The following is a 72,089-nucleotide window of genomic DNA, read 5'->3' as shown; positions in this document are numbered from 1 at the left end:
GTGTGCGACACATATAGTCTCAACATCTTTTGAAACCCACTGACTAATGGGGGATCAAACCGATGGATTGACCTAAATAAATTAAAAGCATGAAATCCATTCATCTTTCAAAAAACAAATAAAAGAATAGGTGCATTCAAGATGTTAGAGTAGCCTAATTACTGCGATCTGCATATGAGGGTGCGCGTGCTAGATCGCCCCTGGCGCTGTTTTTATTGCGTGTGTCTGCCTTTATCAAGTTTCTCCAAGCATGGGTAATGGGAAGTCTGGCAGGCGTGCAGCTAAAGCGCAGCAGACAAGTATGCAGAAAGACTACACTGCTATTGAATAATAAATGATGCGCTTTTATAGCGCCTCTAAAACCCCTGTGATGGTACAATATGAAAAGGCTATGATAAGTAATAGTGCATTTAGAAAGGATCTAGTATGTTTTTATTACTACGTTTTAAAAAGCACAGAACGAGGGAGACGGAGCGCGGGAAATGGGTTGAATGAGGAGGGGTTGGAGTGAGAGAGATATCAGTATGAATGCAATAAAAGGAATGGACGAGAAAAGAGCGGAAATCCCCTCCCAGCCAAATAACCTGCTTAATGAAAGTTTACCGTCTCTCACTATTTTTCTGCGGCACTCTTGTCTCCTCTTATGAAATATTAACTACGTTTGTATATAAAACTCTAAAGTTGAATGCCCTTTCTTAGGTTTCGGTTGACTTGGGTTTTCTTGTTGTTCTCTACCATATTATTTTCTGGCATTTAATGGAGCAGCTTTTAATTTAATTTACATTGTGCGTCCTGTGTGCCTTCTGCTGTGTGCAGTCAGATTGTCAAATAGTTCATTTTACTGAGGGATTTGAGGCCGAGTATACAGAATGTGGCATGCTTTTCCCTCGTCCTTCAATTGTTCCTCCTATTTATTCCAAGGCATTTTCAATGCCCTACATAGAAGGACCAGACTAGGTGAAATATCTGTCGATGTGCCCTTGAGCAAGACCCTTAATCCTAAACGCTCCTGTAAATCGCTATACATAATACATTAAACTAAAATTGGAGGTTTATGCAATATGCATTGGAAACAATAAATGGAAATTCTTAAAATATGCACATAAAGCAAGGGTCAGGAAGGGCTCTGGACTGGCCATGAAGGGTTATCCATGTCAACCACTAAACGCCACGGGTTGACATCAGCACTTACTAATAGTCTTTAAACTATCAACTACTTCGAAGTAAACTGATTTTTCCTCGGCCAGCTCCAATCCCCTGAAGCTAATCAAACGCCGCGACCAGGCCCAAGGAGCATAATCGCATTTACTCGGCAGATTACAAGGAGCCACTTAGATCCTATGTCAGCAGATCGTGTGTCCTGTGCTCCCCATTCATTTGGCGCGTGGAGTGGAAATAAAGTGTCCCACTGGCACTCTTGACCAGCCGCACAAAGTAAAGCCACGAAATCTTAAAAAACTAAACAAACATGAGCTTCGTTTAAAATAAACTCGCATAACGAACGAATCATTAGGATAAATTGCAATATTTTTCTATGAATCAAATAGACCAGGCCTAATTCTAGCATATAGCCTAACGTAAAACATTGGCATAATAAACGGTTGCGATGCATGTGATTTTTAATAGTCTAGTTATTTTCAAACTAAAAGAAGCCATGGCTTTTACGCACAAAGCCATAGTCTACGTGCCCATCAATTTGTACATATCAGGGTGAATACAAGTTATAGGCTATCATATGCCTTCTTCATGCGTAGCCTAATATTTAGCATTAAAACGACCAGCCACTTCGTTGAAGTGGAATTTAAACTTCATCAGCAGCCTATCAACGACTATAACCAATGCGTACATTGCCCAAATTCGACTTGCGAGCTCAAAGCTCAAATTCGCTGTTGATATATGAATCTGATCGAATCCCCGAGCTGACAAGGTAAAAATCTGTCGTTCTGCCCCTGAACAAGACAGTTAACCCACTGTTCCTCGATAGGCCGTCATTGTAAATAATGATTTTTTCTTAACTGACTTGCCTAGTTAAATAAATAAAAAATAATCAAGATAACCGCTGCAGCAGTAAAAAGCCAACGCACAGGGTCTGTAAATAAGTTAATTTAGCCTATGTTGTGTCCAATCCACGACTATTGGCGAGTGATAATGAATTCTGCAGCCCTCAGTTGCCTCTGTGTCGATGTTTCTCAATTAAGCATAAGCCTGCATTCTTATTTTGCTTGCATTGACCATTCGGAATTGAACATCGTCACCATGCCACCACCACCAATGGTGTGTGGGACGATGCCAATATGATGCCTCCTTTATAGGAGGTGGCATGAAAGCGTTTTGTTATTGTCATTTTGTGTAGGCTTCCACTTAATTGTAATTAATAGTCCTACATTATTTTCGATCCAAAGCAAATGCATAACGTTTGTAATATAAACCCATAGCCTATCAAAACACAAAATAGGCTATGAACTTTTAAAGTAGAAACTCAAATAATACAAATCAGAATTTGGATAAACCACTAATGTAGAACTAGTCTAATTAGGAATGCATGCATAATCATTATGCAGTGTCATTAAATCTCCTTTTATAAACCGTGTTTATGATACACTATAACAACGCATCATTGATAGTCGACTATACAGACAATAAAGATATTAATGAATCCGCCACAATATGCCCTTTTTAAGAAAGTATGTCACTTTGGAATGTTCCCTTAGATCGCATTAAATTCAGCAAATTAAAGTTAATACTTCAACCAATAATGTGGCGGAAAAGCTCCTCCAACCAATAGGAAGAGGGAAAGAGGAAACATTATTGCGGCGGGGGTGTGGGCAGAGGAGAATTGTCCCAAGCAGCGACTGCCCTGCACAGCAAAATCGACGTCTAAAACTTCATCAAATTTCAGATGGACGGATCCTTCAGAGCCGCGAAGGATGGTGGAAAACTCGCTGCCATAGAAGGCCATAGAAAGCATAATCCAAAACGAGCTTTAAAAGGGAACGAGCTAGATGCTTAACCAACGTAAGCACTTTTTACTTGTACACGTCGTTCCTTTTGCATCATCGGCTCTGACCGAGGACTGCATAAAGGGGCTGGAAAGGTTCTGGGAGCGAGAATGGAGCGGGCGCCAAGCACAAGCCCCAGCGGCGTAAGTCAGCCCCCACAACCTGCTCAGCATGAACCTATTAGTTTCGGCATTGACCAGATTCTCAGTGGTACCGACCAGGAAGGATCACAGAACACAACCCGGAGTGGTTCGGTAACTGGCAACTCCACAAGTGGAGGAGGTTACCACCTCGATAGTCCAACTGGAGCCAGTGCAGCGCCCTTCACTTCGCTTTCCGGTTCTTTTCATGGCCTTGCATCATCATACGAGGAATCAAGTGCATACGGAGTGAACTTGACTTTCACCCCAGGAGAGGTGATACGCGTCCCGGCGCACAGGCCGCTGGCCGCCGCAGTGCCTCCTTCTATAGCCAGCGCGGTACCAGGGCTAGGGAGCATCAGCTTCCCCTGGATGGAGAGCAGCCAAAGATTCGCAAAGGAAAGATTCGCAGGTAAACTATCTCCATTCAAAGTGTATTTTACTCCAGGAGCAGCTAGGCTTAATGTCTGGGAACCCGGCCATAAAAGCATATTGGCTAGTTGGGATGTAGGTCAGTAGGTCGGCCTATTCACCAGGATGTGGTCATTTCCATTTTAAATCGGTAAATTCAGGGTTTTCGTATGCTAGCCTATTATTTTTCGAAGATGAATTTTCATTTCACTCATGGAGTTGAAACGGAATGGAACTGGTACACAAATAAAGTACACTGGACTAGTCTAATCAGTTCACCGGATGAACTTGCATTTTAGTCTAATTTTAGTCTAATATCTGAAATCTCTATTTTGAGGGAAAATGTGTAGGCCTGGACTACATGTTCACATAAATAAAATCAACAATAGCATAGCATAAAAACAAATATATGATGAAAAACAGATATAAATAATTAAACATTTAATTATTCATCATATTATGTAATATTTCAAAGTAAGGTTTAACTCAAAGGATAAAGCCTCCACCTACATGTATATATTACCCCAATTACCTCGACTAACCGGCACATTGACTCTGTACCGGAACCCCCTGTATGTAGCCTCACTATTGTTATTTTACTGCTGCTCTTTAATTATTTGTTACTTTTATTTTGTATTTTTTACCTATCTATTTTTTAATTAACCCTTATTTTTCTTAAAACTGCATTGTTGGTTAAAGGCTTGTAAGTAAGTAAAATACCTGTTGTACCTGTTGTATTCGGCGCATGTGACGAATATAATTATATTTTATTTGACATAGAACAATAAAAAATACTTTTAAATGTGGAGTAGGCCTGTAGAAATACTCGCCGAATTAGGGATGTTCTCTCAAAGCGGTACATTTGGCACAAGTTACAATACCTGCAATTTGCACCATTAAAACGATGCCAATTAATGTACCGTAAGACACAACCTTCTTACAGGTTTACCACAAAATGTAACAAGCAAATATCAACTGATCACAAATATCAAATTGCAAACAGTGTAATTCTAATAAATAAACACAAATTGTAGACTCGCATTGAACAATAATTATTTCGCTTTTATTTCGATTGATTAAATCGATAGGAGGGATGCGCTCTTATCGAAATTGCTACGATACATTGCACAAGTGTTTCAGACAACTTTATATTGGCTATTAGCTACACCACTTGTCTCCCGCAACTTAACCTAATTATATTCGGCTACTACTCAAGGAACAGTTGTGTGTGTGTGTGTGTGTGTGTGTGTTTGTGTGTGTGTGTGTGTGTATTTGTATTTATTAAGGATCACCATTAGCTCCAACAGCTACTCTTCCTGGGGTCCAGCAACATTAAGGCAGTTATATACAATTTAAAATGTTACATTACGTTACATTTCATAACACTTTTCATAACACATGAATAACGTTAAGCGTGTTCCCTCAGGCCACTGCTCTACTATCACATATCATCCCTCAGGCCACTGCTCTACTATCACATATCATCCCTCAGGCCACTGCTCTACTATCACATATCATCCCTCAGGCCACTGCTCTACTATCACATATCATCCCTCAGGCCACTGCTCTACTATCACATATCATCCCTCAGGCCACTGCTCTACTATCACATATCATCCCTCAGGCCACTGCTCTACTATCACATATCATCCCTCAGGCCACTGCTCTACTATCACATATCATCCCTCAGGCCACTGCTCTACTATCACATATCATCCCTCAGGCCACTGCTCTACTATCACATATCATCCCTCAGGCCACTGCTCTACTATCACATATCATCCCTCAGGCCACTGCTCTACTATCACATATCATCCCTCAGGCCACTGCTCTACTATCACATATCATCCCTCAGGCCACTGCTCTACTATCACATATCATCCCTCAGGCCACTGCTCTACTATCACATATCATCCCTCAGGCCACTGCTCTACTATCACATATCTACAATACAAAATCCATGTGTGGGTGTGTGTAGAGTGCGTGTGTTAGCGCGTGTATGTGTATGCGACTGTCTGTGCCTGTGTGTGTGTGTGTTTCTTCACAGTCCCCGTTATTAGTGTGCGTGTTTTGCTAAATGGGAAATTTTACAATTATAAGTGTATTATTATTATATAACGTGGTATAGCCTAACACAATGAATCAATTTGCTTTTTTGATTTCTGTTTATATTTATTTAAACTAAATGTTTACATGGAACATCTAGAGTAACTGAGAGTAGATGATTCTTATTAAGTTACAACTACTTATTATTTTCAACAGAAATGTATTCTAAAAAACATAATTGGCCAATATGGTAGCCTACTGTTTGCCTTATCCGTTATTTTATTGTCAAGTTGTAATAAAATAATCGGGACACTCCAAAAAATAAAAAGGTGAGAACCTCTTCATCTGGAACGTAAATGTTTCCCATTCTGTGTTCCAGTGGGTGGCCTGTAATATTTTTCAGCACCTTTGTTTACTTCTGGGAGGAACTATGACGATGTAAAGTGTCATTCAAATTGCAGGGGGGTTATATATGATTGTCTGTCCGCATTTTGTGACAAAAGCAAGAAGCTCTCCACATCAGAAATGAATGGGGAAAACACTCACCTCTGTTCATCGACATCCTCAGCATAATTAACTGTCAATGTATAGGCCTATAAATATTCAGAATATTACACCACTATTACAGCAATCTGTCTGCTACTATAAACTACTATAAAAACCCATTGTATAAGAGGAAATTAAAGATCTGGATTTTGACTTGTATTTAACTAACCATGGACTTAGACAGAATTTATAATTTTGTTTGAAGAAAAAATAGATAATACTTAAAAAATATGTTGAACATGGATTTTGTTTGGATTAGAATTAGAATATCGTTATCCAATGGGAAAAAATAGGCCTCTAAAGACCCATAAAACACTCAAACATTCCAGCTCTATGACAGAGAGGAGGGGGTATATTAGTAGGTCAAACCAATGAGCGTGTGAATTTATTTAGATTTTAGATCACATGTAGAGATTGCAATGCGGAATGTAATGTCCTTCAACAAACTGAACACAACACAAGATCCTGTTAACCTGTGCATGACCTGCTCTCTTTGTTTGTCAAATGTCCCTTCCTCACACACGCACACCTACACACACATAGCTGCACTGACGCCATTCACAGTGGCCCGGCGAATTGGTCACCCCTACCAGAACCGCACCCCTCCGAAGAGGAAGAAGCCGCGGACATCCTTCTCCCGGGTGCAGATCTGTGAGTTGGAGAAACGCTTCCACAGACAGAAGTACCTAGCCAGCGCTGAGCGGGCTGCTCTCGCCAAGAACCTCAAGATGACCGACGCACAGGTCAAGACCTGGTTCCAGAACCGCAGGACCAAGTGGAGGTGAGACACTGAGCTGGAGAAGGAGAGGGGAGGAAGAGAGATGAGGATGAGTTGTTTTCTGAGTGGTTTCTCTGGAGAAAGAGGAGGATCTAGTCTGGGTTTACTCTCTGTCAGTGGCTAACACAACAGCACATCATCAGTTACCAGTTTCTAATGTCAGTTTCCAATTTTGAGAATTATAGTTTGAATAAAACTGCAATATCACCAGTAACTTAGATTTCTAATACCTGTTATAGAGGTGTGCTAAGGCCCTAGATAACTGTTTATCAATGCTAATGGGCACCCAATAATTCATGTGCACTCACATAACAGGAATATTCACAGCCTTTATGTCACTGACAGCTCAGCCTCACCAACCCAACCTGTCTTTACCTTCCATAACCGTCTAAAGTCAGAACAGAAGTCTGGGGACAGTCCATGGATTGTACTTTTCCGAACACCTTTCATTCAGCTCTATAGAGTGTCATTAATATTTGTCTAAGTGTTTGGATCAAAGAGTTTGTGGTATATGGAAAATATCTCTTGACAGTGTTGGCGATAAAACATTCAGATTTAATAGCTTATCAAATATGAACTGGATCACTTGCACACGCACACTGCAGGGCAGGCTACACAATAACATGTAATGTAGGCAACACAATAAAATGTGATGTTATATCAGGGAAAGAACATTTTTGGAACAAATGCAATAAACCAGAATACAATAAACAATGTTAAGAGAGTTAGTTTGATAGGGCTAGGTTTATGAGTTTCACCAACTATTGCTATGGCTCTAGTATCATCTGTTTGATTTGTTGAGTAAGTAAGATGTACTGCAGTAGGCCAACCAATTGACTCATGCCAAAACACGTTTTGCCTATAGTCTATCTTATGCTGGGCTAAGACTCATCTATGTATGTTATGTGGCAAGAAAATGTATGTGAACCCTTTGGAATTGCCTGGATTTCTGCATAAATTGGTCATCAAATTTGATCGGATCTTCGTCTAAGTCACAACAATAGACAAACATAGTGTGCTTAAACTAATAACACACACATTATTGTATTTTTCTTGTCTATATTGAATACATAATTTAAACATTCACAGTGTAGGTTGGGAAAAGTATGTGAACCCCTAGGCTAATGACCACTCCCAAAGCTGATTGGAGTCAGGAGTCAGCTAACCAGGAGTTCAATCAATGAGACCAGATTGGAGATGTTGGTTAGAGCTGCCTTGCTCTATAAAAAACACTCACAAAATTTGAGTTTGCTATTCAGAAGAAGCAATGCCTGATGTGAACCATGCCTCGAACAAAAGAGATCTCAGAAGACCTAAGATTAAGAATTGTAGACTTGCATAAAGCTGGAAAGGGTTACAAAAATATCTCTAAAAGCCTTGATGTTCATCAGTCCACAGTAAGACAAATTGTCTAAAAATGGAGAAAGTTCAGCACTGTTGCTACTCTCCCTAGAAGTGGCCGTTCTGCAAAGATGACTGCAAGAGCACAGCGCAGAATGCTCAGTGAGGTTCCTCACTAGGGGACGTGGGACCGTAGCGTCCCACCTGGCTAACATCCAGTGAAATTGCAGAGCTCCAAATTCAAAAACAGAAATACTCATTACAAAAATTCATGAAGCATACAAGTGTTATACATCGGTTTAAAGATTAACTTCTTGTTAATCCAACCACGGTGTCAGATTTCAAAAAGGCTTTACGGCGAAAGCATACCATGCAATTATCTGAGGACAGCGCTCAGCAGACAAATCATTACAAACCGTAACCAGCCAAGTAGAGGAGTTACACAAGTCAGAAATAGTGATAAAATTAATCACTTACCTTTGATGATCTTCATATGGTTGCACTCACGAGACTCCCATTTACTCAATAAATGTTAGTTTTGTTCAATAAAGTCCATGTTTATATCCAAAAACCTCAGTTTTGTTTGCACGTTTTGTTCAGTAATCCACAGGCTCAAACGCAGTCACAACAGGCAGACGAAAAATCCAAATAGTATCCGTAAATTTCGTAGAAACATGTCAAATTATGTTTATAATCAATCCTCAGGTTGTTTTTAGCCTAAATATTCGATAATATTTCAACCGGACAATAACGTAGTCAATAAAAAAGGTAAACAAGAAAGGTGCGCTCTCGGTCCCGCGCATGAAAAAGCTCTGGGCCACTGCAGTGTCCACTCATTCAGAGTGCTCTTACTCCCTAATTCTTCAGAATACAAGCCTGAAACAATTTCTAAAGACTGTTGACATCTAGTGGAAGCCATAGGAAGTGCAATTTGAGTCCTAAGTCAATGGATACTGTAATGGCATTCAATAGAAAACTACAAAAATAGAAAAAATCCCACTTTCTGGATGGATTTTTCTCAGGTTTTTGCCTGCCATATCAGTTCTGTTATACTCACAGACATTATTTGAACAGTTTGAGTGTTATAGAGTGTTTTCTATCCAAATCTACCAACTATATGCATATCCTAACTTCTGGGCCTGAGTAGCAGGCAGTTTACTTTGGGCACGCTTTTCATCCGGAAGTGAAAATAGTGCCCCCTACCCTAGTGAAGTTAAGAAGAATCCTAGAGTGCCAGCTAAAGACTTACAGAAATCTCTGGTTACATGCTAACATCTCTGTTGACGAGTCTATGATGTGTAAAACAAGAATGGTGTTCATGGGAGGACATACAAAATACGCCTTCTGGAGTGGCCTGGTCAGAGTCCTGACCTCAACCCGATTGAAATGCTGTGGCATGACCTCAAGAAAGCAGTTCACACCAGACATCCCAAGAATATTGCTGAACTGAAACAGTTTTGTAAAGTGGAATGGTCCAAAATTCCTCCTGACCGTTGTGCAGGTCTGATCCGCAACTACAGAAAACGTTTGGTTGAGGTTTTTGCTGCCAAAGGAGGGTCAACCAGCTATTAAATTCAAGGGTTCACATATTTTTCCCACCCTGCACTGTGAATGTTTACACTGTGTGTTCAATAAAGACATGAAAACGTATAATTGTCTGTGTGTTATTAGTTTAAGCAGACTGTGTTTGTCTATTGTTGTGACCTAGATGAAGATCAGACAAATGTTATGAACAATTTATGCAGAAATCCAGGTATTTCCAAAGGGTTCACATACTTTGTCTTGCCACTGTATCTGCATTATTATTTCTATTCGACAAAGAAAACCATAGGTTATATAGCCAACAAGTGTAACTAGCCTATTTTATGGTAATATCATTATGCAACGTAGTTTAACATATCCTAACCTAGCATTCACGTTGTAGGCGTATTATGAAACAATTTGCAGTGAGACTTATTGTACTGAAATACACCAACCATTGTTATATTTTCAGAAACAAGTGATTATTAATGCGATGATACTGTAGCCTAGTCCAGCTACTTTACCGACACCAGGTTGCTGTTGGAACGTGTCAAAGGTCAAACAACAAATTATAAATGAGGCATACCATAAATTTTCCTAAAAATAAGGATAACACCTATATGTTACTTTTTTGATATTCACTGAAAAGTTCTGTTACAAATATTATCTGCAAGATTGTCTGCAAGAGTGGCTCCATCTTGAGTGCAATCATGTGCAATCTGGTTTTGTTTGGCAACATTGGTTAGTGTTCTCTCTGGTTTCTCCCATGTGTCATTATGGCTCATGCCAGTGTGGTGTCTCTCCTGCTGTACTGTACCAACCATGTGATAGCTGCTGACAGGTGGTTGTCATCACTGTCCCTATTCTGATGTCTCTGGGAGCCTCACATTTTCTCTCTGTATAGCCAAGTTCTCTAACAGTGAATCTTAATAAGTGTCCTGTCTGCGTCTGTCCCTATCCTCTCCCTACCCGCCCTGTCTTCGTTGCCAGGCGACAGACGGCCGAGGAGAGGGAAGCGGAGCGTCAGCAGGCCAATCGGCTGATTATCCAGCTGCAGCATGATGCCTTTCAGAAGTCCCTGAGCGACTCAGTTCCATCCGATCCACTCTGCATCCACAACTCCTCCCTGTTCGCACTGCAGAACCTGCAGCCGTGGGCCTCTGAGGAAGCGGCAAAGATGGGCCGTATCACCGCTCTAGTGTGACAGGGACAGGGTGGGGCGCTCTGGACATTACACACTCTGACTTGCCCAAAAGCTTACTGACTGATATCTAAGAAACTGCACCAAGGTGACTGACCGGTGAGCAAAGTGAACTGAGTAATTTATTATTGTCCTTCCAGAACATAGCCAAAGTGAGTCTGAAGATGAAACAAAAACTCTGTAGTTTCCTACCCTGATATGATCTGGCCATGCAGAACGTACGCTGCATGGGCCCTTGTGTCAGATAAGTCATGGGTGGTAGCTTATGACCTGTGGCGATGAATGTGACACGCATCACTGAGCCAGCCCCATAATTCCAAATGGACATATTGACTGACTGACGCAGCACAGATTGGAACATTTCTTCCTCCCACGTCCCATCTGTTCATTCACCACTAGTTACACTACCAGCTCTGTGCCCTTACATCTAAAAGCTGACCAGTCTGCAAAGGAGAGAATTGATGGGAAATGGAGAGAGAGAGTGAGAATATACTAATATTTTGAGAATATATAAACCTTTGTTGTTGCATGGAATCAATCTAATCATCCTCTCCTTTTCCATCTTGAAATAAATCTAATTGTTTCCTCTCTGGACTGCTAGTAAGAAGGATTTTTGTATTGGCGGAAATAGGCAACACTGATCCTAGAAAGCCACTGAATGTAGGTACACGTACAGGCTTCAATTCCAATCTATTATCACTCTAAAGCTCAATTAGGGGTCATACAGTGATTACATTTAAATAAGAAGGGAAACTATAAAACCAGATATCTACAAGTGAGATTTTGTAGGATCGACTGCTTGTCTGGACATCCAAAACTAGATAACCCCTACCTTCTTAAACAGGATCCACCCGGAACACTAGCAATACATATATAGATAAATATATATATTTAATTGAATGGTTAATACACAGCTCAAGGGCTATTTTAGAAGAATAACATTTGCCAGTGGGGCAAGAAGCAATCCAGTAAGAGGAAGCTGTTTAATTCATGTCAGGCTGGACCCATTCACTGGGACGGGCATGAGGGTGGCATACTAGACCTGAGTCCTATGAGACATCTGAGAATGTTTGAGGTAGTGCAATAGATGGATGATAACAGTATGCCTCCCTATGTATTATACATTGTATTTGATAAATATGTAAATAACTAACCAAAACCTAATGACAAAAAAGTATTATCTTGTTTTTGCTTTGAATCACTCTCTTTATTTTCCTGTGTCGTTCTATTGGTCTCCATAGCTACTGTGTTGTTTACATATACAATGTAATATCTGCACAACATGGTCATTACACACAACTACAATGCAAACTGAACTGCACCATAAAGATCCATATCACTAACGCTCTCTTGGACACAAGATTGACCAGGGCAGATTTTGCCTATTCGACAGATCTAAGGCACTTACAGGGGGTGAGGAGATCCACAGAGACCATAAAAAGACTCTCCCCATCTAAGCCCCTCTCCCTGAGTGCTGCTGACTCACATTCAGCTGACCTGAGGGAGATGGATAGGTCTGAGTGTTGTGTCCATTATGAATGTGATCCAAACAAAATTATAACATACAGTACCAGTCAAAAGTTTGGGCACACCTATTCAATCCAGGGTTTTTCTTTATTTTTACTATTTTCTACATTGAAGAATAATAGCGAAGACATCAAAACTATGAAATAACATGGAATCATGTAGTTACCAAAAAAGTCTAAATATATTTTATAGTAGACACCCTTTGCCTTGATGACAGCTTTGCACACTCTGACAGCTTTGACATTCTCTCAACCATTCTCTTTGGGCTCCCAATTGGCACAGTGGTCTAAGGCACTGCATCTCAGTGCAAGAGGGGTCACTACAGTACCTTCAAATCTAGGCAGCATCACATCCTGCCATGATTGGGAGTCCCATAGGGCGGTGCACAATTAGCCCAGCGTTGCCGGGGTAGGCTGTCCTTGTAAATAAGAATTTGTTCTTAACTGACTTGCCTAGTTAAATAAAGATGAAAGGTAGTCACCTGGAACACATTTCAAATAACAGGTGTGCCTTCATAATTTATGGAATTTCTTTCCTTCTTAATGTGTTTGAGCCAATCAGTTGTGTTGTGATAAGGTAGGGGTGATAGCCCTATTTGGTAAAAGACCACATCCATATTATGGCAAGAACAGCTCAAATAAGAAGAGAATTTCAAGAACTTTGAATGTTTCATCAAGTGCTTTTGCAAAAACCATCAAGCGTTGTGATTTAACAGGCTCTCAGGAGGACCGCGACAGGAAAGGAAGACCCAGAGTTACAGTTGAAGTCAGAAGTTTACATACACCTCAGCCAAATACATTTAAACTCGGTTTTTCACAATTCCTGACATTTAATCCTAGTAAAAATTAGGTCTTAGGTCTTAGGTCAGATAGGATCACCGCTTTATTTTAAGAATGTGAAATGTCAGAATAATAGTAGAGAGAATTATTTATTTCAGCTTATATTTCTTTCATCACGTTCCCAGTGGGTCAGAAGTTTACATACACTCAATTAGTATTTGGTAGCATTGCCTTTAAATTGTTTAACTTGGGTCAAACGTTTCGGGTAGCCTTCAACAAGCTTCCTACAATAAGTTGGGTGAATTTTGGCCCATTCCTCCTGACAGAGCTGGGGTAACGGAGTCAGGTTTGTAGGCCTCCTTGCTCGTACACACTTTTTCAGTTCTGCCCACAAATTTTCTATAGGATTGAGGTCAGGGCTTTGTGATGGCCACTCCAATACCTTGACTTTGTTGTCCTTAAGTCATTTTGCCACAACTGTGGAAGTCTGCTTGGGGTCATTGTCCATTTGGAAGACCCATTTGCGACCAAGCTTTAATTTCTTCGGGCTAGGGGGCAGTATTCAGAAGTTTGGATGAATGAGGTGCCCAAAGTAAACTGCCTGTTACTAAGGCCCAGAAGCTAGAATATGCATATAACTGTTCGTATTGGATAGAAAACACTCTAAAGTTTCCAAAACTGTTCAAATAATGTCTGTGAGTATAACAGAACCATCCAGATTTTGTTTTTCAGGTCACCACTGATTAGAAGGGCTGGGAATGGGGATATAAAAGTAAGATCACCAGATTGCAATTCCTAGGGCTTCCACTAGATGTCATCAGTCTTTAGAAAGAGTTTCGGCTTGTTTTTTGAAAAATGAGCTAGAATTTGTAGTTTTTCTAAGTGGCTCTCATTTTGGCTGTAGTGTTTGTTGCGCGTTCTGGTGAGGGCGTGCACTTCGTTATTCATCTCCGGCAATGGTCTTATTAAGACGGTATTCTCTGTCTTAAATTGTATCATTTATTTACATATTAGGATACCTGAGGATTGATTAGGAACGTTATTGGTAACTTACGGGATTCAGTTGTATGCATTTTGAACGAGGGAACCTGGTGGATTACGTAGTCAAGCGCGCCAATGAAACTGACTTTTTGGGATATAAAGAAGGACTTTATCGAACAAAAGGACCATTTGTTATGTAGATGGGACCCTTGTGATTGCAACCAGATGAAGATCTTCAAAGGTAAGTGATGTATTTTATCGCTATTTCTGACTTTCGTGATGCCTCTGCTTGGTTGAAAATGTATGTAATGCTTTTTTTGTGCGCGGCGCTGTCCTCAGATAATCGCATGGGGTGCTTTCACCATAAAGCCTTTTTGAAATCTGACAAAGCGGCTGGATTAACAAGAAGTAAAGCTTTTAACTGATGTTTAACACTTGTAATTTCATTAATGTTTAATATTAAACATTTTGTAACTTGAATTTCGCGCTCTGCAATTTCACCGGATGTTGGCCAGGTGGGACAGTAGCTTCCCAATGATACTCAAGAAGTTAACTTCCTGACTGATGTCTTGAGATGTTGCTTCAATATATCCACATAATTTTCCTGCCTCATGATGCCATCTATTTTGTGAAGTACACCAGACCCTCCTGCAGCAAAGCACCCCACAACATGATGCTGCCACCCCTGTGTTTCACAGTTGGGATGGTGTTCTTTGGCTTGCAAGCCTCAACCTTTGTCCTCCAAATATAACGATGGCCATTATGGCCAAACAGTTCTATTTTTGTTTCATCAGACCAGAAGACATTTCTCTAAAAAAGTACGATCTTTCTCCCCATGTGCAGTTGCAAACCGTAGTCTGGCTTTTTTATGGCAGTTTTGGAGCAGTGGCTTCTTCCTTGCTGAGCAGCCTTTCAGGTTATGTCGATATAGGACTCGTTTTACTGTGGATATAGATACTTTTGTACCTGTATCCTCCAGCATCTTCACAAGGTCCTTTGCTGTTGTTCTGGGATTGATTTACACTTTTCGCACCAAAGTACATTCATCTCTAGGAGACAGAACGCGTCTCCTTCCTGAGCAGTAGACGTCTGTGTAGTCCCGTGGTTTTTATACTTGCGTACTATTGTTTGTACAGATGAACATGGTACCTTCAGGCGTTTGGAAATTGTTCCCTAGGATGAACCAGACTTGTGTAGGTCTACAATCTTTTTCTGAGGTCTTGGCTGATTTCTTTTGATTTTCCCATGATGTCAAGCAAAGAGGCACTGAGTTTGAAGGTAGGCCTTGAAATACATCCACAGGTACACCTCCAATTGACGTCAATTAGCCTATTAGAAGCTTCTAAAGCCATTACATAATTTTCTGGAATGTTCCAAGCTCTTTAAAGGCACAGGCAATTTAGTGTATGTAAACCTCTGACCCACTGGAATTGTGATACAGTGAATGATAAGTAAAATAGTCTGTCTGTAAACAGTTGTTGGAAAAATTACTTGTGTCATGCACAAGGTAGATGTCCTAACCAACTTGCCAAAACTATAATTTGTTAACAAGAAACTTGTGGAGTGGTTGAAAAACGAGTTTTAATGACTCCAACATAAGTGTATGTAAACTTCCGACTTCAACTGTACCTCTGCTGCAGAGGAAAGTTCATTCGAGTTACCAGTCTCAGAAATTGCAGCCCAAATAAATGTTTCACAGAGATCAAGTAAGAGACACATCTCAACCTCCTCTGTTCAGAGGAGACTGTGTGAATCAGGCTTTCATGCTCGAATTGCTGCAAAGAAAACACTCTAAAGGACACCAATAAGAAGAAGAGACTTGCTTGGGCCAAGAAACACGAGCAATGTACATTAGACCTGTGGAATTCTGTCCTTTGGTCTGATGAGTCCAAATTTGCGATTTTTGGTTCCAACCAACCGCTGTGTCTTTGTGAGACGCAAAGTAGGTGAACGGATAATCTCTGCATGTGTGGTTCCCACCGTGAAGCATGGAGGAGGTGTGATGGTGTGGGTGTGCTTTGTTGGTGACACTGTCAGTGATTTATTTTGTTTTTTTGTTTGTTTATCTGCGTTGTTTGTAACTTATTTTTTTACTCATTATGTAGATAATGTTGCCGCTACTGTCTCGTATGACCGAAAATAACTTCTAGACATCAGGACTGCGATTACTCACCACGGACTAGCAGAATCCTTTTTCTTCTTTCACGAATCTGACAAGCCTGAGGCGGAGGATATACGGCTCCCTCGGGAACAGGCCCTGACCCCAGTGATCTGCATGAAGATGTGGTGGAGAAAGAGAGGCCGGAGAGCGGGCTGCCTTCTGAGAAGTCGGAGGCGATTGAATAAACCCCCACTCCCTTCAATTCTGTTAGCAAACATGCAATCTTTGGACAATAAAATGGACGAGTTATTGGGAAGATTAAACTACCAACGGGACATTAAAAACTGTAACATCTTATGCTTCACGGAGTCGTGGCTGAACGACGACAATATCAACATACAGCTGGCTGGTTATACGATGTACCGGCAGGATAGAACAGCGGCGTCTGGTAAGACAAGGGGCGGCGGTCTATGTATTTTTGTAAACAACAGCTGGTGCACGATATCCTGTCTAGGACCTAGCGGAACCCCTCGCCAACAGCCAATGAAATTGCAGGGCGCCAAATTCAATCAACAGAAATCTCATAATTAAAATTTCTCAAACATACAAGTATTAGACACCATTTTAAAGATACAATTCTCGTTAATACAACCACAGTGTCCGATTTCAAAAAGGCTTTTCGGCGAAAGCAGAACATATCATTATGTTAGGTCAGCAACTAGTCACAGAAAGCATACAGTGATTTTCCAACCAAAGAGAGGAGTCACAAAAAGCAGAAATTGAGATACAATTAATCACTAACCTTTGATATTCTTCATCAGATGACACTTCCGGGACAACATGTTACACAATACATGTATGTTTTGTTCGATCAAGTTCATATTTTTGCACTGAGCCATAATTTGCACAGAGCCACATCAATTTACAGAAATACTCATAATAAACATTGATAAAAGATACAAGTGTTATTCACAGAATTAAAGATATACTTCTCCTTAATGCAACCGCTGTGTCAGATTTCAAAAAAACTTTACGGAAAAAGCACACCATGCTATAATCTGAGTACAGCGCTCAGAGCCCAAATAAGCCATAAAGATATCCGCCATGTTTTGGAGTCAACAGTCAAGTCAGAATAGCATTATAAATATTCACTTACCTTTGATGATCTTCATCAGAATGCACTCCCAGGAATCCCAGTTCCACAATAAATGTTTGATTTGTTCAATAAAGTTCATCATTTGTGTCCAAAAACCTCCTTTTTGTTAGCGCGTTTAGCCCAGTATTCCACATTCATGACGCGCGATCACTAGGAGCAGACAAAAAGTCAAAAAGTTCCGTTACAGTCCGTAGAAACATGTCAAACGAAGTATAGAATCAATCTTTAGGATGTTTTTAACATAAATCTTCAATAATGTTCCAACCGGAGAATTCCTTTGTCTTCAGAAATGCAATGGAACTCAAGCTAACTCTCGCATGGTCAGCTAGTCTCACTCTGGGAGAGACCTTACTCAATCCCCTCACATTCACCCCCACTTCACAGTAGAAGCATCAAACAAGGTTCTAAAGACTGTTGACATTTAGTGGAACCCTTAGGAAGTGCAATATGACCCCATAGACACTGTGTATTCGATAGGCCAAGAGTTGAAAAACTACAAACCTCAGATTTCCCACTTCCTGGTTGGATTTTTCTCAGGTTTTCACCTGCCATATGAGTTCTGTTATACTCACAGACATCATTCAAACAGTTTTAGAAACTTCAGAGTGTTTTCTATCCAAATCTACTAATAATATGCATATCTTAGCTTCTGGGACTGAGTAGCAGGCAGTTTACTCTGGGCACGTTTTTCATCCAAACGTGAAAATGCTGCCCCCTATCCCAAACAAGATATCTAAGGAAGTCTCGAGCTATTGCTCGCCTGAGGTAGAGTTTCTCATGATAAGCTGCAGACCACACTTCCTACCGAGAGAATTTACATCTATATTCTTTGTAGCTGTTTACATACCACCAAAGTCAGAGGCTGGCACTAAGATAGCATTGAATGAGCTGTATTCCTCCATAAGCAAACAAGAAAACGCACACCCAGAGGTGGCGCTCTTAGTAGCCGGGGACTTTAATGCAGGGAAACTTAAATCAGTTTTACCAAATTTCTATCAGCTTGTTAAATGTGCAACCAGAGGGAAAAGAACTCTGGACCACCTATACTCCACACACAGAGATGCATAATAAGCTCTCCCTCGCTCTCCATTTGGCAAATCTGACCATAATCCCATTCTCCTGATTTCTGCTTACAAACAAAAATTAAAGCAGGAAGCACCAGTGACTAGATCAATAAAAAGTGGTCAGATGAAGCAGATGCTAAGCTACAGGACTGTTTTGCTTGCATAGACTGGAATATGTTCCCGGGATTCCTCCAATGGCATTGAAGAGTACACCACATCTGTCATTGGCTTCATCATTAAGTGCATCGATGACATCGTCCCCACAGTGACCGTACGTACATACCCCAACCAGAAGTCATGGATTACAGGCAGAATCCGCACTGAGTTAAAGGCTAGAGCTACCGCTTTCAAGGAGCGGGACTCTAACCTGGAAGCTTATAAGAAATCCCACTATGCCCTCCGACGAACCATCAAACAGGCAAAGCATCAATAAAGGACTAAGATCGAGTCGTACTACATCGGCTCTGATGCTCATCGGATGTGGCAGGGCCTGCAAACCATTACAGACTACAAAGGGAAGCACAGACGAGAGCTGCCCAGTGACACGAGCGAAACAACTTCTATGCTCGCTTCGAGGCAAATAACACTGAAACATGCATGAGAGCACCAGCAGTACCGGAAGACTGTGCGATTACGCTCTCCGCAGCTGATGAGTGAGTAAGACCTTTAGATAGGTCAACATTCACAAGGCCGCAGGGCCAGACGGATTACCAGGACGTGTATTGCGAGCATGCGCTGACCAACTAGCAAGTGTCTTCACTGACATTTTCAACCTTTCCCTGTCCTAGTCTATAATACCAACATGCTTTAGGCAGATCACCATAGTGCCTGTCCCCAAGAACACTAAGGTAACCTGCCTAAATGACGACCGACCCGTAGCACTCACATCTGTAGCAATGAAGTGTATTGAAAGGCTGGTCATGGCTCACATCAACACCATCATCCCAGAAACCTTAGACCCACATCAATTTGCATACCGCCCAACAGATCCACAGATTATGCAGTCTCTATTGTGCTCCACACTGTCCTTTCCCACCTGGACAAAAGGAACACCTATGTGGGAATGCTATTCATTGACTACAGCTCAGCGTTCAACACCATAGTGCCCTCAAAGCTCATCAATACGCTAAGGACCCTGGGACTAAACACATCCCTCTGCAACTGGATCCTGGACTTCCTGACGGGCCGCCCCCAGGTGGTAAAGGTAGGTAACAACACATCCGCCACGCTGATCCTCAACACAGGGGTCCCTCAGGGGTGCGTGCTCAGCCCCCTCCTGTACTCCCTGATCACTCATGACTGCACGGCCAGGCACGACTCCAACACCACCATTCAATTTGCCGATGACACATCAGTGGTAGGCCTGATCACCGACAACAACGAGACAGCCTATAGGGAGGAGGTCAGAGACCTGACCGTGTGGTGCCAGGACAACAACCTCACCCTCAACGTGATCAAGACAAAGGAGATGATTGTGGACTACAGGAAAAAGAGGACCGAGCACGCCCCCATTCTCATCGACGGGGCTGCAGTGGACCAAGTTGAGAGCTTTAAGTTCCTTGGTGTCCTCATCACCAACAAACTAACATGGTCCAAGCACACCATGACAGTCGTGAAGCGGGCACGATAAAACCTATTCCCCTTCAGGAGACTGAAAAGATTTGGCATGGGTCCTCAGATCCTCAAAAGGTTCAACAGCGGCACCATCGAGAGCATCCTGACTGGTTGTATCACTGCCTGGTATGGCAACTGCTCGGCCTCCGACCACAAGGCACTACAGAGGGTAGTGCGAACGGCCCAGTACATCACTGGTGTCAAGCTTCCTGCCATCCAGGACCTCCATACCAGGCGGTGTCAGAGGAAGGCCCTAAAAATTGTCCAAGACTCCAGCCACCCTAGTCATAGACCGTTCTCTCTGCTACCACACGGCAAGCGGTACCGGAGCGCCAAGTCTAGGTCCAAGAGGCTTCTAAACAGCTTCTACCCCCAAGCCATAAGACTCCTGAACATCTAGTCAAATGAATACCCAGACTATTTGCATTGCCCCCCCCCCCCTCCCCCCACACCACTGCTACTCTCTGTTGTCATCTATGCATTGTCACTTTAATTAACTCTACCTACATGTACATACTACCTCAACTAACCGGTGTCCCCGCACATTGACTCTATACCGGCACCCCCCTGTATATATTGTTATATTACTTGTTATTTTTCATATTCTTATCTGTATTTTTTGAAACTGCACTGTTGGTTAGGGGCTCGTAAGTAAGCATTTCACTGTAAGGTCTACACCTGTTTTATTCGGCGCATGTGAATAATAAAATATGATTTGATTTAGAATTCAAGGCACACTTACCCAGCATGACTACCACCTCATTCTGCAGTGATACACCATTCCATCTGGTTTGCACTTAGTGGGACTGTCATTTGTTTTTCAACAGGACAATGACCCAACACACCTCCAGGCTGTGTAAGGGCTATTTGACCAAGAAGGAGAGTGATGGAGGGATGCATCAGATGGCCTGGCCTCCACAATACGTGACCTCAAGCCAATTGAGGACGTTTTGGATGAGTTGGACCAAAGAGTGAAGGAAAATCAGCCAACAAGTACCCAGCATATGTGGGAACTCCTTCAAGACTGTTAGAAAAGCATTCCAGGTGAAGCCGGTTAAGAGAATGCCAAGTGTGCAAAGCAGCTGTCAAGGTAACTGCTAAGGGTAATTAATACAGGAAGTCTCCAGGTCTGGGGGGGGGGGGGAGATGAGATCACCCCTCATGGATGCAACACAACCAAGGCTTCCGGGCAAAGGGATGATTTGTACACTAGCCCCTTTGCTGGCCAGAGTCAATACTGACCCGTAGGGGAATGAGACTGACATCCCAAACCTACAAACTTACTGACTTTGTCCAGTAAAGGGTGTCATCCCTCAGTCAGGGAGGTGGACACAATTTTATTAATTTCACCTTTACTTAACCAGGTAGGCTAGTTGAGAACAAGTTCTCATTTGCAACTGCGTCTTGGCCAAGATAAAGCACAGCAATTCGACACATACAACAGTTACACATGGAATAAACAAAACATAGTCAATACAGTAGAAAAATAAGTATATACACAATGTGAGCAAATGAGGTAAGATAAGGGAGGTAAAGGCCAAAAAAGGCCATGGTGGTGAGGTAATGGAGAGGTCCTGGAGGTGGCAGGCCTTCAAGGAATAGCAGCGCTGTCTAGTCTCAGCAATGTCTGCCAGACATTGACATTTAGCCTGAGGTGAGACAAAGTTGGAAACCATCTGCATAACAGTGGACCTTTTGAGGACGTGACAAGTGATTGTGTATGCAGAAAACCAACTGAGACCTAGCACAGACCCCCCCTAGTGAGACAGTGCAGACCATTTTCTGGGGTGGGGGTGCTAAGGAGTTTCCCTGCTCATACAGGACTAATAAAAAGCCAAATTCACAAACTGCATAGTTATCTGCGGTTGCTATGGGCAGCCTTCCCCAACAAAGAAAAGGCAACTGTCAAAAGTTGATCAACCATAATGTCTTTTATAATTCAGACTAAGTCTTTATGGTATTAAACTGGAACACCATCCACATCATTAATCCTTATGCTCATTAACAGCCATGCAGATAGAGGGGTCACAATATTGTACCATGTAGTCAATAAAAGGCAAGTGTTCCCCCAATATTTTTTATTGCAGATCACAATATTTCATGTGGCTAGAGCTGTTAAATTTTACATTGTATAGCAATTCAATAGAACAGAAGTTACAAGGTCACAAAGCAGGTATGATACAATATAATTATTTATTAACTTTCAGATGACACCGGTGCGTTAGCTGCTTCACTCTACGGCAAAATAATAAAACCGCGAGCATTACTTAAAACCTGATTGGACCAGTCATTGTCTTAATTTAAGTGTTCAATGTTAACATCTCAGACCCTGAGGAATCTACCCTCTGGAAGGACAGGAGCATCCAGACACCCAACAATTTATGGATGACATGAACTGCCACCAAGTCACTTGACCCATTTACAAACATACCCCCAAATAGAACATGCATGAACAGATACCTTCCAAACTGCCAGAGGGACAGTCCTTCAAAACCAACTGACCAGACTTTAAAATGCTACATTCAACACAGTAGCAAGGATGCATTTTACACATTTACAAAATGTTATGTTCCAAGTGGGGTTTCCCAGGTCCACCCACATGAAAGCTGGAATAGTATCACCCCTCCCACCCTCTGAGAGGGTCATGGTGCTGGTAGGGTCAGGGGTGATGGGGGTTCAGTCATTAGTGCCATACTAGTCGGTGTGCCACAGCAATACGCCGGGGACTGGACGGGCTGCAGAAGTTTGATTCAGACATGGGAAGGGCCAGGAGAGGCCAGAGCAGGTCAAAGTTGTTGGTGGTGGGGGGTTGCAAAATAACAAATCAAAAAAGGTTTAACAAAAATATTTATTTTTTGTCTTCCACAGTCTGTCTCCACTTCCACAGTTCAGCTATTGCCTGAAAAAAAGATGGGAAAAACATTGACCAAAGCATAAATCATAATGTCATCGCGAGAGCTCAGAAGTTCTTAGAGGTACTGGTGTTTCTCTCACTGCTGATCAAAACTAAGTTTGTCTTCATTGCTCTTCAGGGATGTTTTCCGACAGCACTATGGTTGTCATTTCACAAACATCCAATTGAACCACATTGCGTTCTAGACAGGTCAAATTTCACAACGTTCCTGAGGAGCATTACCATACCTTGGCATCTGTGACTCTGAAGCTGTTCTTCACAAAGCTCTCGAACTTGGGCTGGAGTTTAGGCAGGTTCACTCCCTGAAATAATATATGACATTACTATAGGTATTCAGATGTGTCCCTTTAGTCTTGTGTTCGGCCAGTCTCTTGGTTAACAGTTCTTTAACATACATCAGCTAGATCAGTTCATCCAATCTCCATTTTAGGCAAGTGTATTTTCAGATAAAAACATATACATAAAGACAGAACACTTACCTTCTCCACAGTCGCCTTCATCTTGGCCTTCAGCTCAGGGACAGTGAGGACTGGTTTGGGGGTCTGAGGTGTTTTAGGGGTTGCTTTGGGGGTCTGGCCATTTTTGTCACCCTTGCCATCAGGCATCTTTGACTGAAAATCAGAGAACTTATTAGACAAGACATGTATTATGACTAACATACATCACTACAATAATACTCAGATACAGGAGTGGCCATCTTCAGTCTCAGTCTTTTGGTAAGCAGTGTTGAAAATGCATCAGTAAATCAGCTCAACAAATATCATCTTCGACTAGAACCAATGTGATGGTAGGGCAGAAGATGTGTAGAGGACTACCTGTTTGCCAGCTGGTGTGTTGGCTTTAGGGCCCTTTCCATTCTGGGCAGGAGTCTGAGGTTTGGACGGAGTCTTCTTAACCCGAATAAAACAGAGGTTTCTTGTGTCATTTTCAAAGGTAGAATGAAAATAGGCTTAATAACTTTGTCAATAGGGGGGGGGGGGCGCTGTTTTCACTTTGGAAAAAATCGTGCCCAAATTAAACTGCCCCGTACTCTATTCTAGATCATACAATATGCATATTATTATTACTATTGGATAGAAAACACTCAAGTTTCTAAAACTGTTTGAATTCTATCTTTGAGTAAAACAGAACTAATTTTGCAGCAAACTTCCATAAAGGAAGTGAAAAATCTGAAAACGATGCTCTGTTCCAGGGCTTGCCTATTGAATTGCCTTATATTTATGGATATGCATGCACTGCATACGCCTTCCACTAGATGTCAACAGGCAGTGGAAGGTGGAATGGGGTGTCTAGCTTGATCGGAGGTCGAACAAGAGCTTTTGGAGTGACAGGTCTGGAAATTTCTGTCTTCTCTGGCGTGCGAAGTACGTCGACATTGTCTTCTGATAAGTGTTCGGTATACACGGCGGATATCTCCGGCTCTGATTTTATTTGATACATGTGATAACATCATTAAGTAGGTTTTTTCAACCGAGTTTTATCAGTTTATTCAACGTTTATTGGGACTTTTGGAATTTTCCGTTCTTTGCGTCAAGAGATGGGCATGTTTGCACCACATGGCTAGCTAAGGTTGCTAATTCGACAGAAGAAATGGACATTCTAAAACCAAACAACGATTTATTCTGGACCAAGGACTCCTCGTACAAGATACTGATGGAAGCTCAGCAAAAGTAAGAACAATTTATGATGTTATTTCATATTTGTGGAAAATGTTGATTCCTATTCTCTGCCGTTTTGGCGAGCGCCGTCTCGCAATAACGCAAGCTGTTTGTTATGGTAAAGTTATTTTAAAAAATCTAACACGGCGGTTGCATTAAGAACCAGTGTATCTTTCATTTGCCATAGAACAAGTATTTTTATGTAAAGTTTATGATGAGTTCTTTGGTCAGATTAGGTGAGTGTCCAAAATAGCTCCGGACAATTTGGTGAATCGATGCTACATATTCACAATGTATAACCACGGTTTGCAGCTCTAAATATGCACATTATCGAACAAAACATAAGTGTATTGTATAACCTGATGTTATAAGACTGTCATCTGATGAAGTTGGTCATGGTTAGTGATTAATTTTATATCTTTTGCTGGTTTTTGCGATAGCTACCTTTTGCGTTGAATAAATGCATTTGTGTGTTTGGCTATTGTGGTAAGCTAATATAATTCTATATTGTGTTTTCGCTGTAAAACACTCATTTGCTGTACACCATGTATTTTTCATAAATGTTTTATGATGAGTATTTATGTATTTCACATTGTAATTATTCTGGCTGCGTCGGTGCTATTTGTGATGGTAGCTGCAATGTAAAACTATGATTTATACCTCAAATATGCACATTTTTTGAACAAAACATGAATGTATTGTATAACATGTTATAAGACTGTCATCTGATGAAGTTGTTTCTTGGTTAGTGACTAATTATCTCTATTTGGTCGGTTTTGTGATAGCTACCTATGTGGTAGAAACATGGTGAAAATATGCGGTTGAGTCTTTGGCTATTGTGGTTAGCTAATAGAAATAGTGTTTTCGCTGTAAAACATTTAAAAAATCAGAAATGATGGCTGGATTCACAAGATGTTTATCTTTCATTTGCTGTATTGGACTTGTGATTTCATGAAAATTATATTATATGATATCCCTGTCCCGTTAGGCTAGGCTAGTCAGCTTTTTTGATGAGGAGGATCCCGGATCCGGGAGAGAGAAGTGGTAGAGGTTAACTAAACATTACAGTTGCGCAAATAAATGCCCTCACCTTAACAGGAGTTTCTTCAGCCTCACTCTCCTCATCATCCCTAAAGAGATGTTACAAATCAACTCTTTAGATTAAACCTCACCATGGAACATTGGTTAGTCAGTTAAACACTACACTTACTCCTCATCGTCATCCATCTTCATCTTCTTCTGTGAAAAGGAGAAAGGGAAGGACATGGTAAATGTCATAAGTTGAGGATGTGTGAAGCAAGAGTGGATAACATTCAGAAATGGACATGACCCTCTTCAGTCTCAGTCTTTTGGTAAGCAGTGTTGAAAATGCATCAGTAAATCAGCTCAACAAAGATCATCTTTGACTAGGGAGGCCATGCGATATTAGGGCACCAGATATATACATTTTGTAACGCAAGTTATTTCCCAGTTGGCGTGTTGGATCAAAGGCCAGTATCCGGGACCAACCTGAGATTTAAGTGCTGGTACTGATGCAGCCCTTTTCTTGGACGTTTGTACCCCTTCCTCTTCATCATCGTCCTCGTCGAAAGTTTGGTCTCCTCCCATCACTGGTGGAAAAACAACAAGTTAACTTTGAGTAGATAGAATATGACAACTTTAATAAAGATATATTTTTTAATCAAATAATTATCTGTAATTGACATTTCTCAGTCTGTCTTTTGGTATGCAGTGTTGAAAACACATCAGTAAATCATCTCAACAAGTATCATCTCTGACTACAGAGGCCATGGCAGCACCAAAGATACCATGGGAGTAACACAGTCCTGAGATTAGCCATACTCACTGACAAGGTGCTGGCCACTGATGTGGATTGGACCAGAACCAGCCTTGAGACGGAAAACGGCTGGGGATGTGATTGCGAACCCACTAAGACACACCTGCAACACACAATTAACTGTTCAATAGGCATGAACTCTACACAGACCATACAACCACCATCTCCCACTCAAGGATAGAATAGAACTATTGACGACTGACTACTCACACTTGGCAAGGTGGAGGGTTTCAGTGCAGCTAGCACAGCCTTCACCTTCTCACCCTCTGCATCCTGTCCTTCCACCTCCACAACATGCAGCTCATCCTTGGTGCTGGGGTCCACACACACCTAAGACCAATCAACAGGAGACACCAAGTTCATAAATAGTTTATCATACCTATAACTAGAAATGGTTAAACAGAGAAATATTTCCATCAACTCATATTATATAAAATAAGCACCAGTAACTCACCATCCTTAAGTCTAGCTGGTGCTCAAAGTCATCCTCTTCTGGGTTGAAGACAACATCCTTTCCAGATTTCAACTCGCACCCTATTGAAAAAAAACGGGTCAATTACATATGAGGAAATACTACATTGCCATCAACTAAGGGATAGGGGTATAATGCTGGGCGATTTATTATCCTGTAATAAAAAATGGTGGGTCTTCAGGCGTTTCTCCAGCCAGTAAAACGACTGATGCAACTAATAACGACTCAATTGAAGACTATGCTATGTTGAAACACTTGCGTTTCTGCTTTGGCTGGAGGAAAAGCATGCACCCAAACCGGTAACTTGTGGATAAGGTTGCCCATTACTGGACATCTCCCAGATAGATCTGACTGAGGTGAGGCCAAAATATGGGTCACATACTCACGTGGTTGGAGGAGTTGTGAGCCCTGACAAAGGGAACGTGTTCAATGCAACTAACTAGCTCTTAGACATGCTGCTATGAACATATTATGCGAGTCAAACTACTTACAAAAACATCACATGTACCATTTGGAATTCACGTATTATTTTAATTGTCCAATCACCATTATAATCTAGCAGTTAATGCCAAGTCGAACAATAACATGTAACTTAATGAAAGTGGATAAATTATCACAGGTAACTAGTTAAAACAGCTTTAGCCAAAACTAGCAACTTAGGCAACGTTAACATCTTGCTGCACTGCATGAGCACATTTCTAGACGGCCTTGTGCGCCATCTTTAAAACACGTGTTCAGACGCATGGAGGGCCAACTAGCTAGCCCGGTCGTTTGTGGAACCTCGCCTGTAAATGTCAACTTTGTCGAGCAATGTGAACATATCAGTCTGGCCCAACTACCACAACAAATTAAATCAACCAGGGAACCAATATGCTAAAAGCATTACCCATATTTTGCCCAATTTAGCGAACTACTTAAAAAGGTCTCAAGATGGTTTGCAAGCTAACTACTATAATACCGTCCATGTCTCGTGGCTAACTACCAAGCTGACAACTGGGTACATTATTTCCATTCCCAAGCATTGTGACTAATGACATTGTATTCAGAAATCGTAACGTTATTGAACCATACATTGACGAAACTCACATTGCCCAATTAATTTTAGCTAACTAACGTTAGTTACTGTAGCTAGCCATTGTGCTGGCTATGTAGCTACCTCGTGCGATGTTGGTGTCTGATGAACAGCTCTTTTTCTTGCTAAATAGTTGACATGGAATTGAAACTATACTGAAAACACCAAATAATGTTACTTAAAAAAAAAAAAACATCTCACCATAGAGAAAGGTCTGTGGCCCCATTTGTTCCTCGTCCATCCCGTTCAATTTGATTACTAACAGCGGGCTCTTCCGAAATGAACTGAAATGCCTCTTTCTACGCAGACATACGCTACACCGACTCAATGGTCACACCTCCTTTCTAGATTGATGGAAGATTTTCTTTGGTATAGTCCAATCATCACAGTTACTTACTGAAATAGGCGTATTTATAAATATTCATGATCATTAGAGACAAATTGGAGTCGCAATTCAACCGCTGACCAGACCGCTCTCGTGCCTCTGCCATCGCGCTTCTTGATTTTGTCTACCAACACCAGACGCGATCAGGACACAGGTTGAAATGTCAAAACGAACTGTGAACCAGCTATATTCATTTGGGGACAGCTCAAAAAGACATGTATGGCAATTTAGCTAGCTGCTTGCTATTGTTAGCTAATTTGTCCTGGGATATTAACATCGGGTTGTTATTTTACCTGAAATGCACAAGGTCCTCTACTCCTCTACAATTAATCCCACAGTTAATTTCTAGTAATCTCTCCTCCTTCGGGCTTCTTCTTTTTTGGACTTTATATGGCGGTTGACAGCCAGTTTTAAGGTGCACTACCAACTGAACTGGATTGTGGACCTCAGTTCATCTTTCAATCACCCACATGGGTATATGCTCTTAAAAACCAATGAGAAGATGGCACGTGTGTATATGCTCCTAAAAACCAATGAGGAGATGGGAGAGGCGGGACCTGCGTGTCAAGCGCCACAAATAGAACAAAGTTCTATTTTAGAGCCTGGCTACGCAGACACTCACGAGCAGTGTTGGAGCAATGATTGGATAACATGTATGTGTACATTTATTTTGCAAAGCTCGTGCACGCTACGCAAGCGGTGTGGTCAGCATGTCAGACACAAGACAGATGTGGCAGGGTCTACAGACTACAAAGGGAAAACCAGCCACATCACGGACACCAATGTCTTGCTTCCAGACAAGCTAGACACCTTCTTCACCTACTGTCAGGATAGTGCAACCAACGCGGCCCGCTACCAAGGACTGTGGGCTCTCCTTCTCCATGGCCGACATGAGTAAGACATTTAAGGGTGTTAACCCTTGCAAGGCTGCTGGCACAGATGGCGTCCCTAGCCGCGTCCTCAGAGCATACACAGACCAGCTGGCTGGAGTGTTTACGGACATATTCATCTCTCCCTATCCCAGTCTGCTGTCCACACTTGCTTCAAAGTGTCCACCATTGTTCCTGTACCCAAGAAAGCAATGGTAACTGAACTAAATGACTATCGCCCTGTAGCACTCACTTCTGTCATCATGAAGTGCTTTGAGAGGCTAGTTAAGGATCATATCACCTTTATCTTACCTGACACCCTAGACCCACTTCAATTTGCTTACCGCCCCAATAGATCCACAGACGATGCAATCACCATCGCACTGCCCTATTCCATCTGGACAAGAGGAATACCTATGTAAGAATGCTGTTCATTGACTATAGCTCAGCATTCAACACCATACTTCCCGAAGGTGATGAAGGTAGGAAACAACAACACCACTTCGCTGATCCTCAACACTGGGGCCCCACAAGGGTACTCCCTGTTCACCCATGACTGCGTGGCCATGCACGCCTCCAACTCAATCCTCAAGTTTGCAGACGTCACAACAGTAGTAGACTTGATTACCAACAATGACGAGACAGCCTACAGTGAGGAGGTGAGGGCCTTGGGAGAGTGGTGCCAGGAAAATAACATGTCACTCAACGTTAACAAAACTAAAGGAGCTGATCGTGGACTTCAGGAAACAGCAGAGGGAGCACGCCCCTATCCACATCAACGGGACCGCAGTGGAGAAGGTGGAAAGCTTCAAGTTCCTCTGCGTACACATCACTGACGATCAGAAGTGGTCTACCCACACAAACAGTGTGGTGAAGAAGGCGCAACAGTGCCTCTTCAACCTCAGGATGCTGAAAAAAATTCTTGCCCCTAAAACCCTCACAAACAATTACAGATGCACAAATGAGAGCATCCTGTCGGGCTGTATCACCGCCTGGTATGGCAACTGCACCGCCCGCAACCGCAGGGCTCTCCAGAGGGTGGTGTGGTCTGCCCAACACATCACCGGGGGCAAACTGTTTATTATCTATGCATGGTAACTTTACAAATTACCTTGACTAACCTGTACTCCCGCACATTGAATCGGTACCGGTACCCCCTGTATATAGCCTCATTATTGTTATTTAATTTTCTTGTTACTTTTTTATTTTATAACATTTCTTCCCTTTATTTAGTAAATATTTTCTTAACTCTATTTCTTGAACTGCATTGTTGTAATTATTAAGGGCTTGTAAGTAAGCATTTCACGGTAAGGTCTACCTACACCTGTTGAATTCAGCGCATGTGACAAATAACATTTTATTTGATACTACCTGCCCTCCAGGACACCTACAGCACCCGATTTCACATGAAGGCCAAAAAGATCAAGGACATCAACCACCTGAGCCACTGCCTGTTCACCCCGCTATCATCCAGAAGGAGAGGTCAGTACAGGTGCATCAAAGATGGGACCGAGAGACTGAACAACAGCTTCCATCTCAAGGCCATCAGACTGTTAAATAGCCACCACTAGCCGGCTTCCACCCGGTTACGCAACGCTGCACCTTAGAGGCTGCTGCCCTATATACATAGTCTTTCTGACCACTTTAATAATGTTTACATAACCGCTTTACTCATGTCATATGTATATACTGTATTCTATTCTACTGTATTTTAGTCAATGCCACTCCGACATTGCTCAATCTAATATTTAAATATTTCTTAATATTATTCTTTTAATTTTAGAGTTGTGTGTATTGGTAGATACTACTGCGCTGTTGGAGCTAGGAACACAAGCATTTTGCCACACCCACAATAACATCTGCTAAATATGTGTGACCAATAAAATTTAATTTAATTTGATTGACTAACTTCATATTTTATTTAATCCAGAGATCCCTCTTTCTCTCCTCTCCCTCTGTGTGCACACACACACACACACACACACACACACACACACACACACACACACACACACACACATTTTCTCTAAACATTTTATTGGTAGCATTTGCAATGTACAACAGAACATGAAAGCTTAAGCTCTCTCCTATCTTGGTCTTTCTATCAGTCAGAGATAGAGTATTGTATGAGGTGCACCTCTTTGTTACATTTTATATTCAGATTGTTTTAAGCGCTGATTATCATTCATCATTAGTTACCCCTTTGAAACCTGAGGAAAAAAATAATTGCAATATAATCAATATACATCTACAGTGCATTCGTAAAATAGTCAGACCCCTTCACTTTTTCCTAATTTTTAAAACTTTACAAACTCAAGTATTCATGGGTATGACGCTACAAGCTTGGCACACCTGTATTTGGGGAGTTTCTCCCATTCTTCTGTGCAGATCCTCTCAAGCTCTGTCAGGTTGGATGGGGAGCGTCGCTGCACAGCTATTTTCAGGTCTCTCCAGAGATGTTAGATTGGGTTCAAGTCCGGGCTCTGGCTGGGCCACTCAAGGACATTCAGAGACTTGTCCCGAAGCCACTCCTGCGTTGTCTTGGCTGTGTGCTTATGGTCATTGTCCTGATGGAAGGTGAACCTTCGCCCCAGTCTGAGGTCCTGATGACTGCCACCAACATGCATCACCGTAGGGATGGTGCCAGGTTTCTTCCAGACTTGACACTTGGCATTCAGGCTAAAGAGTTCCATCTTGGTTTCATAATACCAGAGAATCTTGTTTCTCATGGTCTCAGAGTCTTTAGGTGTCTTATGGCAAACTCCAAGCGGGCTGTCATGTGCATTTTACAGAGGAGTGGCTTCCGTCTGGCCACTCTACAATAAAGGCCTGATTGGTGGAGTGCTGAGAGATGGTTGTCCTTCTGGAAAGTTCTCCCATCGCCACAGAGGAACTATAGAGATCTGTCAGAGTGACCATTGGGTTCTTGGACACCTCCCTGACCAAGGCCCTTCTCCCCCAATTGCTCAGTTTGACTGGGTGGCCAGCTCTAGGAAGAGTCTTGGTAGTTCCAAACTTCTTCCATTTAAGAATGATGGAGGCCACTGTGTTCTTGGGGGCCTTCAATGCTGCAGACATTTTTTGGTTCCCTTTCCCCAAATCTGTGCCTCAACACAATATTGTCTCTGCGCTATACGGACAATTCCTTCGACCTCATGGCTTGGTTTTTGCTCTAACACACACCGTCAACTGTGAAACCTTATATAGACAGGTGTGTGCCATTCCAAATCATGTCCAATCAATTGAATTTACCACAGTTGTACTCCAATCAAGTTGTAGAAACATCTCAAGGATGATCATCGGAAACAGGATGCACCTCAGCTCAATTTCGAGTCTCATAGCAAAGGGTCTGAATACCTATGTAAATGAAGGTATTTCTGTTTTTTTATAAATTAGAAAACATTTCTAGAAACCTATTTTTGCTTTGTCATTATGGGGTATTGTATGTAGATTGACGAGAAAAATAAATAATTTAATTAATTTTAGAATAAGGCTGTAACAAGAAAATGTGGAAAAAGGGAAGGTGTCTGAATACTTTCCGAATGCACTGTATCTATTTGCCATATTGTACACTGAGGAGGAACTGACAAGGGTCAACACAAATTAGTAATTCGAAGAAGAAAAATGATAGTTGTTTCACATTAGAAGAATGTTGGTTTTGTCCTGTGATGAGTTTGGGAGTTTAGCTTAACTCCTGTGTCCCTCACTACACACTTCAACAGACAAGTCACAACACCAATGACCAACACCATTCACATTGCATTACTCAGATGTTCATTTTCCAGAATTATTTAGATCCAGCCATCATACAAGAGGATATATCATCAGTCATAAACCAAGTCTATTAGGTGTATTTATAAGCATACAGTAGAACAGGCATCAGTCAGGGACAGACACAATTACAAGGATAGACAGGAGTGCGACAGCCAAGCCAACAGAGGTACAGAGGTCACCACGACAACAGTGAATCAGAAACACACAACACTTAAAACAAACAAATAATGCATTAGGACAACCTCATATTTTTCACGCATAAACACATTAATAAATAAGCAGATATGTAGATCATAGCTGTCGATAAATCAATCACTGAATGCATGAGTTTAAAGGTCCAAGTCAGTGGACAAACAAATGGTTGGTAGGGCGCATAGACGTAGAATCATGATTCTATTTCTATGGTAGGGAGGGAGGAATCCCTCTGGCTCAAGCATGCATCTATTTTGGCAAAAAGAACGGAGTCAAAAGAACCCAAAGTATCCCGGCAGGGTTTCAGTGTTTGACAGGTAGGGGGCAGGAGTCTTTCAGGAGTTTCCACATAGGCCTAATCGGGGAGCAGCGTATGAGTTTGAGTTCTCAGCTGTATCACACTGCAGTCTATATTGTATGATCATCTGATTTACAAACCTTTATGTCACATAAAAAGGCAGAAAGCATTTTCCAGTGAATTCGTTTGCATACTCCCAGGCTCAGCAATATGACTAGCAAGTCCAGGGTTCTCTCAGCGGTTCTGGCTTTGTCTGATCCATACCCAGGCAGGTAGCCAGGCAGAGACATTATTTGGCAAACACATGAATGCTGACAAGTTAGATGAGAGGATGAGAGAGATAGATACACATCCACATTCATCCACTCTGACAGGCACGCACGGATAAACAAACATGCGTGGACACACGCACAAGCACATGCGCACACGCGCACATGCACTCACATGAATGCACTGAAACACACACACAATCTCTCTCATTATCTAATTCTCTCCTTCCTTCCATCGGCTCCTTTTTTACATCACATTTTCGAAGAGCTGCATGGATCTCATCATCATTTCATCCTGAGGGGAGAAGAGGAGAAAGTCGGTAAGACAGAATGTTGCAGCTCGGATGGTTGAGGGGCAGCTCTCTGAGAACTGTTGGAGGATCTTGGATGGTTGGTGGCCTGGCGGTTGGGAGCTTGGGCCGGAGGTCGATAGGTCGCTGGTTCGGGTCCCCATTTTGACTTGGTGGGAGATCTGTCGACGTGCCCTTGGGCGAGGTGCTTGACCCTGGTTGCTCGTGGGTCGCTCTGGACAAGAGCCGGTTAGATGACTGAATGTAACGTAAATGTTGAGCAGCTTCATTGCACGTAGATTGTATGTTTTAATAATATTCAATAATAAAACAAATATTGAAAAAATATATATTTTTAATAAATTAGCTAAAATCTATAAAAACCTGTTTCACTTTATCATTATGGGGTATTGTGTGTAGATTTATGATCATTTGTTTTATTTAATCCATTTTAGAATAAGGCTGTAATGTAACAAAATGTGGAAAAAGGGAAGGGGTCTGAATACTTCCCAAATGCACTGTGGACACCAACAGCAATATAAAATGTATAAACATGCATGTTCTATACATACCTCCTGGCATGCGACAATGAACTCCTCTAAAGTCACAACTCCAGCTTTGTTTTTATCCATTTTCTGTGGGAAGGGAAAAAGTTAAATTATTATGTGGTTTAAACTGTTGTGCCCTACTAAGGGGTAGAGTATGCATGTGCTTTAATATTACATTATACTAGGATATCAAGTCACCTGGAAAAAAGCATCCACATGCTGTTTAGGGACATCTCCCTTGAGTGCAGGGTAGGTATATTTCCCCATCATGTCGTAAATGGCCCTCACAATCTCAGTCATCTCCTGAAACACATAAATACAAACTGTATTAAAATAAGATTACTTTATATGTGAATCTTTCAATATATAACTGACATGTAAATACAAACAGAGACCTCTCTGTTAATGTATCCATCGTTGTTGATGTCGTAAAGATGAAAAGTCCACTCCAGCTTCTCTCTCATAGTGCCCCGCAGCAGTGTAGACAGTCCCATTACAAACTCCTGAGCGAGTCACCACATGAGCGAGATTAAAGATAAAATACTTAGTAAAGACTGAGTGATAACAGTAAATAAAATAGACATAATTCTTCATATTCCTTCATTTAAAGCAGGGGTCGGCAACCACAAGTGATTTCTTTTGGCGCCCAAAAGTTTTTAGTAAAGAAATAAAAACAAGTTTATTTTTTGGGGGATTTTAGTTTTTTCAATTCAGAAAAAGAAAATGTTGAATTTAGGAAATCTGTTCCCAAGTATTCCCACGAATAAAAAAAATATACATTACGTATGTGATTGTATCTCAATGTAATCAAGGTATGAATTTATTTTCAAATACAATCTCTTTTTGGGCTTAGTTGTGGTCAATTTGCAGTGTACAAATTATTATAAATACACTGCTCAAAAAAATAAAGGGAACACTTAAACAACACAATGTAACTCCAAGTCAATCACACTTCTGTGAAATCAAACTGTCCACTTAGGAAGCAACACTGATTGACAATACATTTCACATACTGTTGTGCAAATGGAATAGACAAAAGGTGGAAATTATAGGCAATTAGCAAGACACCCCCAATAAAGGAATGGTTCTGCAGGTGGTGACCACAGACCACTTCTCAGTTCCTATGCTTCCTGGCTGATGTTTCGGTCACTTTTGAATGCTGGCGGTGCTTTCACTCTAGTGGTAGCATGAGACGGAGTCTACAACCCACACAAGTGGCTCAGGTAGTGCAGTTCATCCAGGATGGCACATCAATGCGAGCTGTGGCAAAAAGGTTTGCTGTGTCTGTCAGCGTAGTGTCCAGAGCATGGAGGCGCTACCAGGAGACAGGCCAGTACATCAGGAGACGTGGAGGAAGCCGTAGGAGGGCAACAACCCAGCAGCAGGACCGCTACCTCCGCCTTTGTGCAAGGAGGTGCACTGCCAGAGCCCTGCAAAATGACCTCCAGCAGGCCACAAATGTGCATGTGTCAGCATATGGTCTCACAAGGGGTCTGAGGATCTCATCTCAGTACCTAATGGCAGTCAGGCTACCTCTGGCGAGCACATGGAGGGCTGTGCGACCCCACAAAGAAATGCCACCCCACACCATGACTGACCCACCGCCAAACTGGTCATGCTGGAGGATGTTGCAGGCAGCAGAACATTCTCCACGGCGTCTCCAGACTCTGTCACGTCTGTTACATGTGCTCATGTGCTCAGTGTGAACCTGCTTTCATCTGTGAAGAGCACAGGGCGCCAGTGGCGAATTTGCCAATCTTGGTGTTCTCTGGTAAATGCCAAACGTCCTGCACGGTGTTGGGCTGTAAGCACAACCCCCACCTGTGGACGTCGGGCCCTCATACCACCCTCATGGAGTCTGTTTCTGACCGTTTGAGCAGACACATGCACATTTGTGGCCTGCTGGAGGTCATTTTGCAGGGCTCTGGCAGTGCACCTCCTTGCACAAAGGCGGAGGTAGCGGTCCTGCTGCTGGGTTGTTGCCCTCCTACGGCTTCCTCTACGTCTCCTGATGTACTGGCCTGTCTCCTGGTAGCGCCTCCATGCTCTGGACACTACGCTGACAGACACAGCAAACCTTTTTGCCACAGCTCGCATTGATGTGCCATCCTGGATGAACTGCACTACCTGAGCCACTTGTGTGGGTTGTAGACTCCGTCTCATGCTACCACTAGAGTGAAAGCACCGCCAGCATTCAAAAGTGACCAAAACATCAGCCAGGAAGCATAGGAACTGAGAAGTGGTCTGTGGTCACCACCTGCAGAACCATTCCTTTATTGGGGGTGTCTTGCTAATTGCCTATAATTTCCACCTTTTGTCTATTCCATTTGCACAACAGCATGTGAAATTTATTGTCAATCAGTGTTGCTTCCTAAGTGGACAGTTTGATTTCACAGAAGTGTGATTGACTTGGAGTTACATTGTGTTGTTTAAGAGTTCCCTTTATTTTTTTGAGCAGTGTATGTTCTGGTCCCCCGTCCATCCGCTCCAACAAAAATCCTCCCACGGCTGAATCTAGTTGCCTCCCCTGATTTAAACTGTCCACTGAGTAATAGTGATGTTTGGTTTTTACCTCAAACTTAATGGATCCATTGTTTGTTGTGTCAAATGCATTGAAGAGATAATGAGCGTAAGTGCTGGCATCTGCAACACAACCAGATACAGGCATGAGATTTTATAATCCCATAGTAGTGCTAGTAAATGAGTCCCAAACAAGTAAGGAAGGGCATGTTATGTGTCTAAATGAGAGGTATCTGGCTGTTCTGTACCTCCATGGGGGAAGAACTGGGCGTAGATGTGTTTAAATGTTTCTTCATTCACCACTCCACTCGGACACTCCTGTGGAAACCATGTGAAAACACTATTTCAAGCTAAAATAATGCAGCTTCTTCTGGGTAACGGCCAGATCAACCAATCATTTACACTCTAATGGCATGGTTGGCATGGTTAATGGCGTGAAGCTAAAACCATTTACATATTGGAGTCGGAGATGAAAGAGAACAGAGCTTTGACAAACACTTGTAAAGATGAGAATCAACATAAGCAGGAGTATACATAAGAGTGGCACGGAGAGAGACAGCGGAGTCAAGACAGGTAGAAAGAGAGAGGAAAAGAAGATAAAGATAGACAGACAGTAAAGAAAGGGAGAAGGACGGAGAAGGCTGTGCGTACATTCTTGAAGCCGCGGTAGAGGATCTGTAGCTCTCTCTTGGTGAAGTTGGTCTGGGCCTCCAACTGCTCCAGACCCTCAGGCCTGTGACACACCATGGTCATCTCCAACTCATCATCAATCTTGTCTAAAGAGAGAGTGAGAGAAGAGATAGGGAGGGAGGGAGAGATTAATTGTGTGTTTATATAAGGGACAGATCGAAATTTATTGTGGGGAGGGGCTGCTCCAACTTAATGTGTCATAAAAAAAATGCACCCCCCCCTCCCCAATGCAAAATATATTTTCACAAGACCCCCCCTTGTACAGTAAAATAAATGGAACACCTTCTCCCCATAGAATGAATTACAAATACTGTTTACGATCACAAAAACAATAACTGTATTAACCCTATGTTTATAAACGCGGATATCAACTTCAGCAAGCTTTTGTGGCACAGTTGATGCCACACAGGGCTACAGGCCAGAAGGTTGGGGGTTCGCCAACCACCAGAGATGAGCTCACTCTCTCTGCCTGTTTCATTACACTACGATCAGAGCCGGCTGCCAACAATGATCAGCTAAGGGGAAATCAGATTTTCAACATAATTATATAAAATATATTCAAGGAATTTTCCAACAGGTTTCTATGCCAATGCACCACACAACCAATAAACAAAGCATACCGACTTCGGCACTTCAATATCATGGCACTTCAAAAGTTTGGACACACCTACTCATTCCAGGGTTTTTCTTTATTTTTACTATTTTCTACATTGTAGAATCATATTGAAGACATCAAAACTATGACATAACACATATGCAATCATGTAGTAACCAAAAAAGTGTGAAACAAATCAAAATATATTTTATATTTGAGATTCTTCAAAGTAGCCAACCTTTGCCTTGATGACAGCTTTGCACACTCTTGGCATTCTCACAACCAGCTTCACCTGGAATGCTTTTCCAACAGTCTTGAAGGATTTCCCACATATGCTGAGCATGTGTTGGCTGCTTATTCTGTCCTCACAGGCATCTGTGAGGCCTGAATGGCCTAAATGTTCCATCCTAACAGGCACCGGAGTCTGTGTAGGGATGTGATTTGAATGTGACTGAAGGAGTGGGATGGTTGTTTTGATTTATTTTTCTATTTTGCAAAATCATGAAAAATAAAAAACAGAAAAGCCTTATTTACATAAGTATTCTGACCCTTTGCTATGACACTCGAAATTGAGCCCAGGTGAATACTGCTTCCATTGATCATCCGTGAAGTATTTCTGCAACTTGATTGGAGTCCACCTGTGCTAAATTCAATTGATTGGACATGATTTGGAAAGGCATACAGCTGTTTATATGAGGTCCCATAGTTAACAGTGTATGTCAGAGCAAAAACCAAGCTATGAGGTCGAAGGAATTGTCAGAGACAGGATTGTGTTGAGGCACAGATCTGGGGAAGGGTACCAAAACATTTCTGCAGCATTGAAGGTCCCCACGAACACAATGGCCTCCATCATTCTTAATTGGAAGAAGTTTGGAACCACCATGACCCTTCCTTGAGCTGGCCGGCCAACCAAACTGAGCAATCGGGGGAGAAGGGCCTTGGTCAGGGAAGCGACCAAGAACCTGATGGTCAATCTGACAGAACTCCAGAGTGCCTCTGTGGAGATGGGAGACACTTCCAGAAGGACAACCATCTCTGCAGCACTCCACCAATCAGGCCTTTATGGTAGAGTGGCCAGACGGAAGCCACTCCTCAGGAAAATACACATGACAGCCCGCTTGGAGTTTGCCAAACGACTCCAAAAGGACTGTCAGACCATGAGAAATAAGATTCTCTGGTCTGATGAACCAAAGATGGAACTCTTTGGCCTGAATGCCAAGTGTCACGTCTGGAGGAAACCTGGCACAATCCCAATGGCGAATTATGGTGGTGGCAGCTACATGCTGTGGGGATGTTTTTTAGCGGCAGGGATTGGGAGACTAGTCAGGATAGAGGGAAAGATGAACGGGGCAAAGTACAGAGAGATCCTTGATGAAAACCTGCTCCAGAGCGCTCAGGACCTCAAACTGGGGCGAATGTTCACCTTCCAACAGGACAACGACCCTAAGTACAGTGGCTTAGGGACAAGTCTCTGGATGTTCTTGAGTCCAACCTGACAGAGCTTGGGAGGATCTGTAGAGAAGAATGGGAGAAACTCCCCACATACAGGTGTGCCAAACTTGTAGCGTCATACCCATGAATACTTGAGGCTGTAATTGCTGCTTCAACAAAGTACTGAGTAAAGGGTCTGAATACTTATGTAAATGTGATATTTCATTTCTTTTTTTGCATACATTTGCAAAAATGTCTCAAAATCCGTTTTTGCTTTGTCATTATGGGGTATTGTGTGTAGATTGATGAGGGAAAAAACTTTTAATCAATTTTACAATAAGACTGTATCGTAACAAAATGTGGAAAAAGTCAAGGGGTCTGAATACTTTCCGAATGCACTGTATATCTTCAATCATTTCCAATGCCTTTGCGAGTGATGTGTCAAGGACTGTGTCTGCAGCTCTTTTCTCCCTTCTCACACCCCTGCTACCACTGCTGATGCTCTGTGGCATCGGTGAGGAGCAAGCCAGTGAAGTACGTCTTTGAGGTGGGCTCAGGATAGAGCTTCCCAGGTCCTGCATGGAGATGGTTTCTAATTCTGCACTGCAAATTTGTGCAGGATATGGGCTGGGGGCTGATCACCAGACAGCACTGGTGGCAGAGGTAGTGCTTGGGGCCAGTGAAAAGGCAATGCTGGGGCGCAGAGAACATACCAGGTGCTGTCTCCATTCACTGGTGTTTGAGCTTTGAAAAAGAAAGGTAAAGGGATATTTAGTACACATCCAAAACATTGTTGCAAACATTTGCGCAGAATTGAGTAGGCCTGGCCTAGCTACTCAACTTTGCTCAAACTAAATGATTTTCTTTCTATGACAAAATGACATTGGATCAAAAGTTGTAAAGATCTTTAGTTTAGTTGGTTGGCTTGCTTTCCCTGCCTGTGTATGCTGCTAGGCTAGCTAGCCACTAGCCAGCCTAATAGCTAGCGCTAGCTTGCTAGCTACTGTTAGCAAAACATGGCTACTCTTTTCGCCGACTACAATATAAAATATAATAACATACCCCATCCTTTGGTGTAGATGGCATGTTGCTTTCAGTCTTCCCATGTTCAACGTGCCAAACAAGCCAGCAGCAACATTTCTGTAGTAGCCTTTCCACCGGAATCTCCACTGCGGCCCTTGTTTCTTTTCATTGTCGAACTTGAACTCTTCCCCAATTTTTCGAACAAGTGGTTGGGTCGGACCCCAGTGTCTCCGCAATCTCCCTCCATGAATTGGCATTTACATGCTAGTCTTTATATAATGCATGACTAGAATCGTAGTGGAGAAGGTACTTCTTTACCTCCTCAGTCAATCGATGCTCGAAGTTGTCGTTTGTCATGTCGAATCCACACTGAGTTTCGGGCTAAGCTGACAAGAAGCAGAAACTCTTGTCAACCCTACAGTTGACCAATCAAGGACAAAGGGGTGTAGACTTCGGCTTCCAAACTTCGGCTGGACCTTGAGAAAAAAATTGGTGTGCCCGAACAGCCGACTCTAACCAAACTCCAAAACGAAAAAAAACACCACAAAATGAAGTCATAATATATGCACAAACAGTACCTAACTTTTCAGGTTGGGAAGCATGCGGCCGCATTTGAGGAGGAAGAGGGAGGGAGCAGGTTAGCATTTTTTGTCATAAATCTTGTTCTGGAGGTAGCTCTGCAGAGTGGTCACTACCAAGCACAGCCACAAAATCAGATTTTAAACCTAACCCTAGCCTTAACCCTAAGCACACCGCTAATCCTAATGCCTAACCCTAACCTTAAATGAAGACCAAAAAGTAAATGTTTGATTTCATGAATTTTTACAATATAGCCAATTTTGACTTTGCAGCTTGCCCATCTAGTGGAAATTACTTAGATCTGCCTCCTGGACAAGACTCAATAAACATCAACCTGGGCTTCCTGAGTGGCGCAGTTGTCTAAAGCACTGTATCACAGTGCAATCCTGGTCACTAGCGATCCTGGTTCGAGTCCAGGCACTCGAACCTGGGAGACTCATGGGGTGGCGCACAATTTGCCCAGCGTCGTCCGAGTTAGGAGAGGGTTTGGCCGGCCGGGATGTTCTTGTCCCATCACGCTCTAGCAACTCCTGTGGCGGGTCAGTCGCCAGGTGAACAGTGTTTCCTCTGACACATTGGTGTGGCTGGGTTAAGTGGGCATTGTGTCAAGAAGCAGTGTGGCTTGTCTGGGTTGTGTTTCGGAGGACGCACGTCAACCTGCAGGGAGGAAGGAGGGATGAGAGGTATGCAAATTGGACTCCTTCCATTGACTTGGGGAACTGTACTGATGGTAACTGATGGTACTGATGGTAACTTTGTGCTTTGGGTGCCAGAGAGAGATGGATGTTGGGTAATGATGTGATGAGCTGGTGTCCTCTCAGGGGGGTTGTTTATCACTCAGACAGCCTCTGGTCTACTGGAGCAGAGGAAACAAACACATCACTGCTCCTCTCAGAACACACATAGGGGCGTCACGCACTCCAAAAATCTGAGGGGGCACAAAGTATGTGAGGATGGCTCGGGGGTGGTCCGGGAACCCCTCCCTGTCCGTAAATTGGAGAATTTGGCATTTTCAAAAAGCTCTTTACTGCAATCTAGAGCCATAATCATTATGTTTAATTCTATGTAAAAAATGCAGTATGTCTATTTTTCTGCATATCTGAGCATACCTCTTGAGCTGCCTGTATCCGACTGGTGGTTCTATTTTTTAAGAAACAAAATATGCTTCTCTGCATTGCTGCTAAAATCTGGGTAAAAGATCGAAAGGAATGTGAGTCTTATTCAGTACATTTAGTTATTGTTTTTCTAAAGTCTACCAACCTTGCCAGCAGGCATGCCAGCTAAGATACAGTAGTTAGACAAGCTACCCACTGGACACAGACATCAATTCAAAGTCTATTCCACATTGGTTCAACGTAATTTCATTGAAATGAGGTTTGATTGACACACAGTGTGTGCCCAGTGAGTAGCTACTCTGACTTGATTGATAGCCTGAAATGGCTTCTTGGTAGCTAATTATGAGGTTGGCGATCTTTATACACAGTCCAACTGTTAGGAGAGGGAAACTGCTGAGGGGGGAAAAGACCACAGTGGAATGACTAGTGCGGGAACGTAGATACCCGTACCGCCTGCCTGATGGTAGGAGGGCAAACAGTTTGTGGCATAGATGTGAAGGGTCCCTGATGATGTCGCGCCCTACGCAAACACCGCTTGCGCTGGAGGTCTACGATGGCAGGGGGGGAAAAAAGAAGGGGAAAAAAGGTTTAGGCTACTACATGATGCTAGAATTTTCCCTGTATCCATCCTGAGGATGCTACAACCTAGCCTATGAATGAAAGTTTACAACGTAGGTGCATACAGGTCGAGAGACATTTGAGGTGACAGACAGTGACACATGGACAGACAGTAACATTCAATACAGCCTTGCACACTCTTGCCTGCATCTAGCTTATATAGGGTGTAATCATTAGTTCAACAGTTGCAAACAAGAGTTTCTATTGGACAAATTCAGGTATGTTTATCCCCGTTTTGTTCCGTTTGCTTCCGTTTAAGAAACGTTTTTCAACAGAACCAGCGGAATGAATACACCCCTGATCACACGTAAACACAGTTCACTTTCATAGCTTGTATCTATGCGCTCTCCTCTTACCTCTTCACTTCGCTTCTGGACTTCAATGCACAACACATCAGCTGTATGTGACCGTCGAAAAAACCTTTCCAAGCCAAACCGTTACACACAGCTTACATCGTTGTCACCATATTAGCTAAAGTAATGTTATAGTCAGCATAGCTAATGGTACTAAAACATTAGTCAACGCGCTACATTCATACAGTAACGTTACAGTGTACAGTCAGTAAGTAGTTACACCGGCGGGCCCCATTGCAATATATTTGTAAAACCAAAAGCTTACATTGACTTGGAAGAGTTCCAATGCTGTGTTGGAAAGTCATAGTGTGCTAGCTAACATAGAATCCCTATGTTTAATCAGGGTGTTCCAGTAGGCTAAACTAGATAGCTGCATTTGCTAGCTAAGTAACGTTAAGTGAAACTGAAAGTTTAAAAAAAAAAGACAAAATCTCTCTATTTCTCTCTTGCTTCTCCTTCATTTTGCACATTTTTTTGTTGTTCAACTACTGTCTTTCTCTCTCTTTGAGTCAACTACTCACCACATTTTATGCACTACAGTACTAGCTAGCTGTAGCTTATGATTTCAGTACTAGATTCATTCTCTGATCCTTTGATTGGGTGGACAACATGTCAGTTCATGCTGCAAGAGTTCTGATAGGTTGGAGGACGTCCTCTGGAAGTTGTCATAATTACTGTGTAAGTCTATGGAAGGTGGTGAGAACCATGAGCCTCCTAGGTTTTGTCTTGAAGTCAATGTACCCAGAGGAGGACGGAAGCTAGCTGTCCTCTGGCTACACCATGGTACTACCCTACAGAGTGCTGTTGAGACTACTGTAGATTTTCATTGCAAAATGTGTTTGTAACGGCAGCCTTCCCTCTCTTCATGAGAAGAGGAGGTGTAGCAGGGATCGGACCAACACGCAGCGTAGCCAGTGCTCAACATGTTTAATTACGACAAATAAACATGAACACTTACAAAACAAAATAACAAATGTGGCAAACCGATACAGTCCTTTCTGGTGCAGACAAAACACAAAGACAGGAAACAACCACCCACAAAATCCCAACACAAAACAAGCCACCTATATATGATTCTCAATCAGGGACAACGAATGACAGCTGCCTCTGATTGAGAACCATATTAGGCCGAACACAGAAACAGACAAACTAGACACACAACATAGAATGCCCACCCAGCTCACGTCCTGACCAACACTAAAACAAGCAAAACACATAAGAACTATGGTCAGGACGTGACAGTGTTTTAATGAATTATTTGGTGACGTGATTATATTTAGTATAGTTTTATCTAAAAACAATAACTTTTAAAATGTTTTTACTATTTTTATTTTTATGAAATTCGCTGAGGAGGATGGTACCTCCTCTGAGGAGCCTCCACTGGTACGAAAACTGATCATGCAGTTGAAGAGGACAGACTACAGGTTTATGATCTGGATTAAAGATGAGATAATGAAGCGTACACGTTAGAGGGCTCTTCTTCAGGAGACAGACTTCACACTCACCACAGACTCATTCTCACAAAGACACTCCTTCCTCACTAACTTTGTTACGAGAGATATCTTTATCACACTCTATGTGAAGTTCATTTACTGTGATTGCTGTGAAATTGGCAAATTCTTAAAACGACTGGTGAGAATTTATCCCCCTTCTCCATCCTGGTCCCCCTCTCTTCCAATATTGGTTATTCTACTCCTCTTGTTTTAATTTCCACTTTACCTTTTGGTCAATACACTCTCTCAATCCTTCAATCCTTCTCACCAATCCCCCTATCAATCTTTCCCTCGCTCACTGTCGGAATCTCTGACGTTTTAGACATTTATTTTTGTCATGGAGACAGACAGATTTCCAGCATGTTTTGAACACAGGTACTACTTGAATACATTTATTAAAAAGATGAACATATAAACCAGCAAAGCGCATGCGTAAGACCTCCTCCCACGTAAACCAACATTGGTAAGGAGAGCTTCACTGAATGCGTGTGTGGCTGGCTTATTGTTCAGTGTGTTTATCTACTGTAGGCCTGACTGAACAAGATTTACATCATGGATACTGACAGGCTATTTACTATAAAACTTTGCAGCATACACACACCTCAGAAAGCCCTTGCCCTGCTGCAGATAACTAGCTACTCCTATAACACAAACAGGCACACACACTCACACCACACATACCAGTAATCATGAAAAAAAGTACAGAGGACAACCTGAATAACATCAGTTAATTACTTATAGAGTAATTAACATAGAGCTAGGGAAAGGGGAGAGAGATAAAGTGGGAATGAAAGAGGATGAAAAGAGGCTAGGAAATAGTGGGTGGTAGGATGGAGTGAATGTGTGAAAAGGAAGCAAGCTGTAGTGATGAAGAAAAAAAGAGGGAGAGTGAAAGAGAGGAGAGGATGACACATACACATGGAGGCAGAGAACAATAGAGGAATCCAGTTTACACTCTTAGAAAAAAGTTTTCCAAAAGGGTTATTTGTTTGTCCCCATAGGAGAACCCTTTCTGGTTCTAGGTAGAACCCCTTTGGGTTCCATGTAGAACCCTCTGTGAAAAGGGTTCTACCTGGAACCAAAAAGGGTTCTTCAAAGGGTTCTCCTATGGGGACAGCCAAAGAACCCTTTCAGGTTTCTACTGTAGATAGCTCCTTTTTTCTAAGAGTGTTTGGAAGATGGGACAGTGATGAGAAGAACCGGGTGGAAGATTTAGACACAGAGAATGAGAACCTCATCAGACCGAGCCCAGCAGGATGGTGAAGGAACATAGCTTCATTCTGCTCAGCCTGGTTACATGGAGAAACCAGCTTGGCCTCTCAATACTAACATGGCCTCAATACTTTTATCCTACACAACTACAATACTGACACAACTACAGCCTGATTACTAATGGACAACATAGCCTATGGACAGAGCTTCAAAACCATATATCACTGCAAAAATAAACCCAATTAACTGAAAGACAAACATTCCCATTACTGAGTCCCTTGGCGACAGGACCAAATCAAACCTCTGTGGAAATAGGTCTGGACACAGGTTTGTGGGTAAATCAGACAGTCAGAGAGAGTGTCAGAGATGAGTGCATAATGAGTAAGGGTCTAGATCCCCAAGGTGGCATGAGGTGACTGTGTATCTGACATGCTGTAAGCACCTCTGTGTCACACACTCCATTTCTCCTCCCTAGTAGAAAAACACAGTCCATCTCTCCTCCCCAGTAGAAAACAAGCTGTCTGAAGGAGCTTTTCTCTCACAAACTGTTGAAGGGGATTGGATGTGTTAGTGATGGTCAAATTATTTACTATGTGTTGCCAAGTGGTTTTTGAAATTAATCTGAATATATCACTGTGTCTAATCTCTGGGAAGCAAGGTCACATGATCAAAACTAACATCAGCCCTAATCACTGACAGGATTTTAATCAAGGAGATCAATCCTCCTAGTTGATTGCCCATGAGATTATGTATGCATGCAGAATTGGCAACCCTAGCCCCAAGCCATAACTAATATAGCATTAAAATGTTTTAGATTGTCAACAGTTTGGAAATGGTGTGTCCCCCCCAAAACAATTGAAAGTTGGTATAGTAGATTGGATAGTTCATCATCAGTTTTACTCTGGTCATGTTAGTCATTGCATAACTTAGAGAGCTATTTATAACTTGTCAAAAAATGTCCAGATCAAGAAGCCATAGTTAGGTTTTTTAGCCCATAGATTTTGTAGTAACGTTCGAGTCACTCAAATATTACATGAATACACATTAGACATGGGGAAAAGTATAGAAATGCAAGAAAATTAGCTTAAAACTGCTAAATGTTTTCTGCACCCCATGACAAAATGTATCGAATTGCAGGAAATAATCCTTAAACCTGCAATTTTTTCTCTCCGCCAACAAGAGAGGTGTGAACAGTTTATGTCATGAACATTGCTTGTGCCCATAGAAATAGATGTGGGCCACAGGATCTTTTCCAACACTGGAAGGGGGGACTGAGTGAAAAAGTTTGGGAACCTTGCTCCATAACATAGCTCCATAACTTCATCATCCATCCAATAGGCACCACAGAGTATTGTTCACATTCCCCTTATGCCCCCACAACCCTGCAGTCTCCATGACAACGGCCCTCTCAAGCATACGGAAAGGAAGAGTTATGAGATGTGAGCAGAGTGCTAATGTACATGCTCACACACAAACACACCCACTCTTTCTCTACCGAGTACACATGCATGCGTATCTGTGCACACACAAGCAAGAGCTCACGCACGTACACACACTGTAATGAAAAACCATTGAGTCATGGGCAATGATTCTGAACCCTGTCTTTCTCAAGGGCATCTCTCAACCATGACTGTGGTACAGCCATGTGCACCACAGCAAGAAATGACACATATTTCACAGAGGTCTCCCCTGATCACTGTTCCTCAGTCTCCTCTGTTTAAACGTATGTGTTAGCAATGCTATCCATCTCTCTCTCCTTTTTTCTGTTAGTCAGTCTCACTCTTTCATTTTCTCTGTTGTGCCGTCCCCTGATTTCTCATTTTGTCCACACTTGTTAGTGTACAACCATTAGGGCAGCACGAGTGGAACTCATTCCTATATGTTTGTCTATCAGCAGTAATGGGATTCATTTATGTGGGACTATTGTACTTTGTCTCCTTATTGACTTATCTGTCTGTCTATCTATCAGACATATTAGAGAAGGTAAACCTTTGTGAAGCCCACAAGTATAATGCAATATAATGTTGCAAAGAAAGCAGTCTAAGACTTGTTCTAAGCAAGAAGATCTCCCTTATATTGTCATATTATCATCTCATTGTGATGAGTTATGATCTGAATCGATAATCATTGACCATCAGATTGAAACAATGAAGTCACAGAGAACGATCCAATAGATTATAATATCATATCATTGTACATGCCAGCTTTAAGTATGTGTCTTACTATAGAGACTAAGACATTTCACAGCCACGCTGATGGTTATTCACTCAGTCATGAGTGTGTAGTTCAGGTGCTCTATTCTGTTTGGTTGTCCTTCTATGTGTCTTGTCTTTCTAGTTTGTCATTCTCTGTCTCTCTGTCCTCGTCTCTCTGGTCTGTCTGCTTGTCTGTCTCTCTGGTCTGTCTGTCTAAATCTCCGGTCTGTCTGTCTGTCGTGTCTGTCTGTCTGTCTGTCGTGTCTGTCTGTTGTGTCTGTCGTGTCTGTCGTGTGTGTTTGTCTCTCTGTTGTGTCTGTCTGTTGTGTCTGTCTCTGTCTGTCTGGTTGATGTTGTTGATGTACCTCTGGATGGTCGTCTCCTCTGCTTGGTCTGCATGGTCAAAGTGCCCACCACTGCGCCCATGTTGTTGCCGTGAAAACCTGCTTGTTCAAACAAACGACTGAGCAGTCCTCTTCTCTCTATTTATCTTCCCTTTTCTGTACTTCTCCCTCCCTATCTCTCTGAATAAGCCCCTGCCCCCCTCTTGTCTCGTCTCTCAGTCTGGTCCACGTTGGGTCTCTCTATGGTGGTGCCCCTGTTCCTTTACCGTCGTTTCTGTGTGCATGAAAGATAGCTCAAATTCTCCTTCCCCAAACGCACACAAGCTGCTCCTGCTTCTCTATGCCCCTCCCACCCTTCTCTCCACACCTCGGTCACCGCTCTCTCTCTTTCCCTCTTTTTCACTGTCCATTCCTCCTTCCTTCCCTCTCCCTCCCTCCATCCCTCCCTTCCACCCTCTCCCTCTCTCTCCATACCCTGTTGTTATGCAGTGTCAATAACTGTTGCTGTGCTCACACCCCCATACTAGTGAATGGTATGGATGTAGGTACAGCTGAGAGGGTTCCATACTGTCCACATTTCACTATGGTGCTGCATCTTCTCTCCATGTGACCTTCCCTCCATGTCTACCCTATGACAGAGTGGAATATCTAAAGCAAAGTGGGCCTCTCCTCCTGTTACCTTAGAGCTTTCTGTATATCTAATCCCCTCTAACAGCACAAACAAACACACGCATGCACGCACGCACACACACACACACACACACACACACCCACACCCACAGGGGGATAAGTGAGAAGTGATTATGTGAAAGATTACCTTTAAAATACCTCTCTGCTCCTATTTTTGCATGATTGCTTCGACATATGGCTGTGTCCTGCCTTGGTGTTGCATGTTATGTGTATTTTGCCTGAGAACAGTATGTCAGCGCCAGCTAGGAGGAATGAGGAGGGGAGATGTGGATTCTTCATTTCATGAGAAAAAAGATAATGATGGAAATTATAATGACGACTGATTTGATGTAAAAACGTAGACACAATCCCATGCACCCACACACACACAGAGAGTTGTGTATGCATGTACACACGCAAAAACGACCTCACGTATGCACGCGTGCACATGCTGTGTGTGTGTCTCAGAGGGCAGCCCAGTTCCTCCAGCTGGAGTGTCCTTCTCTATCTCTAATGGTCTGTATAAATAGCTACTTGTTTTTGGCCGCCTGCTTGTCTGACGTTTGCTCTCATTAAGTCCCATTAAGCCGTCATTATAAATAAGAATTTGTTCTGAAATGACTTGCCTAGTTAAATAGGTAAAATATTTTTTTTATTAAAATACAATTAAGTGAGAGGGTTGACATGACTCCAGAGAGAGAGAGAGAGAGAGAGAGAGAGAGGGGAGAAAGTGGAAGGAGGGATATGGGAAAAGAAGGAGAGGGAGGGGATATATCTGAGAGAGAGAGAGGAGAAAGTGGAAGGAGGGATATGGGAAAAGAAGGAGAGGGAGGGGATATATCTGAGAGAGAGAGAGGAGAAAGTGGAAGGAGGGATATGGGAAAAGAAGGAGAGGGAGGGGATATATCTGAGAGAGAAGAGAGGGATGTTCTTCAAGTCAAACCAAAACTTCACATTATAATTAATTATAAGAAAACAAACTTTTTCGAGGACTGAGATTCCAATTCCTCCCAATGATGGTGAATTTCTGGCTGCAGAGCACAGTGCTGCCTATTATAAACTAATACAGTCTTTCCTCTGCACATGGGGGGATTCTGCTCAACCCTATCTCTGTTGCATTCCAGTGGTGAATATTGTTTTGCATAACTGTCATGGTTCTACATGCTGTGGGAATATATAAGTAACTGCATTATTACGATGGGCACAATTAGTATTCAGAGAGGGGGAATAGGGAGAGAAGAGAAATAGAGAGGGGGTAATATCAAATACAATTTTAATTGTCACATGCACCAAATACAACAGGTGCAGACCTTACTGTGAAATGCTTACTTACAAGCCCTTAACCAACAATGCAGTTCAAGAAATACATTTAAGAAAATATTTACTAAATAAACGAAAGTAATAAATAAAATAAAAAGTAACACAATAAAATAACAATAACGAGGTCAATGTGCGGGGGTTAGTCGAGGTAATTTGTACATGTAGGCATGGGGTAAAGTGAATATGCATAGATAATAAACAGCAAGTAGCAGCAGTGTCAATGTAAAATAGTCCGGGTGAAAATGTCATTAATTGTTCAGCAGTCTTATGGCTTGTGGGAAGAAGCCGTTAAGGAGCCTTTTGGTACTAGACTTGGCACTCCGGTATCACTTGCCGTGCGGTAACAGAGAGAACAGTCCATGACTTGGGTGACTGGAGTCTTTGACAATTTTTTGGGCCTTCCTCTGATACTGCCTAGTATATAGGTCCTAGATGGCAAGAAGCTTGGCCCCAGTGATGTACTGGGCCGTACGCATTACCATCTGTAGCGCCTTATGGTCGGATGCCGAGCAGTTGCCGAACCAAGTGGGGATGCAACCTGTCAGGATGCTCTCGATGGTGCAGCAAGTAGAACTTTTTGAGGATCTGTGGACCCATGCCAAATCTATTCAGTCTTCTGAGGGGGAAAGGTGTTGCCGTGCCCTCTTCACAACTGTCTTGGTGTGTTTGGACCATGATAGTTTGTTGGTGATCTGGACACCAAGGAGCTTGAAACTCTCGACCCGCTCCACTACAGCCCCATCGATGTGAATGGGGGTGTGGTTGGCCCTCCTTTTCCTGTAGTCCACAATAATCTCCTTTGTCTTGCTCACATTTAAGGAGAGGTTGTTATAAATGGCACCACAATGGTCTCTGACCTCCTTCCTACAGGCTGTCTCACCACTGTCGGAGATCTGGCCTATCATTGTTGTGTCGTGAGCAAACTTAATGATGGTGTTGGAGTCATGCTTTGCCACGCAATCTTGGGTGAACAGGGGGTACAGGATGGGACTAAGCCCCCCTGAGGGGCCCCTGTGTTGAGGATCAGCGTGGCAGATGTTTTGTTGCCTACCCTTACCACCTGAGAGTGGACCGTTAGGAAGTCCAGGATCCAGTTGCAGAGGGATCTGTTTAGTCTCAGGTACCTTAGCTTAGTGATGAGCTTTGTGGGCACTATGGTGTTGAACACTGAGCTGTAGTCAATGAACAGCATTCTCACATAGGTGTTCCTTTTGTCCATGTGGGAAAGGGCAGCATGGAGTGCAATTGAGATTGCATCATCTGTGGATCTGTTGGGGCGGTATTTGAATTGGAGTGGGTCTAGGGATGATGGTGTTGATGTGAGCCATGACCAGCCTTTCACAGCACTTCATAGCTACCGATGTGAGTGCTACGGGGCGGTAGTCATTTAGGCAGGTTATCTTCGCTTTCTTGGGCACAGGGACTATGGTGTTCTACTTGAAACATGTAGGAATTACAGACTCTGTCAGGGAGAGGTTGAAAATGTCAGTGAAGACATTTGCCAGTTGGTCCGCGCATGCTCTGAGTACACGTCCTAGTAATCCGCCTGGCCCCACAGCCTTGTGAATGTTGACGTGTTTAAAGTTCTTGCCCACATCGGCTACGGAGAGCGTGATCAAACAGTCGTCTGGAACAGCTGGTGCTCTCATGCATGCTTCAGTGTTGCTTGCCTCGAAGCGAGCATAAAAGGCATTTAGGTCATCTTGTAGGCTCGCGTCACTGGGCAGCTCGCGGCTGTGTTTCCCTTTGTAGTCCGTAATAGTTTGCAAGCCCTGCCACATCCGACGAGCATCAGAGCCGGTTTAGCAGGATTCAATCTTAGTCCAGTTTTGACGCTTAGCCTGTTTGATAGTTTGTCTGAGGGCATAGCAAAATTTCTTATAAGTGTCTGGATTAGTGTCCCACTCCTTGAAAGCGGCAGCTCTAGCCTTTAGCTCGGTGCGGATCTTAGGCTATTCCATGCTAGAAATTGCCTCCCGGACGTCACTGTTGATGTTGAAACTGGTGTTTTCCGGGTACTACTTAATGAAGCTGCCAGTTGAGGACTTGTGAGGCGTCTGTTTCTCAAACTAGACACTCTAATCTACTTGTTCTCTTGCTCAGTTGTGCACCGGGGCCTCCCACTCCTCTTTCTATTCTGGTTAGAGCCAGTTTGCGCTGTTCTGTGAAAAGAGTAGTACACAGCATTGTACGAGATCTTCAGTTTCTTGGCAATTTCTCGCATGGAATAGCCTTCATTTCTCAGAACAAGAATAGACTGACGAGTTTCAGAAGAAAGGCCTTTGTTTCTGGCCATTTTGAGCCTTTAATAGAACGCACAAATGCTGATGCCCCAGATACTCAACTAGTCTAAAGAAGGCCAGTTTTATTGCTTCTTTAATCAGCACAAAATTTTGCAGCTGTGCTAACATAATTGCAAAATGATTTTCTAATGATCAATTAGCCTTTTAAAATGATACAATTTTTCAACAATAGTCGTTTACAACATTAATAATGTTTACACTGTATTTCTGATCAATTTGATCTTATTTTAATGGACAAAAAATTTGCTTTTCTTTCAAAAACAAGGACAGTTCTAAGTGACCCCAAACTTCTGAACAATAGTGTATGAGCGGTCACTCTGGGGACGATGTCGTCGATGCACTTATAGATGAAGCTGGTGACTGAGGTGGTATACTCCTAAATGCCATCGAATGAATCCAGGAACATATTCCAGTCTGTGCTAGCAAAACAGTCCTGTAGCAAATTAATCCGCTTTATCAGACCACTTCCGTATTGAGCGAGTCACTGATACTTCCTGTTTTAGTTTTTGCTTGTAAGCAGGAATCAGGAGGATATAATTATGGTCAGATTTGCCAAATGGAGGGCGAGGGAGAGCTTTGTATGCGTCTTTATGTGTGGCGTCTCTGGTTGCACATGTGACATGCTAGTAGAAATTAGGTAAAAAGGATTTAAGTTTGCCTGCATTAAAGTCCCCGGCCACTAGGAGCGCCACTTCTGGATGAGCATTTTCTTGTTTGCTTATGGCCTTATACAGCTCGTTGAGTAGTAAGTTGTTAGAAAGACTGAATCCCCTCTGGGCTTGAATTATGTGTAGGAGAAAAATTTGGAAATTCAGAGCCTACCATACCTACTAGGCAGCTGTGTCTGATTCTTAACAATAGACAGTCCTTTCACAACCACTGTAACCCAGTCTATTTAGTCCTTAAACCTGTTACGGCTAGACGTTCCGCTAGCGGAGCGCGAAATTCAAATTAAATTATTAGAAATCACAAGTGCAATACACCAAAATAAAGCTTAACTTCTTGTTAATCCAGCTACCGTGTCAGATTTCAAAAAGGCTTTACGGCGAAAGCAAACCATGCGATTATCTGAGGACAGCGCCCCATCATACAAACACATAAAAATCATATTTCAACCAAGCAGGTGCGACACGAAAGTCAGAAATAACAATATAATTCATGCCTTACCTTTGAAGATCTTCTTCTGTTGGCACTCCAATATGTCCCAGAAACATCACAAATGGTCATTTTGTTCGATAAATTCCTTCTTTATATCCCCAAAATGTAAATTTATTTGGCGCGTTTGATTCAGAAATACACCGGTTCCAACTTACCCAACATGACTACAAATTATCTAATAAGTTACCTGTAAATGTAACGGAATTCTTCGTCCTCCTCTGACGAGGAGTACGAAATGTCGGACCAAGATGCAGCGTGGTGAGTATTCATATTTAATTTAGAATACTTGAAACAAACAAACAAAATAACGAATAAACTAACGAACACGAAACAGTCCCGTATGGTGAACAAACACAGAAACAGGAACAATCACCCACCACCCACAATACAAAACAGGCTACCTAAATATGGTTCCCAATCAGAGACAACAACAAACACCTGCCTCTGATTGAGAACCATATCAGGCCAAACACATAGAAATAGACAAACTAGACATACAACATAGAATGCCCACTCAGATCACACCCTGACCAAACAAAACATAGAAACATACAAAGCAAACTATGGTCAGGGCGTGACAGTAAACTTGGTCCAAACATTTCAAACAACTTTCCTAATCCAACTTTAGGTATCCTAAAACGTAAATAATCGATAAAATTTAAGACGGAATATAGTTCAATAGCGGATAAAATCAAAGTGGAGCGAGGTCCAGGTTGCCCGCACCAAACACAAGAGTCCACTTGGCTTGGAAAGTACAGCCGTACTTCTTAATTTCTGTGTGGAAGCCATAGGAACTGCAACCAGGTGCCTCATAAATCTAGTTTCCCATAGAAAACCAATAGAAGACACAGTGACCTCAATTTTTTTTTCCTGGATGGTTTGTCCTCGGGGTTTCGCCTGCCAAATAAGTTCTGTTATACTCACAGACATTATTTTGACATCTACCAATTATATGCATATCCTAGCTTCTGGGCCTGAGTAGCAGGCAGATTACTTTGGGCATTTTTTTTAAATTTTATTTATTTAACCTTTATTTAACCAGGAAGGGCTCATTGAGATTTAAAATCTCTTTTTCAAGAGCGTCCTGGCCAAGATAGGCAGCACCAAGTCATTACAAAAAATTACAGACAGACAACATGAAAAACTACAAGTAATCTAGTAAAAACCATTCATGAATTCACAAGAGTATAACAATATCAAAAACAGCAAATTAAAAACATTGACAGGTCAGGGAATCAGCCTCAAAATCCTTCATCAGTGATTTAAAAACACCAATCGGGACAAGTTCTTCCAGTTTAAAATTATTTTGTAAGGTGTTCCAAGACGATGGCGCAGAGTACATAAAATACCTTTTACCAAATTCAGTTCGGACATTTGGAACAGTTAGCAGGATAAAGTCCAGTGAACGAAGAGAGTACCCACCACATTTCTGAACAATAAAAATGCCCAAATAAAAAGGTAGTAAACCCAAAATGGCTTTGTAAATAAAAGTATACCAGTGACTGAGCCTACGAGTGACTAGAGAAGGCCAGCCAACCCTGGTATACAAAGTGCAGTGGTGCGTAAGGGTTTTGCAGTTTAAAATAAATCTCAAAGTGCCATGGTAAAGAGTGTCAATTGATCTCAAACACTGAGCAGAAGCATTCATATATAAAATATCCCCATAGTCTAGTAAAGGCATAAATGTAGCTGATACTAGCCTCCTTCTGGCTTCAAAAGAAAAACAGGCCTTATTCCTAAAATAAAATCCCAATTTCAGCTTCAATTTTTTTGTAAGTTGTTGAATATGCAATTTAAAAGAGAGGCCGTCATCAATTAGAATTCCAAGATATTTGTATGAGGTTACAACCTCAATCTCCTTGCCCTGACAGGTAGTAACAGGTGAAAGGTTCAGAGGTCTATTTCTTGCATTAGAAAACACCATTAGTTTAGTTTTGTCAGTATTGAGGATAAGCTTCAATTGACACAAGGTATGTTGAACAGTATAAAAAGCAGTTTGCAAGTTTTGGAAAGCTTTTGTAAGAGATGAGGCACAACAGTAAATAACAGTATCATCAGCATAAAAATGAAGTTGTGCATTTTGGACATTTCTGTCTAAATCATTTATATAAATAGTGAATAAGAGAGGACCAAGTACAGAGCCCTGGGGCACACCATTCAGGACAGACAATTTAACAGACATAAGCCCATCAAATTGAGTGCACTGAGTTCTATCAGACAGATAGTTAGCAAACCATGCAACTGCATGCTCCGAAAGACCTACACTCAACAATTTCTGCCTCAGTATAGCATGATCAACTGTATCAAAAGCCTTAGAGAGATCAATAAAAAGTGAGACACAGTGCTGTTTTTTGTCAAGGGCTTCAGTGATATCATTTAAAACCTTCATGGCTGCTGTAATTGTGCTATGCTTCTTCCTGAAGCCCGATTGGTACATTGATAAAATAGAGTTAGTAAATAAAAACTCTTTTAGCTGTTCACTTACAAGGGTTTCAAGTATTTTCACCAGGGGTGACAGCTTTGAGATTGGCCTATAATTATTTAAAAGAGTTGGATCTCCCCCTTTTAAAAGTGGTAGGACAAATGCTGATTTCCAGATCTTTGGAATTTCATTACATTCCAGGGTTAGATTGAACAGATATGTAAGTGGTTCAGCTATGAAATCAGCTGCTAGATTTAAAAAGCAGGGATCCAAAACATCAGGACCTGCAGGCTTTCTTTGATCTAAGGATTTCAGGGCTTTATGTACCACCTGCACTGAGAATGGCAGAAAGCTAAAAGTTTGACCAGCTCTCACTGGTTCATCCACACAGGGTTGTACAGAGACAGAGGACACTGGTTCATCCACACAGGGTTGTACAGAGACAGAGGGCACTGAATCAAACAGCCTACCAGATGATACAAAGTGCTCATTGAAACAATTCAGCATTTCAGTTTTGTCATATATAGCAACAGAGTCCTTCAAAACACATGACGGTAATTCATTAACATTACTGTTACCAGACATAGACTTAATAGCATTCCAAAACTTTCTAGGGTCATTCAGGTTATCAGTGGTAACAGACATAAAATATTCAGACTTGGCCTTCCTGAGAAGAAAAGAACACTTGTTTCTTAACTGCCTAAAAATAAGCCAATCAGCATCAGAACAAGATTTCCTTGCTTTAGCCCAGGCTAGATTACGGTCGTGAATAATACAAGACAGCTCAGAAGAAAACCATGGATTATCCCGCCCTTTAACCCTGAACCTGCGGAATGGTGCATGTTTGTTTACTATTTGGAAAAACCCATCATGAAAGAATTTCCAGGCAGTTTCCACATCAGGGATAAGCTCAATCTTGCTCCAGTCAAAATAAAACAAATCATGAAAGAAAGCCTGCTCATTAAAACACTTCAAATTTCTCTTACGAATAAAACGTGGATTTGTCTTTGGAACCTTAGTATTTCTAACAGCAACAACAGCACAATGGTCACTTAAATCATTACAAAAAACACCAACCGCAGAATATTTATGTGAAACATTTGTCAATATCAAATCAATCAGGGTAGATTTATCTGGGCATTTAAGATTTGGGCGAGTGGGTGAATTAATCAACTGGGTAAGATTCATAGAATTACAAAACATTTTTAAATCATCAGACACCGGCTTTAACCAACACCAGTTGAGATCACCAATCAAGATCATTTCACTGTAAAGAAGTTTAGACATAAGGTGCGTCAAAGAAGAAAATGCATCACCAAGAGCAGAGGGGGGTCTATAACAGCCAATCACAGTTATAGAGAGGCCCTTTGAAACCTCAATATTCAAAGCAAGAAATTCCAACTGTTTACAAATAGTTTCAGACTTTGCCACACTTACATGGAATTTAGATTTTACATATATAGCCACACCCCCACCTTTCTTAACCCGATCTGTGCGATAAACATTGTAACCACTTATACAAATATCCTTATCAAAAATAGACTTGCTGAGCCAGGTTTCAGAAAACACAATTACATCAGCATCAGTTGATTTAGCCCAAATCCTAACCCCATCAATTTTTGACAACAGGCTGCGTACATTTAAATGAAAAATACCAAAACCAGATCTTGATTTAAAATCAGACGGGGTTTGGAGACATTGCATATCAGGGCCAGGGTTAGGTTGCACGTTACCTGATATCAACAACAGAAGAATAACTAAGCACCTCTGTTTAATAACCTTGCACGGCTTCTCTTTTTTAAGAGACCTACTGCAAGCGAATTCTACAAGTGAGTTTCCAGACAATACAAAACAGTCATTTAAAACCATTAGACTTTGGTAGTGACACAAATTCGTACTGTTCACATCATGCCACAAATGCATCGGCACTTGGACGAGTGGACCGAGTGAAAAAGAGCGAGTTCCTGCAGACAAAATGTCTAATGGACGCGAGAGTACATTGTCAGATGTACTCACCCTGCGACAATGTTCGTTTTCTCCAGAGTTCAGTAAAGTCAGTGCGCAAAGCAATACCACGTAAATTGTCATTTTCTCTGACCAAAAAACAAGAGGCCAACGAAGGTAAGTGGAGAGAGGGACAGCGTGTATGTGAGTCAATGTGAGTGTTTGCGCGTGTGAGTAGATTGGGTGTTGAGGGCGATAGAGAGAACGGGTTGAGCTGCCACTGACAGCCAGGCGAAGAGCAAAAAGGAGCAGCTTGGACAAGACACTCCGCGGACGAAGGAGAAACTCAGGCCAGCCAGAGATAGGGTTACTTTGGTAAACTTCAAGTAATGAAGTTCCGAGTTGAGGAGGACCCGTGATCTTTACACCAGCAAAAATAAAATAGTTTGCACTACGCAACAACGAAGTTACGCAACCATAAATAAATAGATTATTAGTAGGTTAAAATGTACTAGTCACAAACAAACGACTTGACATGCTGCCATCTTGGATTTACTTTTCATCCGAACGTGAAAATACTGCCCCCTATCCCAAAGAGGTTTTAAGCAGGCAATCAAAATCAGGCTCCTCACTAAAGAAGTTAATCTGAACCAGGCATACACAGAAACAAAGAAATTAACCATAACCAGTCTACTCAGGATCCAGGACTCAGAAGCATGCAACAGCACCCCTATCTTCATTTTGAGACAGACAGACAGACAGAGAAGAGTTACAATAAAACAATACATTTCCCACCAGAAAGCTCCAGGGGATTTGAATCAAGGGCTTTTAAGGGGTTTTGTGTTTTTGCCCAGAATTTCTAATCCCATTAACTCTGTGCCAACAGCGTAAATTCTCTCTCTCTCTCTCTCTCTCTCTCTCTCTCTCTCTCTCTCTCTCTCTCTCTCTCTCTCTCTCTCTCTCTCTCTCTCTCTCTCTCTCTCTCTCTCTCTCTCTCTCTCTCTCTCTCTCTCTGTGTGTGTATATGTATATGTCAGTGTTGTAAAAAATCTCCCATTGTTTAAAATGCATTCCCTCTCAATTGGGCAAAAACAAAGTGCATAGATACATAAAAATGGTTAAATTATGCATTCGTTCTATTCCATTAACTCTACTGAACAGGCTGTTGATAACTATGATGAGAAGAGATCCAACAGACAACTACCCTTGATATCAATAGCTAATCCATTCAGTATTCCCTTTACATCAGTTTGTGTTATGGCCTTGGGCTCTGTCAGATGCCCTTTGTACTAATCTCAGTATTGACAATAGATCAGTGTTGCTCCACTAGTTTGAAACACTGTCATGTACAGTATGTCAGCATAGCCAGTAGAAGTAAATGATCAGGCAGTGTTAGTATAGCCAACCATCTGAAAGACAACAGGTTACACACAAGCTAACGTTAGTCTCTTAGTTACTAAAGTAAGAATGTTTTAAGTCTGTGTGTGTGTGTGTGTGTGTGTGTGTGTGTGTGTGTGTGTGTGTGTGTGTGTGTGTGTGTGTGTGTGTGTGTGTGTGTGTGTGTGTGTGTGTGTGTGTGTGTGTGTGTGTGTTTGCACGTGTACGCGTGGATGGTTGCGTAGGTTACTTTCCAAATGTAATCCATTAGTTACTAGTTATTTACCTGTCCAAAATTGTAGTCAGTAACGTAACTTTTTGATTACCCAAACTCAGTAACATAATCGGATTACTTGCAGTTGCTTTTGGATTACTTTCCCTAGAAGACAAAAAGGATCCATCAAATGCATGTGCTGTGTCATCATAGTGGTCTCTGACTTGTGGTCAGACTCGCTCAGGTGGCACAAACTTAAACCTGCACCTTTTTTCAATGCTGAATTGAATGTCATTGAAAAAACAAAGCACACTGTCTTTTTTCGCAAACATCCTTTCTGAATTTAAAAGGAATCCAAAAAGTAATCATGTAGTTTTTCAAAATAATCTGTAATCTTACATGTAATCAATTACTCCCCAACCCTGTGTGTGTGTGTGTGTGAGTGTGTATGCATGGGATGGATTGCATGGTACGTGAGTGCCCTGGTTGAGTTGAAACAGAATCTTAGCAGACATGCAGCAGCGTTTAATTAAACATCAAGGCATGAATAATCATGGATGTGTAACCATCGGCCTCTCCCACCATTCTCTTCCTGTATCTCCCATTCTTATCTCATGTTTACAGCCTCTTCCCTCTTTTTCTCTGCTTTCTATCACCCCGGTCTCTCTCCCTTTCTTTCTTCATTAAAAACAGCTCATGGCCAATAGTAACCATTAAAAGATAATGTTTTTTGAAAATGCCGATCAGTAACACTTTGATAACTGCTCCAAAACATAGGGAAAAGACACAGAAACACCAGCACAACACCTGAACATCTCTCTCTCTCGCTCGCTCGCTCGCACACAAACACATTGCCCTAAAAACATGCTCAGTTTGGTCACTTCCTCCCCTCACACTCACAGGAACCCCACACTGTATTAAACACACTCACAGGACCCTCAAACTGTACTAAACACACTCACAGTACCCTAACACTGTATTAAACACACTCACAGGACCCTCACACTATACTAAACACACTCAAAGGACCCACACCGTATTAAACACAGTCACAGCACCCTCATACTGTACTAAAAACACTCACAGCGCCTTCATACTGTACTAAACACAATCACTGCACCCTCATACTGTATTGAACACACTCACAGCACCCTCATACTGTACAAAACACACTAAAAGGACCCTGATACTGTATTGACACACTCACAGGACCCTCAAACTGTACTAAACACACTCACAGGACACTCATACTGTACTAAACACACTCACAGCACCCTCATACTGTACTAAACACACATTTAAAGGACCCTCATACTGTATTGAACACACTCACAGCACCCTCATACTGTATTAAACACACTCACAGGACCCTCATACTGTATTAAACACACTCACAGCACCCTCATACTGTATTAAACACACTCACAGGACCCTCATACTGTATTAAACACACTCACAGAACCCTCGTACAGTACGAAACACATTCACAGGACCCCCACACTGTATTAAACACACTCACAGGACCCCCACACTGCATTAAACACACTCACAGGACCCTCACACTGTACTAAACACACTCACAGGACCCTCATACCGTATTAAACACAGTCACAGCACCCTCATACTGTACTAAAAACACTCACAGCGCCTTCATACTGTACTAAACACAATCAGAGCACCCTCATACTGTACAAAACACACTAAAAGGACCCTGATACTGTATTGACACACTCACAGGACCCTCATACTGTACTAAACACACTCACAGCACCCTCATACTGTACTAAACACACATTTAAAGGACCCTCATACTGTATTGAACACACTCACAGCACCCTCATACTGTATTAAACACACTCACAGGACCCTCATACCCTATTGACACACTCACAGCACCCTCATACTGTATTAAACACACTCACAGCACCCTCATACTGTATTAAACACACTCACAGCACCCTCATACTGTATTAAACACACTCACAGGACCCTCATACTGTATTAAACACACTCACAGAACCCTCGTAAAGTACGAAACACATTCACAGGACCCCCACACTGTATTAAACACACTCACAGGACCCCCACACTGCATTAAACACACTCACAGGACCCTCACACTGTACTAAACACACTCACAGCACCTTCATACTATATTAAACACACTAACAGCACCCTCATACTGTATTAAACACATTCACATCACCCTCATACTGTATTAAACACATTCACATCACCCTCATACTGTATTAAACACACTCACAGCGCTCTCATACTGTACAAAACACACTAAAATGACCCTCATACTGTATTAAACACACTAACAGCACCCTCATACTGTATTAAACACATTCACAGCACCCTCAAACTGTACTAAACACACTCACAGCACCCTCATACTGTACTAAACACACTCACAGCACCCTCATTAAGTATTGGACACACTCACAGCACCCTCATACTGTATTGAACACACTCACAGCACCCTCATGCTGTATTAAACACCCTCACAGAACCCTCAATCTGTATTAAACACACTCACAGGACCCTAACACTGTATTAAACACACTCACAGAACCCTCACACTGTACTAAACACACTCAAAGGACCCTCATACCGTATTAAACACAGTCACAGCACCCTCATACTGTACTAAAAACACTCACAGCGCCTTCATACTGTACTAAACACAATCAGAGCACCCTCATACTGTATTGAACACACTCACAGTACCCTCATACTGTACAAAACACACTAAAAGGACCCTGATACTGTATTGACACACTCACAGGACCCTCAAACTGTACTAAACACACTCACAGGACCCTCAAACTGTGCTAAACACACTCACAGGACACTCATACTGTACTAAACACACCCACAGCACCCTCATACTGTATTAAACACACTCACAGGACCTTCATACCCTATTGACACACTCACAGCACTCTCATACTGTATTAAACACACTCACAGCACCCTCATACTGTATTAAACACACTCACAGCACCCTCATACTGTATTGAACACACTCACAGGACCCTCATACTGTATTAAACACACTCACAGAACCCTCGTACAGTACGAAACACATTCACAGGACCCCCACACTGTATTAAACACACTCACAGGACCCCCACACTGCATTAAACACACTCACAGGACCCTCACACTGTACTAAACACACTCACAGGACCCTAACACTGTATTAAACACACTCACAGGACCCTCACACTGTACTAAACACACCAAAGGACCCTCATACCGTATTAAACACAGTCACAGCACCCTCATACTGTACTAAAAACACTCACAGCGCCTTCATACTGTACTAAACACACTAAAAGGACCCTGATACTGTATTGACACACTCACAGGACCCTCAAACTGTACTAAACACACTCACAGGACACTCATACTGTACTAAACACACTCACAGCACCCTCATACTGTACTAAACACACATTTAAAGGACCCTCATACTGTATTGAACACACTCACAGCACCCTCATACTGTATTAAACACACTCACAGGACCCTCATACCCTATTGACACACTCACAGCACCCTCATACTGTATTAAACACACTCACAGCACCCTCATACTGTATTAAACACACTCACAGCACCCTCATACTGTATTAAACACACTCACAGGACCCTCATACTGTATTAAACACACTCACAGAACCCTCGTAAAGTACGAAACACATTCACAGGACCCCCACACTGTATTAAACACACTCACAGGACCCCCACACTGCATTAAACACACTCACAGGACCCTCACACTGTACTAAACACACTCACAGCACCTTCATACTATATTAAACACACTAACAGCACCCTCATACTGTATTAAACACATTCACATCACCCTCATACTGTATTAAACACACTCACAGCGCTCTCATACTGTACAAAACACACTAAAAGGACCCTGATACTGTATTAAACACACTCACAGGACCCTCAAACTGTACTAAACACATTCACAGGACCCTCATACGGTATTAAACACACTCACAGCACCCTCATACGGTATTAAACACAATCACAGGACCCTCATACTGTATTAAACACACTCACAGCACCCTCATACTGTATTGAACAGACTCACAGCACCCTCAAACTGTACTAAACACACTCACAGCACCATCATACTGTATTAAACACAGTCACAGCACCCTCATACTGTATTGAACAGATTCACAGCACCCTCATACTGTACTAAACACACTCACAGCACCCTCATTAAATATTGGACACACTCACAGCACCCTCATACTGTATTGAACACACTCACAGCACCCTCATGCTGTACTAAACACACTCACAGGACACTCATACTGTACTAAACACACTCACAGCACCCTCATACTGTACTAAACACACATTTAAAGGACCCTCATACTGTATTGAACACACTCACAGCACCCTCATACTGTATTAAACACACTCACAGGACCCTCATACCCTATTGACACACTCACAGCACCCTCATACTGTATTAAACACACTCACAGCACCCTCATACTGTATTAAACACACTCACAGGACCCTCAAACTGTACTAAACACATTCACAGGACCCTCATACGGTATTAAACACACTCACAGGACCCTCATACTGTATTAAACACACTCACAGCACCATCATACTGTATTAAACACAGTCACAGCACCCTCATACTGTATTGAACAGATTCACAGCACCCTCATACTGTACTAAACACACTCACAGCACCCTCATTAAATATTGGACACACTCACAGCACCCTCATACTGTATTGAACACACTCACAGCACCCTCATGCTGTATTAAACACACTCACAGAACCCTCAATCTGTATTAAACACACTCACAGGACCCTAACACTGTATTAAACACACTCACAGAACCCTCACACTGTACTAAACACACTCAAAGGACCCTCATACCGTATTAAACACAGTCACAGCACCCTCATACTGTACTAAAAACACTCACAGCGCCTTCATACTGTACTAAACACAATCAGAGCACCCTCATACTGTATTGAACACACTCACAGTACCCTCATACTGTACAAAGCACACTAAAAGGACCCTGATACTGTATTGACACACTCACAGGACCCTCAAACTGTACTAAACACACTCACAGGAACCTCAAACTGTGCTAAACACACTCACAGGACACTCATACTGTACTAAACACACCCACAGCACCCTCATACTGTATTAAACACACTCACAGGACCTTCATACCCTATTGACACACTCACAGCACTCTCATACTGTATTAAACACACTCACAGCACCCTCATACTGTATTAAACACAATCACAGCACCCTCATACTGTATTGAACACACTCACAGGACCCTCATACTGTATTAAACACACTCACAGAACTCTCGTACAGTACGAAACACATTCACAGGACCCCCACACTGTATTAAACACACTCACAGGACCGCCACACTGCATTAAACACACTCACAGGACCCTCACACTGTACTAAACACACTCACAGGACCCTAACACTGTATTAAACACACTCACAGGACCCTCACACTGTACTAAACACACTCAAAGGACCCTCATACCGTATTAAACACAGTCAAAGCACCCTCATACTGTACTAAAAACACTCACAGCGCCTTCATACTGTATTAAACACACTCACAGGACCCTCATACTGTATTAAACACACTCACAGCACCCTCATACTGTATTGAACACACTCACAGCACCCTCATACTGTATTAAACACACTCACAGGACCCTCATACTGTATTGACACACTCACAGGACCCTCATACCCTATTGACACACTCACAGCACCCTCATACTGTATTAAACACACTCACAGCACCCTCATACTGTATTAAACACACTCACAGGACCCTCATACCCTATTGACACACTCACAGCACCCTCATACTGTATTAAACACACTCACAGCACCCTCATACTGTATTAAACACACTCACAGCACCCTCATACTGTATTAAACACACTCACAGCACCCTCATACTGTATTGAACACACTCACAGTACCCTCATACTGTACAAAACACACTAAAAGGACCCTGATACTGTATTGACACACTCACAGGACCCTCAAACTGTACTAAACACACTCACAGGACCCTCAAACTGTGCTAAACACACTCACAGGACACTCATACTGTACTAAACACACCCACAGCACCCTCATACTGTATTAAACACACTCACAGGACCTTCATACCCTATTGACACACTCACAGCACTCTCATACTGTATTAAACACACTCACAGCACCCTCATACTGTATTAAACACACTCACAGCACCCTCATACTGTATTGAACACACTCACAGGACCCTCATACTGTATTAAACACACTCACAGAACCCTCGTACAGTACGAAACACATTCACAGGACCCCCACACTGTATTAAACACACTCACAGGACCCCCACACTGCATTAAACACACTCACAGGACCCTCACACTGTACTAAACACACTCACAGGACCCTAACACTGTATTAAACACACTCACAGGACCCTCACACTGTACTAAACACACCAAAGGACCCTCATACCGTATTAAACACAGTCACAGCACCCTCATACTGTACTAAAAACACTCACAGCGCCTTCATACTGTACTAAACACACTAAAAGGACCCTGATACTGTATTGACACACTCACAGGACCCTCAAACTGTACTAAACACACTCACAGGACACTCATACTGTACTAAACACACTCACAGCACCCTCATACTGTACTAAACACACATTTAAAGGACCCTCATACTGTATTGAACACACTCACAGCACCCTCATACTGTATTAAACACACTCACAGGACCCTCATACCCTATTGACACACTCACAGCACCCTCATACTGTATTAAACACACTCACAGCACCCTCATACTGTATTAAACACACTCACAGCACCCTCATACTGTATTAAACACACTCACAGGACCCTCATACTGTATTAAACACACTCACAGAACCCTCGTAAAGTACGAAACACATTCACAGGACCCCCACACTGTATTAAACACACTCACAGGACCCCCACACTGCATTAAACACACTCACAGGACCCTCACACTGTACTAAACACACTCACAGCACCTTCATACTATATTAAACACATTCACATCACCCTCATACTGTATTAAACACACTCACAGCGCTCTCATACTGTACAAAACACACTAAAATGACCCTCATACTGTATTAAACACACTCACAGGACCCTCAAACTGTACTAAACACATTCACAGGACCCTCATACGGTATTAAACACACTCACAGCACCCTCATACGGTATTAAACACAATCACAGGACCCTCATACTGTATTAAACACACTCACAGCACCCTCATACTGTATTGAACAGACTCACAGCACCCTCAAACTGTACTAAACACACTCACAGCACCATCATACTGTATTAAACACAGTCACAGCACCCTCATACTGTATTGAACAGATTCACAGCACCCTCATACTGTACTAAACACACTCACAGCACCCTCATTAAATATTGGACACACTCACAGCACCCTCATACTGTATTGAACACACTCACAGCACCCTCATGCTGTACTAAACACACTCACAGGACACTCATACTGTACTAAACACACTCACAGCACCCTCATACTGTACTAAACACACATTTAAAGGACCCTCATACTGTATTGAACACACTCACAGCACCCTCATACTGTATTAAACACACTCACAGGACCCTCATACCCTATTGACACACTCACAGCACCCTCATACTGTATTAAACACACTCACAGCACCCTCATACTGTATTAAACACACTCACAGCACCCTCATACTGTATTAAACACACTCACAGGACCCTCATACTGTATTAAACACACTCACAGAACCCTCGTAAAGTACGAAACACATTCACAGGACCCCCACACTGTATTAAACACACTCACAGGACCCCCACACTGCATTAAACACACTCACAGGACCCTCACACTGTACTAAACACACTCACAGCACCTTCATACTATATTAAACACACTAACAGCACCCTCATACTGTATTAAACACATTCACATCACCCTCATACTGTATTAAACACACTCACAGGACCCTCAAACTGTACTAAACACATTCACAGGACCCTCATACGGTATTAAACACACTCACAGCACCCTCATACGGTATTAAACACAATCACAGGACCCTCATACTGTATTAAACACACTCACAGCACCCTCATACTGTATTGAACAGACTCACAGCACCCTCAAACTGTACTAAACACACTCACAGCACCATCATACTGTATTAAACACAGTCACAGCACCCTCATACTGTATTGAACAGATTCACAGCACCCTCATACTGTACTAAACACACTCACAGCACCCTCATACTGTATTGAACACACTCACAGCACCCTCATGCTGTATTAAACACACTCACAGAACCCTCAATCTGTATTAAACACACTCACAGGACCCTAACACTGTATTAAACACACTCACAGAACCCTCACACTGTACTAAACACACTCAAAGGACCCTCATACCGTATTAAACACAGTCACAGCACCCTCATACTGTACTAAAAACACTCACAGCGCCTTCATACTGTACTAAACACAATCAGAGCACCCTCATACTGTATTGAACACACTCACAGTACCCTCATACTGTACAAAGCACACTAAAAGGACCCTGATACTGTATTGACACACTCACAGGACCCTCAAACTGTACTAAACACACTCACAGGAACCTCAAACTGTGCTAAACACACTCACAGGACACTCATACTGTACTAAACACACCCACAGCACCCTCATACTGTATTAAACACACTCACAGGACCTTCATACCCTATTGACACACTCACAGCACTCTCATACTGTATTAAACACACTCACAGCACCCTCATACTGTATTAAACACAATCACAGCACCCTCATACTGTATTGAACACACTCACAGGACCCTCATACTGTATTAAACACACTCACAGAACTCTCGTACAGTACGAAACACATTCACAGGACCCCCACACTGTATTAAACACACTCACAGGACCGCCACACTGCATTAAACACACTCACAGGACCCTCACACTGTACTAAACACACTCACAGGACCCTAACACTGTATTAAACACACTCACAGGACCCTCACACTGTACTAAACACACTCAAAGGACCCTCATACCGTATTAAACACAGTCAAAGCACCCTCATACTGTACTAAAAACACTCACAGCGCCTTCATACTGTATTAAACACACTCACAGCACCCTCATACTGTATTAAACACACTCACAGCACCCTCATACTGTATTAAACACACTCACAGCACCCTCATACTGTATTAAACACACTCACAGCACCCTCATACTGTATTAAACACACTCACAGCACCATCATACTGTATTAAACACACTCACAGCACCCTCATACTGTATTAAACACACTCACAGCACCCTCATACTGTATTAAACACACTCACAGCACCCTCATACTGTATTAAACACACTCACAGGACCCTCATACTGTATTAAACACACTCACAGAACCCTCGTAAAGTACGAAACACATTCACAGGACCCCCACACTGTATTAAACACACTCACAGGACCCCCACACTGCATTAAACACACTCACAGGACCCTCACACTGTACTAAACACACTTACAGCACCTTCATACTATATTAAACACACTAACAGCACCCTCATACTGTATTAAACACATTCACAGCGCTCTCATACTGTACAAAACACACTAAAATGACCCTCATACTGTATTAAACACACTCACAGCACCCTCATACGGTATTAAACACACTCACAGCACCCTCATACTGTATTGAACAGATTCACAGCACCCTCATACTGTATTGAACAGATTCACAGCACCCTCATACTGTATTGAACAGATTCACAGCACCCTCATACTGTATTGAACAGATTCACAGCACCCTCATACTGTATTAAACACATTCACAGCGCTCTCATACTGTACAAAACACACTAAAATGACCCTCATACTGTATTAAACACACTCACAGCACCCTCATACTGTATTGAACAGATTCACAGCACCCTCATACTGTATTGAACAGATTCACAGCACCCTCATACTGTATTGAACAGATTCACAGCACCCTCATACTGTACTAAACACACTCACAGCACCCTCATTAAGTATTGGACACACTCACAGCACCCTCATACTGTATTGAACACACTCACAGCACCCTCATACTGTATTGAACACACTCACAGCACCCTCATGCTGTATTAAACACACTCACAGAACCCTCAATCTGTATTAAACACACTCACAGAACCCTCATACTGTATTAAACACACTCACAGCGCTCTCAGACTGTACTAAACACACTCAAAGGACCCTCATACTGTATTGACACACTCACAGCACCCTCATACTGTACAAAACACACTAAAATGACCCTCATACTGTATTAAACACACTCAAAGCAGCCTCAAACTGTATTAAACACACTCACAGGACCCTCAATCTGTATTAAACACACTCACAGCACCCTCATACTGTACAAAACACACTCACAGGAACCCAACACTGTATTAAACACACTCACAGGACACACTCACATGACCCTCATACTGTATTAAACACACTCACAGAACCCTCAATCTGTATTGAACACATTCACAGGACCCTCATACTGTATTAAACACACTCACAGCGCTCTCATACTGTACTAAACACACTCACAGGAACCCAACACTGTATTAAACACACTCACAGGACACACTCACATCACCCTCATACTGCATTAAACATACTCACATCACCCTCATACTGCATTAAACATACTCACATCACCCTCATACTGCATTAAACATACTCACAGCGCCCTCACACTATATTAAACACACTCACAGCACCCTCATACTGTATTAAACACACTCACATCACCCTCATACTGTATTAAACACACTCACATCACCCTCATACTGTATTAAACACACTCACATCACCCTCATACTGTATTAAACACACTCACATCACCCTTATACTGCATTAAACACACTCACAGCGCCCTCATACTGTACTAAACACACTCACAGGACCCCCACACTATATTAAACACACTCACAGGACCATAATACTATATTAAACACACTCACAGCACCCTCATACTGTACTAAACACACTCACAGGACCCCCACACTATATTAAACACACTCACAGGACCATAATACTATATTAAACACACTCACAGCACCCTCATACTGTACTAAACACACTCACAGGACCCCCACACTATATTAAACACACTCACAGGACCATAATACTATATTAAACACACTCACATCACCCTCATACTGCATTAAACACACTCACAGCGGCCTCATACTGTACTAAACACACTCACAGGACCCCCACACTATATTAAACACACTCACAGGACCATAATACTATATTAAACACACTCACAGCACCCTCATACTGTATTAAACACACTCACAGCACCCTCATACTGTATTAAACACACTCACACAAAGTAACTCCTCTAAAACAAATGCAAACAGTCCGCTCACATCAAAGTTTAAATTTGTGTAAAGACTAATGTCCTGAATCCTCATAAGCAAAATCAATGAACAATAGGTGAACAGGCTATAATCAAGCCCTGAAATCCATCTCTTGGAGAGTGCTGCGCTATTGACTTGGTCATTTCACATAC

At 42.2% G+C, this 72,089-nt stretch overlaps 3 protein-coding genes across 7 annotated transcripts; 1 reads left to right on the top strand and 2 right to left on the bottom strand.

Annotated features, from left to right (window-relative positions):
• The first annotated feature begins 3,109 nt into the window (after window positions 1–3,109).
• LOC120020935 (T-cell leukemia homeobox protein 3-like) lies at window positions 3,110–10,986 on the top strand. The gene is made up of 3 exons (XM_038964579.1): window positions 3,110–3,551; window positions 6,686–6,923; window positions 10,773–10,986. Exons 1-3 carry the CDS (start codon window positions 3,110–3,112, stop codon window positions 10,984–10,986), a joined length of 894 nt encoding a protein of 297 aa, XP_038820507.1.
• An 11,282-nt stretch (window positions 10,987–22,268) lies between these two features.
• On the bottom strand, window positions 22,269–28,476 carry LOC120020952 (nucleophosmin-like). 2 transcript variants are annotated; one of them, XM_038964601.1, is made up of 11 exons: window positions 28,360–28,476; window positions 27,069–27,148; window positions 26,825–26,944; window positions 26,624–26,717; window positions 26,287–26,387; window positions 25,988–26,016; window positions 25,868–25,907; window positions 23,935–24,009; window positions 23,599–23,730; window positions 23,347–23,421; window positions 22,269–23,104 (listed from the first exon to the last, which is right to left on the bottom strand). In XM_038964601.1, exons 1-11 carry the CDS (start codon window positions 28,397–28,399, stop codon window positions 23,054–23,056), a joined length of 837 nt encoding a protein of 278 aa, XP_038820529.1. In that variant the 5' UTR covers window positions 28,400–28,476; the 3' UTR covers window positions 22,269–23,053. The 2 variants fall into 2 exon arrangements, with proteins under 2 accessions (XP_038820529.1, XP_038820530.1); XM_038964602.1 differs by having other exon boundaries at window positions 23,935–24,006.
• Window positions 28,477–33,163: 4,687 nt separating this feature from the next.
• On the bottom strand, window positions 33,164–59,310 carry LOC120021618 (Kv channel-interacting protein 1-like). Of its 4 annotated transcripts, none has more exons than XM_038965421.1 (8): window positions 58,840–59,310; window positions 37,955–38,079; window positions 37,552–37,621; window positions 37,356–37,426; window positions 35,179–35,286; window positions 34,982–35,086; window positions 34,808–34,870; window positions 33,164–34,470 (listed from the first exon to the last, which is right to left on the bottom strand). In XM_038965421.1, the coding sequence occupies exons 2-8, from the start codon at window positions 38,054–38,056 to the stop codon at window positions 34,231–34,233; spliced, it is 759 nt and encodes a 252-aa protein (XP_038821349.1). In that variant the 5' UTR covers window positions 38,057–38,079; window positions 58,840–59,310; the 3' UTR covers window positions 33,164–34,230. The 4 variants fall into 4 exon arrangements, with proteins under 4 accessions (XP_038821349.1, XP_038821347.1, XP_038821346.1 ...); XM_038965419.1 differs by lacking the exon at window positions 58,840–59,310 and adding an exon at window positions 48,973–49,265; XM_038965418.1 differs by lacking the exon at window positions 58,840–59,310 and adding an exon at window positions 38,827–39,100.
• Window positions 59,311–72,089: the final 12,779 nt, after the last annotated feature.

Source organism: Salvelinus namaycush, chromosome 26 (assembly GCF_016432855.1).
Source record: "Salvelinus namaycush isolate Seneca chromosome 26, SaNama_1.0, whole genome shotgun sequence".
NCBI classification, from domain to species: domain Eukaryota; kingdom Metazoa; phylum Chordata; class Actinopteri; order Salmoniformes; family Salmonidae; genus Salvelinus; species Salvelinus namaycush.
This window is presented reverse-complemented; position numbering and strand designations above follow the sequence as displayed.

Excerpts from the sequence above, each read along its gene's own strand:
- LOC120020935 (XM_038964579.1), top strand. The coding sequence starts at position 3,110 with ATGGAGCGGGCGCCAAGCACAAGCCCCAGCGGCGTAAGTCAGCCCCCA. Across the intron at positions 3,552-6,685 it reads CGCAAAGGAAAGATTCGCAG|CTGCACTGACGCCATTCACA; the intron begins GTAAACTATCTC and ends ACACACACATAG. Across the intron at positions 6,924-10,772 it reads AACCGCAGGACCAAGTGGAG|GCGACAGACGGCCGAGGAGA; the intron begins GTGAGACACTGA and ends CTTCGTTGCCAG.
- LOC120020952 (XM_038964601.1), bottom strand. The coding sequence starts at position 28,399 with ATGGACGAGGAACAAATGGGGCCACAGACCTTTCTCTATG. Across the intron at positions 23,422-23,598 it reads TGAAGGCGACTGTGGAGAAG|GGAGTGAACCTGCCTAAACT; the intron begins GTAAGTGTTCTG and ends ATATTATTTCAG. Across the intron at positions 23,105-23,346 it reads TCAGAGTCACAGATGCCAAG|GCAATAGCTGAACTGTGGAA; the intron begins GTATGGTAATGC and ends TCTTTTTTTCAG.
- LOC120021618 (XM_038965418.1), bottom strand. The coding sequence starts at position 38,920 with ATGTGGGAAATCCTTCAAGACTGTTGGAAAAGCATTCCAGGTGAAGCT. Across the intron at positions 38,080-38,826 it reads AAGCTGTCATCAAGGCAAAG|ACAAGATTGATGATGAGTTG; the intron begins GTTGGCTACTTT and ends CTCTCTCTTTAG. Across the intron at positions 37,622-37,954 it reads TCTACCGCGGCTTCAAGAAT|GAGTGTCCGAGTGGAGTGGT; the intron begins GTACGCACAGCC and ends TGGTTTCCACAG.